At 38.1% G+C, this 70,868-nt stretch overlaps 1 protein-coding gene across 1 annotated transcript; it reads left to right on the top strand.

Moving 5' to 3' along the window:
• The first annotated feature begins 17,579 nt into the window (after positions 1–17,579).
• CA13 (carbonic anhydrase 13) lies at positions 17,580–49,467 on the top strand. Its single transcript, XM_059901368.1, has 7 exons — positions 17,580–17,765; positions 22,138–22,335; positions 29,410–29,528; positions 35,413–35,508; positions 37,263–37,325; positions 37,859–38,014; positions 47,208–49,467. The coding sequence occupies exons 1-7, from the start codon at positions 17,729–17,731 to the stop codon at positions 47,325–47,327; spliced, it is 789 nt and encodes a 262-aa protein (XP_059757351.1). The 5' UTR covers positions 17,580–17,728; the 3' UTR covers positions 47,328–49,467.
• Positions 49,468–70,868: the final 21,401 nt, after the last annotated feature.

The following is a 70,868-nucleotide window of genomic DNA, read 5'->3' as shown; positions in this document are numbered from 1 at the left end:
AAAGGGAGAAACTAACAGTAACAAAATAGCAGTAGGGGATTTTAACACACCACTTATATCAATAAGAAAATCAATAAGGAAACACTGACCCTAAATGATACATTAGACCAGATGGACTTAATAGACTATAGAATATTCCATCCCAAATCAGCAGAATACACATTTTTTTCAGGTGCACATGGAATATTCTCCAGAATAGACCACATGCTAGGCCACAAAACAAGTCTTAATAAATTTAGGAATGATATCAAGCATCTTTTCTGGCTACAACACTATGAGACTAGAAATCAACTACAAGAAAAAAAAATACAAAAAACCAAAAACACATGGAGGCTAAACAATATGCTACTAAACAACCAATGGGTCACTGAAGAAATCAAGAGGAAATCAAAAAATACCTGGAGACAAATGAAAACAAAAACACATATGATCCAATATCTATGGGATGCAGCAAAAGCTGTTTTAAGAGGGAAGTGTATAGCAATACAAGCCTACCTCAGGAAACAAACAAACAAAAAACTCAAAGTTAGTAGAAGAAAACAAATAATAAGAATCAGAGTAAAAATGATGAAATAGAGACTGAAAAAACAACAACAAAAAAATCCATAAAACTAAGAGTTTGTTCTTTAAAAAGATAATCAGAATTGATAAACTAGCCTGATAAAGAAAAAAAGAGAGGTCCCAAATAAATCAAATCAGAAATGAAAAAGGAGAAGTTACAGTCAACACCATGGAAATTAAAAGGATCATAAAGAATTACTATGAACAATGCCAATAAAATGAACAACCTAGAAGAAATAAACAAATTCCTAGAAAAGTACAATATCCTAAGACTGAATCAGGAAGAAATAGAAATTATTAACAGATCAATTACCAATGAAATTGAATCAGTAATTTTAAAAAAAGAAACCTCCCATACAAACAAAAGTTCAAGAACAGATGGCTTCACAGGTGAATACTACCAAACATTTAAACAAGAGTTAATGCCTATCCTTAAACTATTTCCAAAAATTCCAGAGGAAAGAGTGTTTCTGAACTCATTCTATGAGGCCAGCATCACCCTGATACCAAAACCAGACAAAGACACTACAAAAAAAAAAAACTATAGGTCACTATCACTGATGAACAAAGATGCAAAAGTCCTCAACAAAATATTAGCAAACCGAATTCAGCAATATATTAAAAGGATCATATACCATGATCAAGTGGGACTTATCCCAAGGATGCAGGATGGGTCAATATTCACAAATCAATGTGATACACCACATTAACAAATTGAAAAATAAAAATCATATGATCATTTTAGTAGATAAAGAAAAAGCTTTTGACAAAATTCGACATCCATTTATGATAAAAACTCTCAACAAAGTGGGTATAGAGAGACCCTACCTCAACATAATAAAGGCCATACGTGACAAGCCTAAAGCTAACATCATACTCAATGTGAAAAGCTGAAAGCATTTCCTCTGAGATCAGGAGAAAGACAAGGATGCCCACTCTCTCCATATTTATTCAACATAGTATTGGAAGTCTTAGCCACAACAATCAGATAAGAAAAAGAAATAAAATGCATCCAAATTGGAAAAAGAGGAAGTAAAACTGTCACTGTTCTCAGATGACATGATATTATATATAGAAAATCCTAAAAATGCCACCGCACTATTAGAACTCATCAATGAATTCAGTAAAGTTGTAGGATTCAAAATTAATATGTGGAAATCTGTTGCATTTCTAGACACTAACAATGAAATATAGGTATTCTTTTGGATACAATGGTAAATGGAATTTTTTCTTAATTTCTCTTTCTTATAGTTAGTTTCTCCCTTTATGTTTGTTGATATTTGCTTTATGCATTTAGGTGCTCCTATGTTGGGTGCTTATGTATTTACAATTGTTAAATCTTCTTGTTGGGATTGATCCCTTTATCATTATATGATGTCCTTCTTTGTCTCTTGCTACAGTCTTTATTTTAAGGTTTGTTTTATCTGTTACAAGTATTGCTACCCTGGCTTTCTTTTTGTTTCCATTTGCATGGAATATATTTTTTCTGTCTCCTCACTTCCAGTCTGTGTGTGTCCTTAGATCTGAAGTGAGTCTCTTGTAGACAGCATATATATGGGTCTTATTTTTGTATCCATTCAGCCACTCTGTGTCCTTTGATTGGAGAATTTAGTCCATTTCCATTTAAAGTAATTATTGATAGGCATGTACTTGTTGCCATTTTGTTAATTGTTTACTGGTTGTTTTTATAGTTTTTTTTTTTTTCTCTTTCCTTGTGATTTGTTGACTGTCTTTAGTGTTGTTTGGATTCCTTTCTCTTTTGTGTGTGTGTGTATCTATCATAGAGTTTTGGTTGCTGGTTATCATGAGGTTTATATGTGGCAATATATATATATATATATATATAGAACATATTTATACATATGTATATCATATGTATATACATGATTATTTTTAAGTTGATGATCTGTTAAGTTCCAACTCATTTTAACAGCCCTGCATTTTTACTCCCCTCACCACCACATTTAACATTCTTGATATAATATTTTACATCTTCCGTTTTGTGTATCCCTTAAGTACTTATTGGGGATATAACATGATTTTCTACTTTTGTCTTTTAATCTACCTACTATCTTTATAAGTGGTTGATCTACTACCTTTACTGTATATTTGCCTTTATCAATTAGATTTTTCCTCTCATAATTTTCATATTTCTAGTTGTGGCTTTTTCTTTTCTGCTCCGAGAAGTCCTTTTAACATTTCTTGTAAAGCTGTTTCAGTGGTGCTGAACTCTTTTAACTTTTGCTTGTCAGTAAAACTCTTTCTCTCCCCATCAAATCTGAACGATAGCCTTGCCAGGTAGTTACCATGTTTCTTTAGTCAACTCTTATCTGGAACAGCACCTCAATCTTGCCTTGGTTCTCTTGGCTTGACACTTTTGACAATAATAGTCCAGTTATTAGACAGAATTTTTTTTTTTTTTGGCTGCACTGTGTGGCTCGCAGGATCCCTGTTCCCCAACCAGGGATCAAAGCCAGGCCCTCTGCAGTGAGAGTGTGGAGTCCTAACCACTGGACTGCCAGGGAATTCTCCCAGGTAGAATGTTCTTAATTGGGTTTTTTTTGTTGTTTCTTTATCATAAAATTCAGAATGCATACTTTTTTTTTTGGTGGGGGAGAAATAGCACAGAAGTGATACTGTGATCTTCTCATTGCATCCTATAAGGTGGTACATGATTTTGACTTGTCCCATTATAGGGGATGTAACTTCTGGTCACTTAATTAAGATGATACCCACCAGCTTTCTTCACTATAAAGTTACTCTTTTCCTCATTTTAATCAATAAGTATTTTGTGAGGAGGTATTTGGAATTATGTAAGTATCCCATTCCTCATCAAAGTTTTATATGCTGGTTTTGGTACACATTGATGTTTCTTGGATGAATTAATTATTACTATGATGACTGTGAAATTATAATTTCTTTATTTCCATCATTCCTTCTACAGTCATCAGTTGACATTCCATTGTAAGTAAAAACTTTCTCCTTTATTTATTTATTTATTTATTTAAGTATGGGCTCATGAGATGCTATTTTATTCAGTGGATATTATTCAATGGATATTATTTTCATAATTTATTTTGATGTTCACATTGCCCCATATTTGACAAGTGAGTGCTCCTTCATGTATATCCTTTTTACTTGTCCCCACCATTCCTTGACTACCTCCGTACTTTCTTGCACAACAAAGCATTCCAGGTTCATCTAGGACCTACACTTTTCTAGTCCTAGAATCAGTCAAATCTCCATGGAGCCCTGGTTCCTTTTAGAGGAGATTAATATTTAGAAACCAAAATCTGGGTTGTTGATGCTTCCACGTCTTCTCAGTGGGCAGAGCTAGGCAATATATGCATGTATGTTTATACCATTTGTCTGTCTAGCTACCTACCTATATACATTCACACACCTCACCAACTGTATGTATTTCTGTATGTGCAAACCATGAGTTCATGCCAATATTTCCAATTCCAATTATTCCAGTTCCAGTTGAATACCATAGGATTTATTTTAGTTTTCTACCTTTCCATATTTGTAATTTCTTTCTCCATCAATGAGAAAACGGACTCCTATTATTCTAAATATATGTACTCATTTGATTCATCTTCCTGCTTGTAACAAATCTTCCTTCACTGTTGCCAGTCCCCCCACCTCCACCCTATGCAGGTTCCCTCCTAACTCCTAATGGGCTTGCAAAATTTGCTCTGGCTGCTGCCATCTGAAGATATGGCTTCCTCACCCTGCTCAGGCTGTGACCTTCCCTAGCCTGCTGCCACCTTCCCTCCTTTATTAAGACCTAATGTCTTTTAGACTGAATTTTGAAGGAAGGAATGAGGAAGGAAGAGAAAAAAGGAAGACAAGCAAATAACAGAGTTTGGGATTTTATTCTATGGGGACTGAAGGAGTCCCTTTTCCTCTGTGTCACCCAACACACACACACACACACACACACACACACACACACACAGACACACACACACAGACACACACACACACGCGAGTTTTATGGCTTTGTGTATGGAACCAATTCAGTTGGCAGCATAAAAATAGTTCGGAAGAAGGGATGGTTTTAGGCAGGGAGGCAATGGTCCAGGAAATAAATGATGAGGGGTAATGAAGACATGGAGAACCTGGGATGTTTGTGTCCCTGCTATGGCTCCTTTGTGTATCCAATTCGTGAAGAACAGCCAGTAAAAATGATATACATTCTGCCTTTCTGTATAGTTTCTTTGTGGGCCAAATAAATAGTAAAGCTACCCTTCAGTGAAATCTGCATTTCTTGTGAGGAGCCAATTATCATGAGAATTTTCATGATTGATTATAGAAATGGAGATTCTTTTCTTCCTTTAACCCTTCAGTGACAGAAGCATTTATTTTCAGACTAAGAATAAACATCTATAACATATTCTATATAATAAAGCAGAGCAGAGCAGAGCAGACAGGACCTTCAACCTTTCTGTTTAGGTCAAATTCCTGGAAATATCTGGAAAATAGAACCAGTAAATGAAAAGAGATGATTAACTCTTTGCAGTGTAGGAAAAACGACTCACTTCCTCAGGTTATTATAAAGCTGTAGGTGGTAGATCACAGGCTTTATATTTTTATTATTTATTTTCTATAATTTAAATTCAAATATCATATTACTGGTCTCTCAACTAGTCCATGCACTTTTCAGGGGCCGGATCCATTACTCACCTTTGTTATTTCCATCCAGGATTCCATATTTCCAGTGCATGAGAGGTGTGACATAAACATTTGCTGAATGAAATAAAATTCCTTGAAGTATAAAAAGCAGGAAGAGATTGTAGCCAATACAGTAAAAATGACTTTAAAGCTCTATCATCTTTAGCATGACTAAAAAATACCTACAAGAACACTTCTTTTTATCTTCTTGTAGTACTGTTACTTGGAAGTGATAGATGCTTGGCAAATATGTTTTTAATTTAATTAAGCAGATTTTATCCAGAGTAATCTGGCCAAATGCCTAGAAATCCTGAACCTGAACTGATTACAGTCATAAAGGACAGCTTACACATGAAATATCTGAAGGTGAAAACGGTCAAATCCATATCACAAAGGCAATAAAAATATTCAAAGAGTGCATGAGGTCCTTTCACATTTTTTGTGATGCTAGGTTAAAATGTAAGTAGTGGTTAAAAATTATAGGAATTGGGAAATATTTAGCAGGTGCATGTTTAAAACTCAGAAAATTGGTAACTGCAAAGGAGGCAGTGAACTATTAAATTAACATTTGACACTCCAAATTTCAGCAGTGTTTAAAACAAAATGAAAGGCTGCTGTGCTTTGTAATTATTAAGTTTAGCTGATAATGTAAGCACTCAAGTTGTCTAAAGCTCAAAAATGATTTTGAGTTGTTTTTCAGTTGATACTATGTTCAGAGTCTATACAGACTAAAGCTGACAGTTTTTGACTCTCTTTTTTTGTGATGTTTTACAGCAACTCCGTTGTATTGAAATCCTACTAAGAATTACATCGGCATCTATATTATGATAAATACAACAGAAAATACTGAGGACTGTAAGGTATTTCATGAACATTGTTTTCCTTTTGGATTAGAAAAGTCATGAAGAGTCATTGTAGAAATTTGGAAAATTCAGAAAAGTATAAAGAAGGATGTGAACAACCAGCAATTATTGTATTTTGATTTAACTCATCACCGTCTTTCTTTCATTTGTATTTACTGTAATAGCTTCCTAACTTGTTCCCCTGCTTTAATCTCTACTCAACACAGCAGCGGGAGGAATCCTGCTAAGATGTTAATCAGATTATGTCATTCCTCAGCTCAAAACCTCCAGTGTTTCCCACATCACTCAGAATAAAGCCAAAGTACTTACAATGGCCTGCAAAGCCCTATTTGACAACCCTCGCCACCGCCCCCACTGCTTTCTTACTTTTCTGTAATCATGCCAGGCGTGCTCTTGCTTCTCGACCCTTCTTTTGGAGCACTCTCCCCGTAAATAGCTGCAAAGCTCCTCCCTTACCTCTTTCAGGTCTTCTCTCAAATGCCATTTTTTTTCAGTGGGGGGCTTCCACGACTACCTCTGTAAAATTCCAAGTCCTCCTACATCCCTGCCCTCCTTCTCCGCTATCCCATTATCACCATATAGCATCCCATATATGTATTTACTTTGCTTATTATCTGTCTCCTCCTGCTAGAATGTAGGTTCCATAGAAGCAGAGCATTTTTATCTGGTTTTGTTTGCTGCTATATTTGTTCTCTAATGCATAACAACTCACTCCCAAATTTATTTGCTCCAAATAACACTCATCATTTATTTTCTCATGATTTCAGTGGGTATGGAATTTGTGAGTGGCTTGACTTGATGGTTCTGGCTCAGGGTCTTTCATGAGATTCAGTTAAATGTTGACCGAGGCTGCAGTCATCTGAAGGCTTGCCTGGGGCTGGAGGGTTTTCTTGCAAAGCAACTCACGTGGCTGCAGGTGGGTGCTGGCTATGGCCAGGATACCCCAAATCCTCTCCAGGACAGTCTCTTCACAGGGCTATTTGAGTATCCTCAGCTGTGGAAGCTGGCTACCCCCAAACTGAATGATCCAAGAAATCAAGGGAGAAACTGTGTCTTTTATGCTCTAGACTCAGAAGTTACACACTATCGCTTCCACTGTATTCTTATTTTTTTATTTATTTTTCTAAAAATTTATTTATTTTTGGCTGCATTGGGTCTTTGTTGCTGTGCGCGGGCTTTCTCTAATTGTGGTGAGCAGGGGCTACTCTTCGCTGTGGTGCATGAGCTTCTCATTGTGGTGGCTTCTCTTGTTGCGGAGCACGGGCTCAAGGCATGTGGGCTTCAGTAGTTGTGGCACACGGGCTCATTAGTTGTGGCTCATGGGCTCAGTAGTTGTGGCTCGCAGACTTTAGAACGCAGGCTCAGTAGTTGTGGCACATGGGCTTAGTTGCTCCGCAGCATGTGAGATCTTCCTGGACCAGGGCTCAAACCCGTGTCCCCTGCATTGGCAGGTGGATTCTTAACCACCGCGCCACCAGGGAAGTCCCCCACTGTATTTTTAAAATCACACATGCTGGTCCTATTCAGTGAAGAAGGAGGCTACAAAAGGAGCTGAATACCAGATGAGGATCATTGAAGACTATCTTGGAAGCTGGCTAGTGCAGTTGCTATATCCCCTGTACCTAAAACAGTGTCTGGCACATAGAGGGAACCTGACAAATATTTTTAAACAATGAATAAATTCCACCACTTAGATTTTTAAAAATATATTTCTTGGCAACCTTTTTTTCTAAGCAAATATACTCTGTTGTTTATTAAAAATTGGAATTTTTCTTTAGATAAAAGTGTATAATCTATAAATGTAAACATATATACTAAGTATATTTAAAAATATATTTAATATCTTTCTAAAGTTACATCTTTTTGATGTTCGATGTTATTTCAACTCTCTTCTTATCATTAGCATTTCCATTGTTTCTTGATTTCTTCTGTTATAAATACACTGTGATGAACATCCCTCTACATAAACCTTTGAGCAATCTCCTAATATTTTCTTGGAAAGCATGACTAGGAATAAGATCTAAGATTACAAATACTTAAAATACTTGATTTAAGTTAACAACTTGTTTCCAGAAATATCATATATTTTACGTTTCTACCAACAGAGTATGAACATGCCTATCTCACTGCATCCTAATTAATATGGAATGTTGATACTTTTTAAGAAACTGAAATTTTGATTAGGAAGGAATGGCATAAGAACTTTTATAAAATTATACATCTTTTGGATTTGGATTTAATGCTTAAAGTATAGTTTTCTTTCTTTTCTGGTTTTGTCATATTAACTGATTGTTTAGGAGTCAAAATCAACAAAATTTAGAGGTGAGGGGAGAAAGAGACCAGCAGGAAGTATGAGTATTAAGCTTCTGACTTGTGCAACCAAGTGTGTGGTGGTGCCATTTAATGAGATAGGAAAATTTTTGAGAAGGAGATTGGGATGGGGAGAGGAATAAATAATTCCATTCTGGACACCTGAAGTTGCAGAAGTTGAATGAGTTCGGGAGATCTAGAACTGTGCTGCCCAGTGTAGTAGCCATTGACCACATACAGCCATCAGTCACTTGTAAGGGGCTGGCCAGAATTGAGATATTCTGTAACAGTAAAATACAAACCAGATTTAGAACACTTAGTAAGAAAAAAAGAATGTAAAAGATATACTGTGTCAGTTAAGGTCCAACCAAGAGACAGAAATCACACAATAACTTGTACAAGAAAAGTTTACTGTAAAGAATTATTAACTCTAACAGGGAATAAGATGTAAAGGAGAATGCTAAGGAATACCCTTAGGCTAAGGGAGAGTTCTGAAGGAAGGACAAACTTGGTAGTTGGCCTCCTTTCCAAGGTTAGGATTTCATATCTCTGGAGAAGTGTGGTTGCAGCCCACTAGATGGCAGAGGAGTTTAAAGGGTGGCCCAGATAGGAGCTGGTCCAGGGTTGCCAGGCAAGCAGACAACGCCCCTCCAGGGTACAGTGGGATAAGTCTGGCATGCAGGTTGCAAAGGGACTCCGAGCATGGGGCATCAGCTCTCTGGCAGGGTGATGCACAGCCTAGAATGCACAGGTCTGGGTCAAGAGCACCACGGCAGATACCATCATGGTGCAGGCTGCCTGAGGCTGGTGGGCTGGTGTGCACAGGGAGCTGGGGCATCTGCTTGCCAGCAGGGTGGCATGAGAGCTGGGGTATGTGGTGCCTACTTCAGGAAGTACAGTGAGACGGTCACTGGGCTGTGGCTGTGGCTGTGAGCTTGCCAAGGGACTGCACACTCTGGGTGTGAGGCTGGACCAGGGTGCCCCTGCAAGTCCACCCACATGTGTTCCTGCCAGCAGCCCAAGAGGAGCAAGAAGAAAATAAAAAATGTAGCATGCCAGAACCAGGAAAACAGTCTCCCTTCCTGCAATGTCCCTCTACTGAAAAAACATTAACATTGTGCTTGCTGCAAAGAAATTCTTAACGCTCCTTTATCACAGAGCAGTAATTAATGCTGAATTTCATAATGATATTTAATTCAATATTACTCAATTTAATTATAAATTGATAATTGGCACACTCATTAATTTTTTTCTATTAATTCATGTTGAAACAATATTTTGGATATGTCGGGTTAAATAAGATACATAATTTAAACAAATTTCACTTTTCTTTTTACTTTAAAATTAATTAATTAATTAATTAATTAATTTTTGGCCGCGTTGCTGCGCATGGGCTTCGCATTGCAGTGGCTTCTCTTCTTTGCGGAGCATGTGCTCTAGGCGCGTGGGCTTAAGTAGTTGTGTCTCCCGGGCTCTAGAGCGCAGGCTCAGTAGTTGTGGCACATGGACTTAGTTGCTCTGCGGCATGTGGGATCTTCCTGGACCAGGGCTCGAACCCGTGTCCCCTTCATTGGCAGGCAGATTCTTAACCACTGCACCACCAGGGAATTCCTACTTTTTTTTTTTTAATGTAAATAGTTGAATATGTAAAACTTGGATAATGCTGGAAGAGATAGCTGAACTATGTAGATTACATCCTAGAAAGTGATAGAAGTACCTAGGAAGAGAGTGTAGAGAGAGGAGAGATCCTAGTGGAAAGCCCCAAGCCCCCAAATTTAAAGGTTTGTGTGATGGTTAATTTCATGTCTCAACTCGACTGGACCACAGGGTGCCAGGATATTTGGTGAAACATTATCCTGGATCTTTTCTGCAAGGGTGTTTTTGAATAAAATTGACATTGAAATCAGTAGACTGAGTGAAGCAGATTGTCCTTCTTAATGTGTGTGGGTCTCATCCTTCAACTGAAGACCCGAATAAAACAAAAAGGCTGACCCTTTCCCAAGTAAGACAGAATTCCTCCTGCCCGACTGCCTATGAACTGTGACATTAACTTTTTATGGCCCTCAGACTGGAACTGAAACACCGGCTCTTCCTGGGTCTCAAGCCTGTTGGCCTTCAGGCTGGATCTGCACCATTGACACTCCAGGGTCCCCAGCTTGCTGGCTCATCCTGCAGATTTTGGGACTTGTCAGCTTCCATAATTGTGTGAGCCAGTTCCTTATAATAAATATCTTTATAGCATACACACACACACACACACACACACACACACAAGTGCGTGCACGGTGTGTGGTCCTATGTCTCTGGAGAAACCTTAGTAATACAGTTGAGTATAGAGAGAAAAACTCAAGGAACACCAGAGAGGACAGGTGGGTAGCAAATGGGAGCTGTATGTATGTTCTGCAAGAAACTTTTTCCTAAAGAGAGAAAATTCTAGAACACATTAGTATGCTGATGGCAATGACAAAGAAGGAGTGGAGTTGGTAGCGTAGGTTAATAAAGGATATAATGGTATGTTTTTGATGGGAGTGGGAGGTTTTGCTAGGTGTCCAAGGCTAGTGCATCAAGCTTTCGGTGGCGGAATGGTGGGATCCAGGTAGGGAACTTACTTATTGGAGTGAGGATGTATGAAGCCTTGCTTGTTGCTGAGATGGGGATATGGGAATCGTTCTTGATAGAATAGACTGTCCTTTCCTAGAGGACAGAAAAGGATAAATAAACTTTAGAAGAGCTGATGACAGAATGTCTGTCAGCACCCTAATTTCTCTCTGTCATTATATTTCAGAGAGTTGGCAGGAATAGAGTGACATTGACTTGTTCATTCCAAACCAAGGAACAATTAACTAAATTCTTTTAGTTGATTATTTTGAATTATTATTTTGGCATGAATTATCTGGACTTTTCAGCACTGTTCTGATGTTTATACAGCTTCATTTTCTTTTAAGTAATCTTAGCTCTCTCCTTTTTCACACTTTATCTACTCTTATAATATGTTCAAATAAGACACAAAGTACTATAAAATAGGGTATGGATACATTTCTGTTACTGTAGAAAACAGTGTGAGATTAAACAAAAGAACAAAAATATAGCAGGCAGGGTTTTAGCAATGTGCTCTTGTCTGACAATATGGGACAAAATGTTTTGCTCTAGTTTCTGAAAGTTATAATCTGAGAAGTGACTTAAGACGTGATTCCTTGTAGTCACCTTTCCAATTCTGGTACGAGAATTCTCATCCTAGCGTGAAACCTCTGTCCCTTGAGCAAGACCTTTAAGCCCCTTTGGGCCTCATTGTAATCTGGAGAGCTTGCCTTGTTCAATTCTAACCCAGCATAACCTTAGCAATGGGAAATTAAAGAAATTGAAACCACATATAGTATCAGCTCCATAAAATTAACACTCTCCACAAGACATCAAATGAATCAAATGACAAGTCTTGTGGTTAATCAGTCCCAGCTGTGCAAATCACAGGACTTGATGAATGAAGGAAATGGGTACAAAGTGAGAGCACCTCGGACGTGGGACTCTGCAGACAGGGGCCGTGTTCCTGACAGTGAGGCTTGCTTCTCTAGGTAACTGAGGAATGAGGAACCTTGCTCATGTCAGTTTCCTGCTGGGTAAAAGTCAGATGAAAACAGCCACTTCAGTTCACATATAGAATTTGTAAAAAGAGTCCCTGGGGGGAAAAAAAGTGTATTTCTGAGGAAGAATCTGCGTATGTCCCCTAACAAAAGAATTTTAATTCATACCTTGATATTTTTTTAATATGTTACTATACTTAATTGAATATTTGTATGGCTAGGGTTGTAATTTACAAGTGCCTCTCATACATACAGTATCTGATTCATTGAGGAGAGGTGACCTAAGCATGTTTTTCTGCGAAGGAAGCTTGTACTGGATCTAACTGGTTCAAGAGTGAAATGGAGTTGATGACCGTATCCTGGGTTCTCTGGCCAGTGTTAATCTCACTTTACTTGTTTACACTTGATGGCTATGATCCCAGAGTCAGAGGCTCCTTGTTAAGGAGAAAGTCCACACAAAGTTATAAAAGGTTACTTAGCAAGTTAATAGGTCCATTGATTTGAGGGTTCATTGATTTGGCCCCCCAAATTCTTTTGAAAAAACGAAAACCCACAGAAAAATTCTAAGAATGGCATCATGAGCCCCCAAACATGCCTCAACTAGCGTCACCAGTTATTGACTGAGACATTTGAGAATCAGTTGCAGACATCAAGGTACTTCGGCCTTATAGCTTTAACATTCATCTCCTAAAGTATTCTCAGTACCATCATCGCACCTATGAAAATTAATATCATTTCAATAATACCACATGCTGTCCATGCTTATATTTCTCCAATTGTCCCCAAAGCATCTATTACAGCTTTTCCCCCAATCTAGGATCTAATTGAGGGTCACACATTATGTTTTGTTGTTATGTATCTTTTGTCTCTTAATCCTAGACTGTGTGAATATTTTATTCACTAATAGCCAAACCTTTCACCCAGAAGTTTTAGCGCCCATTACGGATTCTTGCCTGAAATACTGTCCTTGCAAAAATGGTTGTTTAAAATTCTGTCATTTCATCTGTATTCTCTCATAAAGAAGTTCACTCTCTCTCTCACTCTGTACCACTCTGGACTCATAGATATTTGAGGGAGAGGATTAATGTATTATTATCATTATTCTTTCTGGTGGCCAAATTGTCCCAAATCTGGCAGTGGGACTTCCTGTAAGCTAGCTCCTTTGGGAGGTGTGTGTGTGTATGTGTTTTACATGACCCCATTAGTTTTTTTATGGGTCTATTTTATGGGTCTGTTTTTTTTTTTATATAATTTATTTTTGGGTGGCAGTTTTAGGTTCACAGCAAAATTGAGAGGAAGGTACAGAGAGTTTCCAAATACCCGCTACCAGTGCACAAGCATAGCCTCAACCGTTATCAACATTCTCCCACCAGAGGGTACCTTTGCTACCAATGATGAACCTACATTGACACATCATAATCACCCAACGTCCATAGTTTACATTAGGGTCCATTCTTGGTGTTTTACATTCTATGGATTTGAACAAATTTATAATAACATTTATTCATCAAAATAGTATCATACAGAATAGTTTCACTGCCCTGAAAATCCTCTGTGCTCTGCCTGTTCGTCTCAGCACCCCCTTAGCAACCATTGATCTTTTTACTGTCTCCATAGTTTTGTCATTTTCAGAATGTCATATAGTTGGAATCATACGCTATGTAGCCATTTCAGATAGGCTCCTTTCACTTAGAAATATGCAGTTAAGTTACCTCCATGTCTTTTCATGATGATAGCTCATTTCTTTTTAATAATAATAATATCCTGTTGTCTGGATATACCACAATTTAATTATCTATTCACCTACTGAAGGAGACATCTTGGTTGCTTCCAAGTTTTGGCAATTATAAATCAAGCTGCAATAAACATCCATGTGCAGGTTTTTGTGTGGACACAAGTTTTCCACTCATTTGGGTAAATCCCAAGTAGTGTAATAGCTGGATCGTACGGTAAGAGTATGCTTAGTTTTATAAGAAATTGCCAAACTGTCTTCTTACCATTTTGCATCCCCACCACAGTAAATAAGAGTTCTTATTGCTCTAGATTGTTGCCAGCATTTGGTGTTGTCAGTGTTCTGGATTTTCACCAATTCTGAATAGGTGGTATCTCATTTTAATCTGCATTTCCCTGATGACATATGATGTGGAACATCTTTTATATGCTTATTTGCCATCTGTATATCTTCTTTGGTGAGGTGCCTGTTAAGTTCTTTGGCACATTTTAAAAAATCAAGTTATTTTCTTATTGTTAAGGTTAAGAGTATTTTGTATAAAGGCTGTATAACAGCCCTTTATTATATGTGTCTTTTGAAAGCGTTTTCTCCCATTCTGTGGCTTGTGTCTCATTCTCTTGATTCATTAGTTTTTGATCACTTTCTAGCTTTCTGGCATAAAAAAATATGTTCTAGGCTCTCACCTTGATCTTTCCTTGTTCCATTTCTGAAACCAGCCACTTCTCCAAGGGGCTCTGATTCCTTGTAAAGGGTAAAGGAGTTCAGAAATCAAAATCTGGGGGCCAGGTGTCCCACAGCAAGAGGTAGATGCAGATTTGTGGAGCCTGAAGCTAATATAATTTTGGAATTGTCTTTTTTTTTTTTAAAGAGGAATACAAAATTACAAATATAAAATTAGGTATAGGACCTTATAAGAAGTCCATAAGTGAGGAGCCATAAAGTTTGTTTTTTTTAGCTTCACTGGCATTGGGGTGTTACTGCTTTTAGCATCTTTCAGTGAACAGAATATTCAAATCTAGTACGACAGTGTTCATCTTAGCTTTTGCCATTTCATATTTGTATAAACCAGAGTGAAAATCATTGGTTCCAGAGGTTATCAATATATTTACTCATTGTTCTTTCTTAATATAAGAAGTATACACAAAAATGGTTTCACAATGACAACACTGATATTACTACCAAAATTAAATCTAGCAGTAAAGTTCAAGATTGTTTTGCAGTTCTTCTTAATATGTAATATACTCTATTAAGGATATATAGCCAGAGTACTCTATTCAAAACATATTTTTTTTTCTGTGTGGTTATATCATCACATTAATATACAGTTAAGTTCATTTGTTTCTGCCTAAATTAAATTTTAGTGTTTTTTAAATCCTCTTTAATTTTTTTGAAAATATAAAACATTTATGATTAGAAAATTAAAAAGAAATACTGAGAAATCTCACTTTCATCCCTATAGACCCCATCCCCAACCATCCTCTATAAGGAACCATTTTTGTTAACTTGTGGTTTATCCTCCATAATTTTTTTGGAGAAAATCTGCAAGTATGTATACAAATTCTTATTTCTCTTTTTTAAAATTATAAAAAATGTAGCATATTATATACACTCTTTTGCACCTTTGCTTTTTTTTCCCCTTTTTTTCCACCAAATCTGTCGCAGGACTCACCCCATCTCTGTTCATGGAGATTTTCTTCATTCTTTTCAAATCTTGTTAGTAGCCCATTGTGTGGATGCTCTACAGATTATCTAACCAGTTTCTATAAATGGTTATTTGATTGTTTCCAATAGTTAGGTTGCTCTTTTGGAAAATTGGATAGACTATACAATACATTCAAGCCAGAGGAAATTGTGTACCCAAGCAGTAAAAGTAACAATTTGGGAAGGATTTGAAACCCACTAATTGGAACTTCTTTAACAGTTTTGGTCCATTCATTCATTTATTCATTCCTTCAAGAACTATTCTTGAGCATTAGGAACTGACATTTACTTAGAGCATTATTCACTTTGATGTGCTAATCATCTGAGTTACTGAAAATGGGTATACTAAGCTCCTTACAGAGAGGTTCCTTGGGTTTATAAAATATGAGACAGTTGATCTGAGACAAGGGCACCGTGAGAAAATGGCTCATGGAATTCTGAGCTTTCGCGATCTCTTTCACTGCATTCATACAGTGCATACATGTATCCCCAACTATATCTATAGACTTAGTGGAGAATAAGGGTGCTTAGCTAAGTAACCCAGACTTAACTTTTCAAGATAACATTCTTAAATAAATTTAAGATACTTATATATGTCTTATGTATCTTACATGTATTGTATTTATATATTTTATATACACCCATATATGTGTGTGTATATAAATATATATATGCATATTGTCTTCTGTGGTGAAAATGAATATAGATCAGACCTTACTCTTAAAAGTTTGGTTCCTATTATATTCTTGGCATAAATGAACCCAGCTGTGCCACAGAATGTGGAATATGGAAGCCTAGGCCTTCTCCTAGGTGCAAGAGAAGCATAAAGTTTATTGTATTTAATGCTATATGAAGTGCAGCATTTCTTCTGTTTCATTGTAACCTCATTAAGATCTATATAAGTAGAAGGAGCTACAGGCTCACTATGGGGTATTTAGGTCAGGTCTAAAGAAGAATAGTCAAATTGATCCTTATTTAGTGGTCCCTGAACAATGCAGTGGTTACCCAAAGAGGGACTTCCTGGGACTTGCAACTACCACATTATGCAGCTGCGATGTGGATGGCAAGAGAAAATGAAAGATATTTAAACAGGCACTCTTAAGTCTTTTATGGAAGGCTCATGCCAATTAAGAAGCTCTTTGCATTAGTTTGTCTATAAGTAACACTGCACAATTCAATTTGAAAGTTCACATAGATCTAACTCAAACCTGTACACGGCTGGAACAGTAATTATAATCCTGGCAGGTCACACAGTTTATTTTTCATTGGGAGCCCAGAACACCCACACGAGGACAGAAATTCAAGGCTCTGCAGTCAGTTCCGTCGTCCGTCTAGGGCAGGAAGCCTACCAAGCATCCCTGCAGGGTCAAAAGGGCAACAGAATTTCAGGGCCGAGTATCAGTAACCAGGCTTGGGTCGCTCACTCCCCAAGCCACAGGCCCGCAGAGGGTGAGCGTTACGGGAAGGGGGCAGCAAGAATGGGCGGGTGGAGATCGGTTCCTCTTTAAGAGGGACCTCTAGGCTCCAAGTAGCTGCGTTGATCTGGGGCCGGTTACTTAGTTTTGAAGCCTCATTCCCTTGTTTCCTAACTATCGGGAACTTATAGTGTCTTCCACAAAAGACTGTTGTGAGGATCTAATGGGAAAATGCGGGTAAACGTCTTGGCTAAGACCCTGGCCTGTGGTAAGTCCTTAATAAATAGCAGCAGAATTCTTTTTGTGGCTCTTACCATTGTCATTATTGCGCTGTATTGTCTTTGCAGTCACTGCCACCACGACCATCCCCGCCCTCCTCACTTCTCCAGCCGGATCCTCACCTCCCAGCCTGGCGGCTCCCGGCCTGGGTGGCTCATTCATTCCCCGGAGGGCCCGCTAGGCAACACTTGCCTCTCTAGGATGACCGCTTCTCAGAAGGCAGGAAAGCCCCTCTGGAAGCCCTTCTCGCTTTCTTTCCCTCCTCCCTCTCTCCCTCCCTCTCCATCTCCCCGCCTACCTATCAAGCACTATCTCTTTCCCGAGTTCAAACAGTGAGAGGACTCGCACCGCAGGACTCAGCCCGGCTCCGAGCGCCCCCACCCCCAGCCCCTTCGCCCTCCCTCGCGGGCGCCTTCCCTGCCCGCCACTGCCCCCTGGCGGACGAGGCCGAGAGCGCCCTGACCCCGGGGTTCAAGGGCTCTCCGGGTCCCCCGCGGCCCCCGCCCTAAGCTGGGCCCCCGCCTTCCCCACGCAAGCTCGCTCGCCCGGCCCGCTCCCTCCTTCTGCTCGCTGCCCCGCCACTTCTTCTTCTGCCTGCAACCCCGAGGGACCATGGCGAGGTTCAGCTGGGGATACGGCGAGCACAATGGTGAGCGCCTTCCGCGAATGGGAGGGGTGAGGGAGGGGGCTCTGCGTCGAGGGGGACCGCCCGGTTCCCGGAGTCCGCCAACCGCACTCTGCCAATCCACACTTGGCGAGAAACTTTTCGGTTTGTCTTTCGAATGAGCAGCGCTCCCCGGAGCCAAACGCAGGAAGCGGAGGGAAGGCTTAGTCCTGCGTGGACAGGGAAAGCGTCTCGGAGGCTGTTGATAGTGGGGGTGAGTTGGCGTGCGTTAGCCCTGTCACGATACCCCAGACCCCGAAATCTTCAGATATGTCCCCTCGCTTTCATTTGAAAAGCCGAAAACTTTCTCTAGTAGTAACTATTTATCAATCAAAGGCACCGAGTTTAGAAATCTGAGGACATAGTTCAATGAATTGAGGACAAATTTGCTTTCAGTCTTCTAAGCTCATTATCTCTACGGGGAAACAAATCATGGAAAATATTTGAAAAGATACTTAAGAAATTTTAATGACTTGAATTTCAACATTGAAGATTTACGTTGCCTTCTTGTCAACCAATGTACCGCAACTTTCTTAATATCTGTTAACTATAAAATATTCCCACAGCAACTTGCAGTTGGTTGACTGGTACTGCTGGTTTTAGCAAGATTTTAGGTTCTTTCTTAGAAATGAAGTTATATTTTAAGCTACGTCTGCATGCTTTCTCCTTCTCCTTCTACACATCCTTTCAGAGACTGAGGAATTAGCAAAGGATCATTGACATTGTAACACGTTGGTAAAAATGTGTTTATTGATACAACTAACAGTAATAATAAGATGTATACTTTTCTTCTTGTATATCCTAAATTATCAAAAGTAAACCATTTTTCTTGTCTTTGTATTAAACTGAACTGATTATTTTCAAATAACCATTATTTGAAATGTTTGCAAAGTGACACCACGAAAGCCTTACAGTGAATCACTGTCAAAATTAGGTCTGAGAATAATGATAGTAATAATAATAATACTTTCTTGGATTAACATGCATATTATTCAGCAGTACTGTATAGTTAATTTTATAGAAAGCTTACTTTCACAAAGAAACAAAAGTTTCATTTCTAATTGTAGCCTTTTTGAGGCTATGACTAACTTGCCAGTTAAAAAATGGTAGCAAGTGAAAGTTAGAGTTTTAATAATAAAAGGTATAATTTAGGTGGATTTCTCTTTGAGACTACAATTATAATCTTACATTTTGCTAATTTTCAATTTATGTTTGGGGAAAAAACCTACAAAACAAATTTCTTTTAATTTCCCTCTCTGCTGGAATAATTTCTGTTATTGTTATTTAATAGTCACTGGGTGTTAACAGTGCCCTCACTATGATTAGGAAGGAGAAGCGTATTTTCAATCAATGAGTATTGATTACTCTTTAATATGTTAGAAAATATTGGCTCCAATGAAGTGCATCTGAAATTTTAAAAATCCATCTTAGAAATATGTGAGGGAGATTAAGAGGTACAAACTTCCAGTTACAAAATAAATGAATCATGAGGATGAAATGTACAGTGTGGGGAATAAAGTTATGCAAACTTTTTACCTAAAGTAAAAAGTTATGTAGTATCTTTGTACGGTGACAGATGGTAAGTAGACTTATCATGATGATCATTTTGAAGTGTATAAAAATATTGAATCACTGTGTTGTGCACTAGGTACTAACGTAGGTAAATTATGCTTCAAAAACAAACAAACAAACCTAGAGAAGAAGAGATCAGGTTTATGATTACCAGAGTGGGATCACTCTGGGTGGGAAGGGGGAATTGGATGAAAGTGGTCCAAAGGTACACACTTCCAGTTATAAAATAAATAAGTACTAGTGATTTAATGCACAACATGCTACATATAATAAACACGGCTGTATGTTATATATAAAAGTTGTCAAGAGAGTAAATCCTAAGAGTTCTCATCACAAGGAAAAAATATTTTTTCTATTTCTTTAATTTTGTATCTATATGAGATGATTGATGTTCACTAAACTTATTGTGGTAATCATATCATGGGGTATGTAAGTCACATCATTATGCTGTACACCTTAAACTTACATAGTGCTGTATGCCAATTATATCTCAATAAAATTGGAGAAAACCGAAGAAAAAAATGAAAATTTGAAAACGTAAAAAAAAAAAAAAAAATTCATCTTAGAAAAGCCATAACAAGGAGTGATTTTTTATTTCGACTAAGAATTGTAGGACCATTCCCTGCTTTTAGATTCAATAGCTTTCTGAGGACCACACCTTTAAGTAAATCAACCTTGGCAAAATCCTATTGGAAATGTGTTGTATCCTGACTGGGCAAGTTTTGTTGCTTGTTTTCAGTTTAGACTGGCAAGAGCAGTGAATGAGCAGATAAAAGGAAACTTTAGCTGGGAACAGTAGCAATGATAAAATGGAACATCAAGAAGTGAGGCATTGGAAGTGGTTACCACCTTCACAAACAGCTTACGACTTCTTCCACAAACCTTTGACAGTTTTATTAGTTTAGTTCAGGAAATGTGACAATCACTGAAAACTACCTATCTCTATGGATATTCAGAAAGTTCCTGAATCAATGGAAGAACTTCTGTATATCTCTATAACTATGTTTAAATGGGTTTAACGTTGCACGTAAAAGGCAAGGGAAATGAACCTACCGTCATGGTTAATAGATAATATTGACTAACTCAAAGTGCTATTATTTTTATCTTATTTTGGCTTGCCTCTGCTTTTAAAAATAGTTCTGGTTATAAAGGACTGGAAATAGGAGCATAAAGGAATTAAGAGGAGAAAGATGCTCTTTCCTGATTGGAAAAAAGTTAATATATTATGACGTATGTGTTGCATACTTGAAATCCGATTCTCATTAGGTTAACTTATACTTGTGGGCAGTGAAATAGAACATTTTTTTCACATGAAAAAAGGACGAGATTGTATACAAAAAGAGTGTTAGGTAAATGAAAGTACTTAGTAAATAAGGAAATGCAATGCCTTTTCTGTAATAAGATGTAACGAAGGACTTTTGATGTTCAAGTTGCTTTCAAGTCCAAAGTGTATGATTCATAAGAGAGCAATTTCTAAGTTATGTGTGTGGTTATGTATTCATGCTATGACTTTTTTATACCTGAAGCATATGTAAAGGAAAGAATTTATGCTTTCTCTTTTGCAAAGAAGAGTAATAACGAGCGTTAGATTTAGTGATTGAAGCTGTTGATAATTGTGATATATTTGCATTTCTTGAAATTTCATTCTAAATCTTATCTTTAAAACATATTTGTTGTTGTTAGTAACAAATGCTTAATTCATTGTCATGCTGTGTCATTTTAGTTAGTACTTGACTTTTAGAGAAATCAAGTTAGTTGGTTAGTGGAGTAGGGAAAAGCTTAGTCAGCAGCCATGCTCTACAGACCTGGTGGAGGTGGTGTAAATTGCAGGCAGAGTAGAGGAGGAAATAAGAACCTCTAACCTGTAAAGTCTGTAGACTGGCTTGGAGCTTACTTGAAGCTGCAACCTTGCTGTTGATTTTGAGAGGCAGAACTTGAATGAGTCTCCCAGAGAAATGAGAGTAGACAAGGGAATTGTCAGTTTATCGCTTCACCTCAGTTTATCAAACGTGTTTGATTCGGGAACTTAATGCGATTTTGACTTTGTGAATGAGGACCGGGATGACAATTGTACCTTGTATTGGAATTCAAATGTAATATTGGCAAAACAACCCTGGAAGGACCTTCCGAAATATAGAAAGAGAGAAATAAATTGTTGCCTGACTCTGCTGCAGAAAACCAACAATATTACATTTCCTGACATGGTGCAGTCATTTTATATGTGAAAATTTTACATATTTCCTTAGTTTGCCTGTTGCACATTCACAGGAAATTGAGCTGAGGACTGGGTGACATGTGAAGATACAGTGAGTGATAGAAGTAGGGAGAGCATTTTAAAGAACTACACCCTTTTTCGCTACACAGCTTTCTCAGCTCCGTTAGTTCTTTCAGCCCATAAACCTGACCTGTGGAGCTATCACAGCTCATTCTTGGAGCTGAGACTGAATCTTATTGTTTTCAATGATGAATTATACTGTTGTTTTTAGTTCAGTAGAAGGCATTTGTGAAGTACTTTATAAAACTTGCATGCTCTTTTGTCTACAAGGGTGAGTTTAATTCTGAAGATGAATTAAGGCAAACCGGGAAGTTTCCATACCTATAATAAAAGCAGCTGGTCTTGTAAAACAAAACAAAACAATTAGATGTTAAAGTGCTGAGGGTAAAGATCGTATTTTATTAATCTTTGTATTTTCTTCAATGTCAAGTACAGTGCATTGCGCTCAACAAGTATTTGTTGAATGAAATAACTTATTCAGTCCTTTTCTTTTGATCCTATATGTTAAAGGTCCTATTCATTGGAATGAATTTTTCCCTATTGCTGATGGAGATCAACAATCTCCAATTGAGATTAAAACCAAAGAAGTGAAATATGATTCTTCCCTACGACCTCTTAGTATCAAGTATGACACAAGCTCAGCTAAAATCATCAGTAATAGTGGCCATTCCTTCAATGTTGACTTTGATGACACAGAGGACAAATCAGGTTGGCTTTTCTTTTTTTTTCTCGGTTGCGGTGAGGAGCTTGGTTGATTGGATGGCACATTCTTATCTTTCATATTTGAACTACCTATGCACTGTGTGTTCCTTATTAGTACTTTGCTAGAACTTGTAATAAAAGTTTTGTTTGATTAGTTCATGGAATAATGTCTTTCACACAGTGAATAAATAATAGACCAAACAAAAAAAAAAAAACTAGTTTATTTGTTAATTTAAAAACTGAATGAAGTAGAAAAGAACATTTCCTTTTAAAATGAACATTTAATCCTTATTCAAGTATACCTCCTGCCCAAAGAATAGATCATATCAAGTTTAAAAGTAAGATTAAAGAGAAGATCAGAGAGAATCATATTTTGGAACACTTTTTAAGGCTTCAGACAAATTATTTTTATTTTAAGTCTAATATTAGGATAATGCTGTATTTACTCTATTAATGAAAAATAAATTAAAAAAATCCTTAATTGGAAGAAAGTCTTCACTTATTCATTAAGTTCAGATTTAGTTTAGTAATAATATCTTGTGTTTATGTAGTGCTATATTGTTAGCAAAAATTATAAGCCCATTACATTTCTTCCTCATATTTGTTAAATTCATAAAAGTGATCCGCTTTCATCAGAGCAATTTAAAAAATGCATAAGGAAAGATTAACACATGATACTTTTCAACTTTTGGGTGAGTGGAGAAGTAACCTCACTTTTTACATATATTAAATTGTCTTTCCTTCAGTCCCTCAGTTTTATGAATCTGTATTAATAGATATGGTTGATGTGATGGGTACATTATAAAAGTAGTCCGAGGTTTCTAAGTACAAAGTTTATACCACCCATAATGGTAATTTGATACTGTTTATGATCTCTCAAACAAAAAACTGAGGCTATCCATTCCTACTTTTAGAATAAGAAATGATTAGATTGTACTTCATCTAAAACTTTCTCATAAAAAACCTTACTTTAATTTGCTCAGTGATGATCCTGGTCTTCTCTCTCTCCCTCTCTCTCTCTTTCCCTCTCTCTTCCTCTCATTTTCCCTCTACTTTGGGTTAATCAGTGGAATTAGTTTGTCTGTGTTTCCAGATTTGATGCTGCGTCTGTGATGGGTAGTGTGTGCCCTCTCCCATAAGCAAAGGTCTCATTTCTATCTAGATCACAATGAAATTACCAGAGTTAATTGAAAATTTCCATAAAGTACTTAGTATTCCTCTGAGACAGAAGCTACATAAATATAGGTCATGATTCTCGTTCTTTTGTCTCAAGATAAATGAAGAGAATGTTTCACGGTGATTTGGGGGATTAAATTAATTAAAACGTAGAAACTGCTATGGCTAAAATAAATTGTTGCTGGTTTTCCTTTTTCTTTGGTACAAACTATAAAAAACACAAAGATACTTCTGTAACAAGCCATTTTAACTTGAATAAAACATTCTCCATTTTATAAAGAAACCATTCTTACCAAGGTTAACTCTCAATCCCACCAGTCAAGAGACCACAGGCGTGAAACTTTCCTCATGGTCCTGGCAGGGCTTCTTTGGCTGGGCAGCTGCACAACCAGTGGTTAACCTGTGGGGAGCCACTCTTCAGAATTTTAATAGTCCTTTAAAAAGTGACAGGTAGATGTGAAATTCACACAAGAAGAAATTCATTAGAGACAACTCCTATTGGCTGTAGCAGACAAGAGTGTTCTCCCCCTAGCTTCTGGTTTTTCAGAACCCAGACAAGGCCCCACCTCTCTGGGAATCACACCTGACTGGCCCCATCACCCCTCCTGTGGCATACCAGGCCTGTCCTCTTACAGAACTTCCCACACTGCATTGTGACTGCCAGTTGGTTCTTTCCACTCAGCTAAAGGCTCCCTGTGAGCAACAGCTGTGTCTTACTCCTTTACCTAGCATGGTGCCTGGCACACAGAGGGTACTCAACAAACATATGTTTCAGTTAAAAGCATTTTTTTGGTATGATGTTTCTTGGAGGATATGGAAAACACCATGGTATGGCATTAGGGTACAGAATGCATTAGTATATGTAGGTGAAGTCCCGATAAAATTACAAACCACCAGAAATCAATTAATGTTTACCATTTGACACCTAAATAGTTTAAACATTGCTGGATTATTCATTGTTTGAACATTTAAATTTTAAAGGCTGTGGTACTAATTTTTAAGTTTTAATAAATGAAATAGTTCCTGGCATATAGTAAATACTCAATAACTACTAATAACTAGTAATAAAAATAATAATAAATAATAATGGTCTATGTCCTTTCTGTGGATAAAATATGTTGTGCTGAAATTTTAAAAAGATGTCAAAAGGAAAGGAGTTGCTTTCTTGCTAAGAAAGGCCTACTAGGAATGCTAGTAACTTGATGGATTCAGTGGCTGTTCTTTAATTTTCGTCTCTAAAAATTGTCAATTTCTTAGTTATAATCCTGTTATCTAGTTCTAGGTAACTGCCTGAAGTTAACCAAATGTACAAGATCTTAAATTATATATTAAAAAAGAAAAAAACCAGAAAAAGATGGGGGGTAAGCATACCTTAGTTCTGTGATCCACCCCCCCACCCCGCACCAAGCCAAGATATACAGGAAACTAAATTGGTAATCTGACAATGATGTCTTATAAAACTTGATTATGATTATGTTTCCTTCTGTAAGTTTCTTGAGGATAGGGATGGACTTGCTCATTGTGTACTTAACATTGAACACAGTTGCTGGCCCATTATAAGCTCTTAACAATTGTTGAATGAATGAGTGATCAGAGAGTAACTTGATGTGCATATGCTCAGAGCAAAGGAAGCCAGAAGCCAGACTAATGAAGACTGTCCTGGCTCTGAAAAGAATTCAAGCCCCAGTAGCTAGGACCATTCCTATCTTCGTTCTCTCTTTCTCTCTCTTTCTCACTATAATCCTGGCAGATTTGTGCTCTTTGTTTCTTCTTTTCCTAGATTCCAAGCAAAACATAGATGTGATGTTCATTTAGTTTTACTTCAGAGAACTGTTTACCATACAGTGATCAGTCCCTGACTTTTATTAGATTCACAGGTCCTAAGACTATACTCTTTAGCGATGCCCAGGTCACTTCAGTAGCATCCTTACAAACTGAAGTTTGTGGGGGAGTGTTTCTACAGGTGAGGTCTCTTTCTTACTTTATGTTAGTAACATTTATTGATCCGGGCACTGTCCTAGGCACTGGGTATACAAGAGAATGAGATCAATCCTGCCTTAAAGGAGTTTGTATCCTAGTGAGATAGACAGTAAATGTGTGAACAGCCAAGTGTTTTGCTTTTTAAATGAATTTTTTTCTGATTTTGTTTTGCCAGCCTTGCTTATCATTTTAGGCAACTGACTACAGTGTAGTTTCAGAAAGTGAGTAGAGTAAGCAAATTACTAACAATTAAAAAAAAAGTTAAGTTTAATAGTGTAATGCATATGTTCCTAGTTGGTCTTTGCAGCATATAGCAAATGACAGAAATCCTTTTACTAAGTTATTAAAATTTTCTCAGACTTTAAAATTAACTCTGGGGCTTCCCTGGTGGCGCAGTGGTTGAGAATCTGCCTGCCAATGCAGGGGACACGGGTTCAAGCCCTGGTCTGGGAAGATCCCACATGCCACGGAGCAACTGGGCCCGTGAGCCACAACTACTGAGCCTGAGCGTCTGGAGCCTGTGCTCCGCAACAAGAGAGGCTGCGATAGTGAGAGGCCCGCGCACCGCGATGAAGAGTGGCCCCCACTTGCCGCAACTAGAGAAAGCCCTCGCACAGAAACGAAGACCCAACACAACCAAAAATAAATGAATAAATAAGCCTACACCTTTAAGAAAAAAAAAAAACCCAATACCAAGGGCATTTGTTTAAAAAAAAAAAAAAATTAACTCTGGTTTCTTGATCTCTGTAGACCTCTTATATGAGAGTTTTATTTGGAATAGACTTTTTAAAAAATCTTAATGGAGGGATATATGAAGTATTATATATATATATGCTAAGTGTGATTTTGGAGAAATAATTACTAGTTTTCAAACATAAGATGGAAACAATATATATTTATTCATCTAGGTTGGAAGCTAAGATGAATAATTTGACTCTTGAAAACACTAAATTATCCTCATTAAAAAATAATTTTTGTCACCATTAATCATTTTATCTCATAGTTTAGCTGTTTAGTTGTTTTATTATAGACCATCTCAACGCTGGTGATTAACCTTGGTATTGTGACTCATTTTTTCCCACTCTGTGTTCCTTTGGTAGAGCACTGCTCCAAGAGAATGGTCTTCATGATTAAACATTTGCTCATCATAGTCCCAGGGTGGATATTTTAGTTAAAACACTCAAAGTCCAGATATGTAAAGAGTAAGGCAATCTCTGTTGCTTAACTAAGCAGAGCCGTGCTAATCTGGCTTTAAACCCTGGATTCAGAGGAGGTTTTCCAGAGATCAACCAGTACTCTTGGATGTTTCCCTAATAATGTGTGTGTTTTTTGGTATCACTTTCTTTCTCCTGAGCCAGCTTGTTTGCATCTTCTCCCAAAGTCAATTCCACATCTATCACTCAAGCTCTCTAATCTGCTTTTTATCTGTGAAGGAATGACTTCATGGTTCAGCTCAGGTCTTATTATACAGTAGCAAGGGAAAAAGAGACAAAAGAGCTGTTGATTTCTTTTTGTTTGGAATGCCACTGCACCCATGCTATATGGAGTCAGGGAAATGTGCCTTTTAAATTAATTTATCTGTGAATCATCTTTGAAACTGTTTGTTTAAATACAAATCAAATATTTTATTCATTCCTTCATCAAATATTTATTGTGCATCTCCTCTGTGATGGTTACTGTGCTAGGTGATGGGATGGGTACAACAGAGACCCGAGTAGACGGTCTCTGCCCTCGTGAACATTGTTCCGTGGGAGAAGAAACAGTACAATTATCTGTTTGTGACAGAGTAACAGAAGAGCGAGCCCTAGAGTCTGGTGTAAGTGATTCTCCCTTCTCTTTTATTTTTCAGAGGGCTCTGAACATAGCTATCTTTATTTATTGTAAAGAAATCTGGATGCAGATGAGTCTAAAGGAAGCCCCAACCATTCAACCTTACAAAAGATTTTATTACATACGCTCCCATTTTTTTTTTTCCCTTAGGCAGTTTCGGGAATTGTAGAAGTTAAAGAACATCCAGTCCAATCTCCTAATTAAACAGAGACAAACAATCACAAATATAGACAGGAAAGCTGAAGCCCATAGAGGCTTAAATGAGTTTTGAAAAGTGGCATAGTTTAGTAGCCAAGCTGGGACTATTCCCACGTCTGCTGATTCCAACTACTATACCAACTCTTAATTACTGATGTTCAACTTCAGCCGAGTCAAACCAAGTAAGGGAGAAATGAGTGCAGTTGTACTGGTCAATACAGATGGCAGTCTGGATCATTCTTTCTCCTACAGTATAGCTCAAAGAGGAGTGTGCCTTAGACAAATGTATTATCTTGTCCTTTTTTTTGTTGTTGTTTGTAGAAAACTGCATGCAATACCTCTTAACATCTTTTGCTTCTTATATAAGGTGGATCATTCTTGACAAATTTTGAGATTATATATATATATATCTTCTGAAGATGAGGGTAATTTAAATCAAACTATTGTTTAAGGCTGCACCATACCAATCCAACACTTAATCCTGTTGGAATGTCAATGAGAGATTAGCAGTGCTTTTGATGTAATCAGCATGCGATGCTTCCATATCTTCATATATCCTTTAAAACATGCTCAATAAAGATTAATTGGGAGGAGACAGTTTAGGACTATGTTTTCTACTAAAAAGCTTTTCTGTATACTTAAGATATGATTCTATTGCCACGATTTTAGAGATCATATGTGTTGAGGCAAAGTACTAAAATATACTCTGCCAAAGTGACAAAGATATGACGGATTATTTTGAAAGAGTTAATTTTGTCCTGTATTTCATGTTTCCCCAAGAACATAGAATTCAAGTATAAAAGACATGCTTACTTTGCCAGTTTTTGTAGTAATCATAACAGCAATAAAATAGTAATAATAGCTAACGTGTCCAGCATGCTGACTTTCTGCCAGGCAGTGATAAGTGATTTTTTTTTTTTTTTTTTTTTTTTTTTTTTTTTTTTTTTTTTTAATAATGAGAGCCTCTGGGAACTACAGTTTTGTCTTTTTATTTTTATTTATTTGTTTGTTTGTTTATTTATTTATTTATTATTTATAGCTGTGTTGGGTCTTCGTTTCTGTGCAAGCGCTTTCTCTAGTTGCGGCAAGTGGGGGCCGCTCTTCATCGCGGTGTGCGGGCCTCTCACTATCGCGGCGCGCGGGCCTCTCGCTATCGTGGCCTCTCTTGTTGCGGAGCACAGGCTCCAGACGCGCAGGCTCAGTAGTTGTGGCTCACGGGCTTAGTTGCTCAGCGGCATATGGGATCTTCCCAGACCAGGGCTCGAACCCGTGTTCCCTGCATTGGCAGGCAGACTCCCAACCACTGCGCCACCAGGGAAGCCCATGATAAGTGCTTTGTGTTCAATTTTTCTTCTGTTTTCACAACAGCATCAGGAGGAGGTAACGTTACTCTCTGGAGGTTATAGACAGGAGAGCTGAGGTTTCAAAGTTAAAGGATTTGTGCAAGATGACACAGTTAGTAAATAGAGCGTTCAGCGTTCTCCTAACGCTGAAGCCTATTCTCTGACCGTATTGCTAGGCTGCTCTACCATATTCAAGATGGAGCTCTTAGCACATCACATTTTTATTTAGAGAGGCTGACATCCTCCATTAAACAGAGCAATTCTTTACCTCTACAAACTCCCAGTTTCTGCTACTTTTAACCAGTGTGTCTGTTTTAATTTCCAAGATATTCCATAAAAATCGGTATTGTGGACTCTTTAACCTTTTAAAATGTTTGTTTTTACTCCTCATATATTTAAAAGTTGTATTCCTGTCAGCCATCTGAATGACATTTATAAAAAATTCCTTGGAGGACATGGAGATGTTGAGTGATCCAGGGAGATGCTGTGGGTTGTGACAGGATGTGTAAATTTTTTTTTTCTTGCTGACAATTTAAAATGTATTGATGTTTAGTTCTGCGTGGGGGTCCTCTCACCGGAAGCTACAGGTTACGACAGTTTCACCTTCACTGGGGGTCCACCGATGATCATGGCTCTGAACACGTGGTGGACGGCGTGAGATATGCCGCAGAGGTGAGCCATCAGACTTGTATTCATCATTCAGAGTTTTTCTATGTGACGGGATTTTAGGGACACAGAAGACAACTCTCTTTATGCCGGATTAGGTATCTCAGTGGCTGAAATTGCTTTATTCTTTCAGCATGAGAGTTTATCAACATGAGAGCCACACGTTTGGCCTTTCTGAGTCTTAGAGATTAGGGTTTTTGTGCCCATTTTAGAAATGAATAAACTGGAGACTTAGAGAGACTAAGTAACTTATCCAGCTAGGAAGCAGTTGAGATGGCTTGAAACCCATGTCTGTCTGATACCAATTATAAACTCTGATGTATTTCCTGAAAAACCAGTGAGAAGGGAGAGAAAGAAACATTTGGTTTAGGCCCAACTGTGTACACATTTGGTCCAGACACAAATATATACTAAGATCACGTAAAGTCCATATGATATAGTTAATAGTAAGTGGCCAAGTTCCTCTTAGGGAAAAAAAAGTAAAGTCACAAACTCTCCTAAACTCTACATTACCTCTACAACCCCAGGTATTAAAATGGAGTCTGTAATTATTCAGGTCGTTGGTAAAGCAGAATAGGATGAAGTGTTCATTGACTTGTTTTTTTCCATTGGGGAGTTAACTTCTTTTCCTTATAATCATATTCATTAATAATATTCTACTTTTTCTAATCCTCTGGTTAAAGGACAAAGCATAATATACTTCAAGTTTTAATACAGTTAAATATTGCTAACACCCAGCTTTACCATGAGAGGAAAGTGAATTATTGTATGACTCAACCAAAGCTACTTATGTGAAAATATATAATGTGGCTTGTGAGTCGTCTAGGCAAGACAGAGCAAATGTTACCAGGCAAGTACAGTTTTTCTTCATGTTTCTTGTGATTACGGAGCTGTGGAGTTGAGACACTCTTTTATAGCCCTGCTGCTCAAAGAGATTCAGCAAACAGACTTCTTTCCAGTTTTATTTTTCTGTTGACTTATACATCTGCTCTCTGAGACTATCAACCAAAACGTCCTTTTTGCCTACTAAAACACTTTTGCTTGAGGCCGAGTGCTTAGGGTATGGGACCTGCTCTGTCCTTGGGGTGGAGGAATAAAATCTACATCCAAAGTGGACAAAAGATGCCAAGAATGCACAAAGCAGGACTCCTGAACCTGTACAGTGTCTCAGTTTATATCACCTACTGAATAGTTTTCATGTTTGCTTTCTAAAGTTTTGTGTTCTAAATTTGACATGTTTTAAATTTCAAAAGTTTTGTGCAGATTAAGAACTGGCTTTGGATCACTGAACTGTAATTTTCCTAAGCCACTTAGGAAAATTGGTCACATTGCTTTATGTTTACACCTTCTAACTTCATAAACTTGAAAGTATACTCTCAGGTTGACTCTGAGTTGGCAAGTGGTTTCCTGGAAAGGGCCCTCATATCCTGAAATTAGTCAGAGGTGCAGAGTCCTTACTTGCAGAGCAAGGACCATCTTTGTAGGTTTTCCTTCCTGAAGAAGATGAAGCGTTGACTGGAATTTCACACTGTTCTTTAATGTATGTTTAAGGCTGTTTATTTCATTTGTTCATGCATGTATGCATTCATTCATTCTTTTAAGAATTCATTGAGGTCCTAGCATGTCCCCATCTTGGCCCAACTTACTCGTACTCATCCTGAAGGGAGTGCTGGGAAGGAGGAGGGATGGGTCAGGAAACACTTCCTCATGGAAAAGGCTTTACCCAAACCTGAAGGAGGAGCAGGAGTGAGCCAGGCAAAGGGGAGAGCACCTGCATAGAATCATGTGTGAGGACTGGGGGTGGGGAAGAGTATAACATATTATCACATATTTGAAGAACAGAATGGCCAGTGTGATTAGATCATGAAGTAAAAAGGGGAGAGTTGTCAGGGGTAAAGTTGGGAGGCTAGAGGCATCTGATCTTACTAAGGTAAGTCACGTAAGTATTGCAAACTTTATTCTAAGTGCAACAAGAAGCCACTGATTGGCTTTGAATCAGGAAGTGATCATACACGTGTTTTAAAAATATCATTCAAGCTATAGTTTGAGAATAGATTGGATTGAAGCAGGAATGGATAAAGGGAACCAGTCAGGAGGCTTTCGGGAATGTTCCAGGTAATAGGACATAGTGCAGCTGGAGGGCTGGCTAGCTGGAAGTGCCACTTCAGTGGGCTTTGGTGATTACTTGGGGTTGAGGGTGAGGGAGGGAAGGAGTCAGTGTTTCTGGCTTGAGATAGGAATGTAACTGGAAGAAGAGGAAGTCTGGGTCAGACCTCAGGGTTGGTGGGTGTTCGAGGTCGACAGTAAACAAATAAATAAATTGGACGTGGTAAGTTCTTTGATAGGAACAATACCATATGATCTGGTAGAGTGACTGGGTGCTTAAGAAAGGCCTCTTTGAGATGATCAGTGAATTGAGACTGAATGACCAGAAGAAGCCACTCTGAGGAAACCTAGGGAGATCTTTCTGGTAAGTGGGAACAGTAGGTACAGGTGCTCTGAGGCAGAAATGAGGTTGGCATGTGCTAGAAGAGAAAGACATTGGCTTCTAGGATTGGAATTAATGAGAGAGGAGAAATTATTAGCCATGTTCCAGAGAGGCCTGCAGAGGCCATACCACGTTGGGCTTTGGGGGGCTTGGTGAGCAGTTTGGAGTTTATCTTCATGTAGCAGGACAAAGACAATGGAGGGTTTCGAGCAGGGCAATGGCATGTTCTGCTTTATATTTTATAAAATATAACTAGCTGCTCCGTGGCTAAGAGTTTGGGCAAACATTGAAGAAGCAAGGAGACAAACTAGAAGGCTATGAACGTGTTCACATGAGCGATGATGGTGATTTGTACTGTGGGGTGGTGGAGATGAAGAGAGCTAGACGAATCCATATGTTTGGGGGGTAAAATCCATGAGACTTGCCAAGGAGAAGGATGTCAAGATTAAAGGAAGGAAAAAGAGGAATCTAGAAACACTCTTAAGATTTTGGCTTGAGCAACCATGAGAATGGTTGTGCCATTTGCTGAGATGGGAAAGTCCAGGGAGGAGCAGGCTGCAGACAGGAATGAACTGTCTGTTTGGACATGTTAAGTTGGAGAGACAACTATAGATATTCTAGTCTCGTGTTCAAGTAGGCTACTGGATACAAACCTGGAGTTTAAAGAAGAGGTCAGGGTGGGAGATGAAGGTATTTGGGAGTCATTTGCATTTGGTTTCAGGTTCAAAAGGATCCCTTTGTGCTTGGCTATCGAAGTGATTCCTAGTGGTTGTTTAATTTTTCCAGCTGCCGTTGTACCTAACTTCAGGACTACCATCAAGTTGTGTCCTCTTAAAAAATAAAAATATGAAGAAAAAATGAAAGGAAAAAAACCATTCAAAGCTGTAACCTTTAAAAATTTAATTTGGAGCCTAATCTAATGATTTGTGACATTACAGAGATTAAAGTAATCTAAATCATGAAAGACTTTATCCCGAGAGTCATCTATCTACAAAAAGTAGGCTAATAGTTCACTGCATATTTGGAACTTTATCTGATTACAATTTATGCCAAATACATAATGAGCATATTAAATGTGTAGTTGATAGTAAAATTACGATTTCAACATTAATGAGCACATTTTATGTAGCAATAGTATGCAATTTAAAAATACTAAAGTTGAGGGCTTCCCTGGTGGCGCGGTGGTTGAGAATCTGCCTGCCAATGCAGGAGACACGGGTTCGAGCCCTGGTCTGGGAAGATCCCACATGCCGCGGAGCAACTAGACCCGTGAGCCACAACTACTGAGCCTGCGCGACTGGAGCCTGTGCTCCGCAACAAGAGAGGCCGCGATAGTGAGAGGCCCGCGCACCGCGATGAAGAGTGTCCCCCGCTTGCCACAACTAGAGAAAGCCCTCGCACAGAAATAAAGACCCAACACAGCCAAAAATAAATAAATAAATAAATAAATTAAAAAAAAATACTAAAGTTGAATAATACTATTATTTAGAAATTGCTTTCCAATAGAGAAGAATCTTATTTCCATTTTTGCAGTGGCTACTATAACTTCTTGTCATTCAGTTCAAATCACTGTGGCTGTCACTGTTAGGAAATGTGAGTTTGTTGTTTGTTTGAGTTTTAGTTCAAATACAAATGCTAATAAAGTTGATATCAGTTGCTCTGAAGATACTGCTGCCAGTTAAGCAAAGTGTGTGGCAGAGAGAAGGACTTGTTTAAAAAAAAACAAAACATTTTTCTTGCTTTAGTCTCCTATAATATTTCAAACAATTGTTGTTTTTAACCAGTGGAAGGATATACAGATAGATTTATGTCTCTTTAGTTACACATTCATTTTCTAATCCGTTGGAGTTGTGAACATAGAGAGGGCATTTCACATCTTTCTATCTCCTTGGTGTCATCTCTTACTAAGTGAACTATGTTGGCAAGGAGCCACTTAAAACAACTTTAGCATACTTTCCTACCTCTCCCTTACAGTGGAATATCATCTGTCTCATGTGAGCCAAATGAATTTTGTTTCATCATCCAATATTTTCAGGCTTTGTGCCTCTCCCAGCTATCTGACATCAACATAGAACATGGCACCAGAAGAATCTGCTTTTGTATTTTCCACCTGGATATGCCACAGTCTTCCTTGATTGTTTGTGAATGGTGCACTATTTTATAGTTTTATAGTTCCCAGTTTATGGTAACTCTTATTTATCTAGAAATCCTCCCATATTAGTTGCCTGTAAGATGTGAAGTTATATTTAAAGGAAGGGGTAAAAATATTCATTTGAATATATTAAATTCTCTCTGTAACAGCCAGAAAGGTGATTTGTGCATGAAACCCTTCATAAATAAGTGTTTCCTCCCCGAGGTGCCAAAAGGACTCATTTGAAAGAGATCTTATTTGAAGTCCATCCTTCATGGAGGGTCCTTGGACAACATGGCCGAGTCATGATCTTGGCCAAGTCATTTGGGTACCTGCATTGCCCTCTGGATTCTATCTCAGTTTGTCCTTCCCTTAACCAGGAATGAAGACCCTCTAAGAATGGTCTTCTGCCTTATTGTTATTCTACAACCCTTCACACTTGTTTGTGAGTTTGGGATACTGCATTGTTTACTATTGTAGGACATTTAGGACACCTTTGGAAGTTGTGAAGTGGGTGAAGCCTGTTTTCTAGAGTTCCGGGTTCTCCAACTCCTTGTCTCTTCCTTCTTTCTTCCCCCTCATCAGTAACACCAGCTGCCTCTCATTTTCTTCCTCAGATGCCTCTGTTTACAAGACCCTGAAGCCTCTTTTTCCCTATTAAAACTTGCTCTCAACAGAGGATCTGAACATATTCTTAGAAATTAGAAAATGTGTAAATACCACTAAAAATAATTACCCCTAAGGAGAATTTGCATTTTCAAGCCATAAAAAGTCTTAACCTCCAGTGATGAACATTTGACTGGCAGTTTCAGGAACAACTGGCACTGTCCTCAGCAGCAGGATTGTCCCCGAATACCTACTGTGTGGAGGGTGACTTCTCCACTTGCCTATGACCCTGCACTCGTGCATTGGACTCAGCCGCCAGCTGGGGTCTAATTGAAGGCTGCACAATTGCAGTCCCATCTGCGGACATGGGGGATCCCTGAGTCACTTGGGAGCAATGGTTGGAGATTGTTAGGGCTAGAGAGGCTTGACAGGATGCTCCAGAGCCTTCTAGTGATGTGGACTTCAGCACAGAACACCACAGACCAAAGTGACATGGTCCTTCGCCTGTATACTTTAGTTTTTAGACAAAAGTAAAGAGGAGGATTCTGGACATTATACATATAAGTGCACAATACCAGACGATCTGTATAAATGTTTTATTTGCATTTATTTTTTAAGGGTGTTTAAAAAAAACATTTGAATTATGTTGTGTTCCTCCCTTTCAGCTCCACGTTGTTCACTGGAATTCAGACAAATACCCCAGCTTTGTTGAGGCAGCTCATGAGCCAGATGGACTAGCTGTCTTGGGTGTATTTTTGCAGGTGAGAATCACTAATTTCATTTTGAATAACTAGTCAACCATGTTGGGTAAAGAGTTTCAATCATGGGGTAGACAGTCTACCATTTTTTTTTTTTTAATATTAATTAATTTATTTATTTTGGCTGTGTTGGGTCTTCGTTTCTGTGCGAGGGCTTTCTCTAGTTGCGGCAAGTGGGGGCCACTCTTCATCGCGGTGTGCGGGCCTCTCACTATCGCGACCTCTCTTGTTGCAGAGCACAGGCTCCAGACGCGCAGGCTCAGTAATTGTGGCTCACGGGCCCAGCCGCTCCGCGGCATGTGGGATCTTCCCAGACCAGGGCTCGAACCCGTGTCCCCTGCATTGGCAGGCAGATTCTCAACCACTGCGCCACCAGGGAAGCCCCAGAGTTAATTTTAAAGTCTGAGAAAATTTTAATAACTTAGTAAAAGGATTTCTGTCATTTGCTATATGCTGCAAAGACCAACTAGGAACATATGCATTACACTATTAAACTTAACTTTTTTTTTTAATTGTTAGTAATTTGCTTACTCTACTCACTTTTTTACCATTTTTTAATAGTAAACTAGTTCTAGGTTTAATGTTTTCCTTTTGAAGTGAATTTTAAAGTTTTGTATATTAGTTTATGGTTCATCTAAGGGCCCAGAACTACCCTAGGAACATTGTCTTATGATACGTCTCATTGTCCATTGATCATTTTTTTGTGAATAGCAAACGCAGATGCAGCAACAATAGTAGCAGAAGTAACAACTGAGATCTTGAGAAGAAAATCTTTATAATAGGCTCTTCCTGACTGCTCAATATTTGGAGATACAGGGTAGGGTAAAATTCAAGTTCCTGATTCTTGAAGCACTAGTTTGACCACAACAGTGTTTTGTCCCAAACACACTGACCATTTTAAAAGATTCTGTTGTATTTTTCTTTGTCTGATATTCACAGGAGGTATCACAGTCAGAATACCTGTGGGTGGGCTGGGCCGCTCAACTCCCACTGCGACCACATTCTTTAGGGTGTGCATTTTCGATATGCCCCCGACTCTGTGTGATGTTGATGTTGTAAGTCGTTGCACTGGGACAGGGGGAAGCATGGGGCAGAGCAGAGACTGGCATGCATAGCAGCAGCTCCTTTTTTCGGTCCCCAAGTCTGGTGGTGGCAGTGAGATCCAAGTGGGGCAAGGCATTATACTTGAATCCCAAGGACTTAAAACCTTCAGATAGATTCAGGACACCTCAAATATATGAAAAGAAGTACATATATTTTTCTGAAGGATTCTCCTCATGATGATATATTCCCTTGATTCAGGACCTCAAGTCATTTTAAGCTGAAAGTGGGAGATGTTTTCATCTAATGTTTTGATTGTCACCAATAGTCGGTTTGGATCTAAGGTCTGAAAGTCACATATGGTTTAATAGTGCAGGTGTTATGTAAGAGTTTCCTAAGCAAAGTTTCTCTCAAGAGAATCTGTACCCTGAACATTCATAAAGCTGACAAATATGAAGCTGTTACTGCTAGTTTTGGAATAGAAGTTATAGTTCAGCCAAGGAGCCCTGTAATATTATCTTGTTGTTTAGATTTTTCTGGCGTGATAAGGCTGCCAGGTGAAAGAGAGCCTCACTATAGAACAATCACTGTTTGTTTGTTCTGGGCTGGCTTAGGTTTTTTTTTAAAAAAAAGAATTTAAAAATAGTGCCTGAAATGGAGTGATTCAGACCTGATGTGCTACAGTAACCATTTCTTCTGAAATTTTGTGTTTTCAGATTGGTGAGCATAATCCCCAACTGCAAAAGATTACTGACATTTTGGATTCCATTAAAGAAAAGGTAAAATTAATTACTATTTACTAGTGACTAATATATTCCTTGGTTTCTCCTGAATTCTCTTATCTTCTTCTAAAAATTCAGACTTTGACATAGCATATGCTGCCGGCTTGGAAGCAGGTTTGGAAGATATTTGACCAATAGAACAGAAGTAGCTTATTACCACTTATCTCTTGAAAATTATGAAGGGGTCTTAAGTTATCTAAAACAATCACTATTACATCTATTTTTGCATAATTAGTTTCTTTTACTGGAGTTTTGCAGAGGAAGCCTTTAGTTGCAACACATTTTAAAGACCACTTACATTAAAAAATAAATCTTGAGCTTCTTAAATAAATCTAGGTGATGCGCTACTTCATCTTAAATATTTAGATTAAGGCAGATTCTTTTTTTTTTAAGATATGAAAAGCAGATACTAAATAATTCCATGAATTACAGAATTCCAGTGAAATAATATTTCACTGGGTGTATGTTTTTTTGAGGTCTGTGTAAAACTTTCCCATTGTAATTTGTGGGAATTCTCTTTTCTTCCTCAGGGTAAACAAACTCGATTCACAAATTTTGACCCATTATCTCTGCTTCCTCCACGCTGGGATTATTGGACGTATCCTGGTTCCCTTACAGTCCCACCTCTTCTAGAGAGCGTCACATGGATCGTTTTAAAACAACCTATAAACATCAGCTCTCAACAGGTATATCGCTTTTTCCATATTAATCCTGATTCACTAGAGGAAACTGGGCTTAATCTTGTGTGTGTGTGTGTGTGTGTGTGTGTGTTTTTCTTCAAACCCTGCCCTTAATTTCTGCTGTTGTGAAGCCTGAAATTAAGGCTTTACCTTTCTCTTCATTAATCAGATGGGTGGTTGGACCAGATGAGATTTATGTCCCTTTCTTTTTGACCTTCTATGATTAGATGATTTCTTTCCCATTTCCTAGAAATGCAATGTGCAAACAGACACGGATGGAAGTGAAGTGCCACTTTAAGGACTATACTTGTTTGTTTTTATTTTCTTTTGTGTGGTCTGAGATATTAACAGTCTGGGATACAAATGGGAAAATCAGGAGAGAGGCTTCTCTCAAAAGATGATAGTCTCCTTTTTGACCTCAGTCCCTGGACCTGCCTCTCCTACAAATCTCACATTTAGAAGGGGAACGGTGAGAACAGCACCCTAAGACATTGTGTACTTGTTAAATTTTAGAAGTCCATCTGATCTTTTGGCTTTTATTGACAAAACTGTTGTGAAGCTGCCTGAGGGGCTTTAAGCATTTGCTAAGAGGCTGTGGGTGGCTGCCTGTGCTCTTCTTGTGAAGACATTTCCTCACTGGTTCTTCTGATAAATGCTTACAGAGCCCCCATGGTCAGTCGGTCAGTCAGTCTCGGAATGTCTTTGATGCCCAGAGACTCTGGTCAGAGCTGTGACTGACGAATCTGCCGGGTGGATGCTCTGTGCTCTGGGATGCTGTACCTAACGGGTTTTGTTTTGTTTTCCGTTTCGAATTATATGCTGCGAGATTCTTAGTAAGAACATAGCCTAGTAATTTTTGCATCTAATAAAGTACTCCTATCCTGAGCTGGCCCACCTGCCTAGCGATCTATATCTTTCCTCCAATCAAAGACTAGAGCTGGTTCACCTTTACGAAGGTCATATCAGGTAACTTTTCCCCTTGGGGTGTTGAACACATCCAACTTCTGTCGACCTTGTCTTTAGAATGAAAGCCAAATAATAATCTGGGGCATACTTATGAAAACATTTTATAAAAGTCTGGGTAGAAATCCGGAGCTTGACTGACACAGAAATTCCTGTGAATTTTTTCCATCAGAAATAAGGTGAGTTGCATCATGAGAAAAATGACCTGTCACAGATTCAGTGGCTTTATTAATGGGGTTAATTTTCCTCCCCTTCACGTGCTAAACTGTTTACTTTTACATTCTTTTATTAAATTTGAATAGGTTAATAGTAAGAGTTAATACATTACAACATCAAGTTAGTAATATTAAGGGAATCATGTTTTCCCTCGTATTTCAAGAATTTCTTTATTCCTTAAAGCCAGTTGGAAAATAATTTTTTTTCAATCCACCTGTGATTTGGAAAACAATATATATCAAAATATATATTTAGTTACTTAAAATACATAAAGTTAACCGAATCAAAAATAACTCCCTGCAAGTTTAGGAGTGACTGACTGCCTAGCTGTGAATTCACTACTGTATCTTATTTGAAGCTTAATTCATTAATGTTAATTATTAATGTGGTTTTTATGCAGTTAAGAGTTTATAAAATAATAGCTGTATTTTAGAGGTTTAGTGTGAGTGGTAATTCACTTTGAGGAATTCACTTAAATCTACTGTAGCAGGAACACTTTGAGACATTTTATTTTTAACCAGATTGAAGTGATTATCTGAGTAATAATCCCAATTATTATGATGATTATAATATCTTAATAATCCAAATTATCATGATGATTATAATATCGTAATAATCCAAATTATTATGGTGATTTTAAGATTTAAAGAATGAAGCAAAAGGTATTTTAAGAGTCAAATCCCATTTGAACCATGAGAAAAACATCAGAAAATGCCCAGTTGAGAGACATTCTCAATATACATGATCAGTAGTCCTCAAAACTGTCAAGGTCATCAAAAACAAGGTAAGTCTGAGAAACTGTCATAATCACGAAATGCTCAAGGAGACAAGACAGCTAAATATGATGCCATTCCTTGATCGGATCCTGGAACAGAAAAAGATGTTAGGTAAATACAAAGGAAACCTGAATAAAGGATGGACTTCAGTTAATGATAACATATTAATATTGGTTCACGAATTGTGAAAAATGTACCATACTAAGGCAAGATGTTAATAACGGGAAACTTTTGTGTGCGTCCTTAAAAGTGAATGAAAAAAAATAAAAGGGGAAACTGAGTGTGGGGTATCCGAGAACTAATTATTCTATCTTTGTAAGAATTCTGTAAATCCAAAACTGTTCTAAAATAAAAAGCATATTTTAGGGCTTCCCTGGTGGCGCAATGGTTGAGAATCTGCCTGCTAATGCAGGGGACACGGGTTCGCGCCCTGGTCTGGGAAGATCCCACATGCCGCAGAGCAACTGGGCCCGTGAGCCACAACTACTGAGCCTGCGCGTCTGGAGCCTGTGCTCCGCAACAAGAGAGGCCACGATAGTGAGAGGCCCGCGCACCGCGATGAAGAGTGGCCCCCGCTTGCCGCAACTAGAGAAAGCCCTAGCACAGAAACGAAGACCCAACATAGCAATCAATCAATCAATCAATAAATCTTAAAAAAAAAAAAAAAAGTTTAAAAAAAAAAAAAAAAGCATATTTTAAAAACCCAAAGCATGAAAGGGTTGATAAGATTATTTAGTTGCTTAACTCTTTTATATAAAGTAAAATGGAAATGTATACCATTGATTTAAGGATTACTTTTCAAAAGATAATTTTTAATCTCAATTTTAGCAGCTCTTTATTTTAGAAACCACTGGAAAATAGTATTTTTATTTATTTTTCAATTCCACCATATAATTTCACTGTCTGTGAAGATTAAATCCTCTTTTTAGTAAGTTGGTGCCAGTTTTTTTCTAGGTTTTTTTCCTGCTGCTATTTCTTGCCAAGTCATTGTTTGACCTAAAGGGCAAATCAGATGGTTTTCATTTTCTTTTTCTTGATACAAGCCTATTTTTCTCCCCAAAGAAAAAGAGTCATTTACAGGAATGCTTGATTTAACTGCCAGGCCAGTAAACAGATACACTGTTTTTTGCTACTTCTGATAACAGATCTGTCATTCTTTGGAAGGCTGACTTCTCATGCCAATCTCTTTGGTTTATGCCAGAATATCAAAAGTGGCTTACTGACCTGTTGAAATTTGATGTGTAGAATACTTGGCTTTAATTCTGTACTCCTTTTTAAAGAAATTTTTTTCTTTTTTGTTTATTACGATATTTGCATACAATAAAATTCATGAATTTTAGTGTGCAGCTGATGATTTTGGTTATTGTAACAACCACTACAATCAAGATATACAATGGATCCCTTGGCTGAAAAAGTTTCCTTGTGCCCCTCTGTACCCCATCTTCTTCCTCACCCATGGCCCCAGGCAACCACTGAGATGCTGTCACTAGAATGTTATCTTTTTAAAATTTTATTTAAATGGAATCATATAGTACATAAACACTCCTGCTCCTCCAGGTTTGGAGTTAAAGGCCTTTTCCAAGAGGAAGCATTCAAAACACTCTGACAGTATTTTCTCTCAGTCTGTGGTTTGCCTTTCTTTTTTTTTTCACTATATCTTTTGAAGAGCAAAAGTTAAAAAGTTCTTAATCTAGATGAAGGTCATTTTATCAATTTATCTTTTATCATTTGTGCTTTTGGTTTCCTGATAAGAAACCTTTGCCTAACTATATACCACAAAATATTTTTTCCTACTTTAAGTAATAGTTTTAGCTTTTACATTTAAGTGTTCTATTATTTATGAGTTAATTTTTATGTGTGTTGTGTCCCATTTTCTTTCCTTCTGATATTCTTTTTTTTATTTGAAGTACAGTTGACTTACAATATTATGTCAGTTTCAGGTATACAACATAGTGATTTATTATTTTTATTGATTATACTCTACATAAAGTTATTACAAAATATTGGCTATATTCCCCTGTGCTGTACATTACATCCTTGTAACTTCTTTATTTTATACCTGGTAGTTTGTACCTCTAATCCCCTACCCCTATATTGCCCTTCCCCAACCCCTCTCCCTTCCGGTAACCACTACTTTGTTCTCTTATCTTGAGTCTGTTTCTGCTTTGCTATACTTGTTCATTTGTTTTATTTTGTAGATTACACATATTAGTGAAAACATATAGTATTTGTCTTTCTCTGACTTATTTTACTAAGCTAATACCCTCCAGGTCTATTCATGTTGTTGCAAATGGCAAAATTTCATTCTTTTTTTCTGGCTAAGTAATATTCCATCACACACACACACACACACACACACACACACACACACACCACATCTTCTTTATCCATTCATCTGTTGATGACACTTAGGTTGCTTTCATATATGATATTCTAATTATGCAAACATTTGACCTTTTAATAACATCTAACAGGTTCCTTCCGAGGCTCTATTAGTTTGAAATCTTTTAAAAAATCTCTGTTCTTCACTGTGGATAATTTCTATTGACCTATATTCAAGTTCATTTGCTCTTTCTCTGTCGTGTCAGTTTGTCTGTTAATTTTATCCAGTGAATTTTTGTTTTAGAAATTATATTTTTTAGATCTAAAATTTATACTTGATTCTTTTTTATTATTTCTATTTCTCTGCTGAGACTTCCCATTACTCTGCTGAGATTTCTCATGCACTAAAAAGTATGCCTTGTTTAACTTCATATAACCCACAGGTAGTTGAAGTAGCCACTTTACAATCCTTGTAAGTTCCAAATTTGGGTAATCTTGAGTCTCACTTTGTTGATTTTTCTTTCTTTAAGCATGTATTCCATTTTCTTGAGTCTTTGTATATTGAGTAATTTTCTATTGCATTCTAGATGTTACGAACATTAAGTTGTGGAGATTCTGGATCTGTTATTTTTCTCTGATCAGTACTGTTTCCTTTGTGTTGGCAGGTAATTTTCTTGGCTGGGCTTGAGTTGCAGATTTTCCTTCTTGTGCAGTAGCTTCAGTCTCAGTACATGTGTGGTTCTTGGGTATGAGTTTGGGGATCCTCTCTCTGGCTCTTTCCTTGCAAGACAGGTATGCCCCATAGCAGCTCTATGCACCTTGCAGACTCCACCTTGTCCAAGTGAAAAACTGGAGAGACAGGAACTCACGTGAGGGCTCCCATCTCTCCAAGTGAACATGAACTCCCCATCTGAATCCCTTTACTTATGTTCACTCTTTAGTACCTGCAGCTGGTTGTTTTTTTGTATTGTGTCTGGGTTTTACACTTGTCTTTTTCTACAGGAAGGTTGTCTGCAGAGTCTTAGTCCAGTATATCTGGAATCAAAAATCTAATGTCCTTCTTTAATAGTAAAATTTTTTATTTTGTAATTAATGATAATTAACAATCTAGGAAAATTTCCCTAACTTCTGTATCTTCAGACTATGTGTGAATTGAGGAAAGAATTCATTCACTTGAATATTAATTTTGACTTACTATGTAAAACTGTCTAATTATCTTTGAAATTAAAGTTTTAAATTTTAGAAGACAGTATAAGTCAATTCTAGAATTGTTTAATAATTGCCAATTTTTGCAAGGCGTGATGCAAGAGGTATAAACAAGTGTTAAAAAGGCCCTTGTCCTCCCATAGTTTATAATCTAACAGAGGGGATAAAATAAATGCATAAAAAACTGTAACACAGTGGCTTTGCTTGGTACTGTAAGAGAATATAAGGTGTAAGGGAAGTTCAGAAGGGGAGAGACTAGTTTTCAGTGGAGCAATCAGGAAGAGACTTCATGAAAGAGCTTACATTTAGGTTGGTTCAAAAAGTGGGGACAGGTTGGGGGTATAAAGGAAAGGGGAATTTCAAGAAGGAATAGCATACGTAAAGGCAAAAAAGAGAAGTGCAAAAAAATATGTGGGCAACTTTGTACCTGTGGTTGTCAAAATAGAGAGTATGCAAGAATCACCTGATGAAGCTTACCAAAATGTGGATCCTTGGGCCTTGTTAGAAACTCTGATTCAAAAGCCTGAGGGGGGGTCCAGGAATCTCAAGTTTTAAGAATCACCTCAAAATCTTTTCATTCAGATGCTCTTGGACCCCCCTTCACAAAACTGACCTAGAGTGGGACCTGTGTGTGGAATAATAGGAAATAATCTAGAAGGATTAGTTGGAATTGGGTGGTCAAGAGGCTTGGAAGCCATGCTAACAACTTTGTTTTAGAGCCTTATAGGGTTTGAAATGTTATATATTTTAGAGATATATTTTGAAATGTTTACACCTGAAATGATGTGATATTTGGAATGTGCTTCAAAATAATACAGTTTGGGCAGGATTCGGAGGTGGTGAGAGAGAATGGGTGAGGGTGTGGATGAAAGAGAATTGGCCACGTGTTGATGACTGTTGAAGCTGGGTGATGGTTTATTATGTTACTCTATCTACCCTTCTGTATATCTGCCAGTTTCCATAATAAGAAGCAAATAAGAAGAGATTAGGGGAAAATGGAAAAAAAAAAGAAAGAAAAAAGAAAAACACTTACAGATACAGTGTAGTGCTGTGGTTAGTGCATGGCTTATTTGCCAGATGGCTTATTTATTGAAATTTCCTAACTCTCCCTCGAGTTCCTCATGTTTAAAATGGGTATAATGGTATATTATTGATAGGCTTGTTTGGAGGATTAAATGTGATATGTAATGTAAAACACTTAGCATAGTATGTGGCCCGCCATGTTCTGTAAGAGAGAGCTTATTTTTATTATTACTCAACTTTGGCAGGCAGTGGAGAGCTAGTAAAGACATTTGAGCACGAGAGTGGCTAATCAAAGCTGTTTACAAAACATTAGAAAAGGATATTTCTGCTTACTGGGGTCACTACAGAAGAAATTTAAACTTTCAGTAGTAGAGCCAAAGAAAACAGCAAAAGAGCCTTCACGCTGAGCTGGGGAGATTCTTGCCAGGAACTGTGTAGGTACTGAGTCAGCCTTAGTGACAAGGGGACAGATTTTCTGCCTAAAGGAAGCCAGAGGCCTGGTGAGGGCATGACACTGATAGGGGCCAATCTAAGCAGAGCCTAGCAGATCAGGGTCCACCTAGCTGGGCTAAGGGAACAGGAGGACGATCCAGCACCAAAAAGGGAAGGGGTTTGATGAGACATCAGGACAGGTTCAGAGACTCTTACCAAAATGAGCAGGCTGGTCAGAGAAAGATCTAGAGTAAGTTCTAGTTCCAGACGGATGAGGCTAAGGTGTTGCAGAGGTAGGGAGCCATGATCAATTTGCAGAGGAGTCAAAGGGGGATAGGGGGATAAATAAAGCCAAGATCTTCAGAGGAATAGGCAGTTTCCCTGGGAGGCTAGTTGTGTTCGGTGAGGCCGGTAAATCAGTGCCCTGATTCAGGACTTGGGATTCCAGCACAGTCACCTGGAGTGGCCACTCCAGATAGACCTGGATCGTCATGATCTGCAGAAGGCTGGACATCTTCTCTGTGGCTGTGGAGATTAGATTTCACTAGCCTCTGCTACTTGACTTTACCAGAGAATTATATATGTCTCATCTGGCTTTAGCCATAATGATCTGGTCTAATGAAACATGAGTAATAGCAAGTTGTAAATATTTGTCTTATTCTTCCCATATCTATACTCTTTGAAAAGACACCTCAAAATATGACTTGTGGAAATACACAGCTGCTTGTATATGATACCTGAACATATCTCCATAGAGTGCGGTTATAAACTATTGCCTATTTATTATGAAGGACTTGCATCACCTCTGTCTCCCATCCTGGCTAGTACTGTTAAGAGAAATATTTTAGGCTTCAGGTAAATGATGATGATGGAAACCTAATATATGTGTCCTAGTCTGAATTTCTTTGACTCTTTGATTAGGTGACTAACAAAACTTAGAGAATGAAGGCTCTCATTCTCAACAATTTAATACTTTGTACTCACTCAAAACAGCAAAACAGACACCAAAAACTTACTTGTGTGGCAATATGTTTTTAGTGAACGTTTTTGAGACAGTAGAATTATTCAGGTAATTTACCCAGTCTTCATTTTACTACTATAGACCTGTGCTTAGTCTTAAAAAATAATATTAAATCACAAAGGAATTGCTAAATAATTTATAAAACAAACTTATAATAGAAAACTTTTCAGCAATTAAAAATAGTGACATAGATATATCTATTGACATGTGAAGGATATATATTAAGTGATAAAATAAGGTTTCAGAAGAGTAAATATAGTTGAGCTTATTTTGCAATAAAACATGTCAAGCGTGTGTACTGGTGCATGTGCATATAGTGCTTGTACATAAGGAAACATCTAGAAGGATATACTCCATAATGTTAACAGTGGTTATATTTTGTGATGTGATTTCTCATAATTTCTATTTTCTTCTTGACACTTTGTGTACTATATGAAGTTTATAAGATAATTAAGCATTGTGTGTGTGTGTGTGTGTGTGTGTGTGTGTGTGAGATAAGAAAAAGTAAGCCCTTGTGTTGAGAAATATGCCTATATCGCTTAAATTGTATTGAAGTATTATAAGTGGTTGAAGACTCCTAGTCTTTTCCCAGAGTTAGTTGCTGACAAGGCACACATATGGTGAGAGAAAAATCACTGTTTAAGGAAAACAGTGCATAAAAGATGAAAATTCTGTAGGATGAGTACCACATGGTCCCCTTGAAAATTTGGGCCATGTTATATTGGTGTGCTGGTGAGTATTCAGTGTAATTCCAAGAGCTGGATGACACCTACTGAGGTAATCTAATCCGATGTTTCACTTTATAGATGAGGAAACTAGAGACAATAAATGATTTTCCCAAGGTCACACAGCTCACTAGTGGCAGAACCAGGACTGGGACCCAGCTTGGAAAACCCTTTCCACTGTCCCATTATGCCTTTGCAGGGGACATTCTCTGATTTCTAGCTATGTACTCTTTAAACCACATTCTAAATGTTGTTTCCTCTTATTACTTTGATCTTCAAATGAAGAAAGCTTATATACTTAATTTTTGAACCCATAGGTATTTGTATAATGATAAGAATCTAGCAGAAGAGTTGCTTTATGATGTATGACCCATAACTTAGAAAATTTTCATTGAAATACATTTAGTTCCTGGTAGAAGAAAGCTTATAAATTTCTTAACTTTCTGTGCAGGGCAATTCATTAACATTGGTGTGACTTTCTACGCTAAAACTAACTCTTCTCTTTTCTTCAACAGCTGGCCACATTCCGCACCCTCTTGTGTACAGGGGAGGGCAAAGCAGCGGCTTTTTTGTTGAGCAATCACCGTCCACCACAGCCTCTGAAGGGCCGAAAAGTGAGAGCCTCTTTCCATTAAAAGTTGTCACCAGTAGACCACCCCAAACGTGTCTGTGGAGAGAAAACAAAACAAAACAAAACAAACACAAACATCCCTACTAACAGTTCTTTCCTAGAATTCTAATTTATGGGGTGCCATTTTGCTATCAGCTTCAACACAAAGAAGATCAGATCTTTTTAATCAAACTAACTTAAGTCATCTGTCTCAGATTTGCAGTATATAAGCAGTATATACTTGGGTATATAAGCAGTAAACACTGGTGTGTTTTAAAATGCATGGAATACATCTACTTCAACCTGCGTGGCAACGTGGTGGGCATTGCAAACCTCAGAATGTATTAAAAATCTTCCCTTGCCATAAAGACTTGATCAGTCACGTCTCTCAGTGATGTTTGGTGAAAAACTTAAATTCATTCCCAGAATGATAGGATTGTGGTACCTTTTCCTAAACAAGTGATTCCGCTTAATATCTTGATATCATTCCAATTCATAAAAGTAGATACTATTTCCTTTTAAAGTGAATTTTCGTTTGGATCATGTTGCTGATTCTCACTGCAGGATACCTCTAATAAAATGAACAAGAGGAGAGTTATGGGGGTGGGGGTGGGATATAGCGAATTAAAGCATCTATTCCACAGCTCAAAAAGAGTCAATACAATTTTGGTGAGGAATTCCCCAGGATATAAATGACTATTTAAACTTTAATGACTTATGCCATACATCTCATTCACTTGGTGATGTTAATGATAAAGTGGCTAATAATTGATCAGACACAGTGGTTGTCAATTTATGGCATTAGCATGGTTTGAAACAGATTGCAAATTACCAGTGCAGGCAGAGCTGCCCATGGGCATGAGGCACAGGTTGGCTAATTTTGTCCTGTGTTTTGGCAACAGAGCAGGGAGCAGTCCTGTGAAGGTCATTGTTTTGTCAATTGATGGGGAAAAATTACTTGAGTTTCATAGATATAATCAGTCACAAGCCCTTCAAACCATTTCCATGGCAACACCCCTCTCCCCTTACACACGTGTCCCTCCATCTCTTAATTTTGTAAGTTGGCTCTAGATATTCACTCTAACCTATTATCTCTTGTATATTTTTGTTTTTTTTTGGTGAAGGAGGATGGGGGAGGTCCTTCTGCTCTTTCTGGTACAAATACAGTGACACTAAGCATTAACTTAATAATCACGTTTAAGACTTGAACACATGCTACACTTCTGTCATCTTCTGAGAAAAGTTTAACTGAGTTTCCTTAATTTTGATGATTTATTAAGACACTTCTCTTCCCCTGAATGTAGATTTTAATAATTGGAAGTATTCTGTGATAGTCTTCTTTTTTTTTTTTTTTTTGACTGCACCACACGGCTTGTGCGATCTTAGTTCCCTGACCAGGGATCGAACCTGGGCCCATAGCAGTGAAAGCACCGAGTCTTAACCACTGGACCACCATGGAATTCCCTGTGATAGTTCTTGATAGGATCACTGATTATCAGTCAATTGTGTAATAATGATAGATATGATTGCATTAAGATGAGTTCCTGAAGATGAAAGCTCCTTTGGTTTTTGTTTCCCCTTCACAGTATCTAGCTTGAGGCCTTGCAGGAGATTGACAAGTAGCAAATATTTAATTAATTGAATATTTAAAAAACTTTATTTTGTGTCTTTGGTAATTATCTTGCTGCTTGCAATCAAATGCACTGTAAGTTCGTGTAACAAGTAAAGCGCAAGTTATCCCTTTAAAATTGTTTCTTCTTAAAGGAATACTTGTTAAATCTACCTGTGTAACGAGAAGTTCTCACTGGTTTTAAAAATACCAGTGTTGAATGAATTTCTTTAGTTTGGAAAGACATGTTGTGAAGTATCCTAGTCAGAGAAAGAAGTCTGTTTTCTCAGAGAAAGTAAATAGCATGTAGGATGGGGATTCTAATTACTGTGTATGAGCATTACCACTTTGTAATTTACGGTTTCTGCTACAGTATTCCATCAGTTCTATGCTACAGATTGGACTTTAGTAGACTAGAAACGTCTACACAGCACTGATTTCCTTGAAGATTGTCTGATAATTAGAGGCAAAATTGTCTAAGTGTTATCTAAAGTCTAAGTTGTTATCTTTTGAAAAGATTAAAGAGTTGTAAATACTAGCATGGATAATCTTTTGTTTCCCACCTGTATTGGATTTATATTTGTTAAGCATTTTGTATTTTAACTTAAATTGGATTCAACCACAATAAAGATTACAAGACAAACTTTGAACTTGTATATGCAAGATACAGAATGAGATTACATTTTTACACTTTTTATTTAGAAAACAATTTCAAACTCACAGAGAAATTGCAAACACAATTTTTTCCGCTAAATTATTTGAGAGTAAGTTGCCAACCTGTTAATGCATCATCCCACAAACTTCAGTGTATATTTTCACAAGTTAGGACATTATCCTACAGAGCCATAGTACAGCTAAAACAACCATGAGGTTAACCTTGTTTTATTATCACTGACTATGCCATTCGAGGGTAACTCGTTCATTTAGTTGTGTTTCCTTTGGTCGGGCACTGGTCCTCAGTCTTTCTTTGCTGTTTATGATTTTGATGCTTTTGAAGATGATAGCCTAGTTATTTTACAGAATGCCCCTCAATTTGGGTTTGTTCGAGATTTCCTTGTGATTAGATCCAAATTTTGCATTGTCGGCAGGAAGATCACAAAAGCAATGCTGGATCCTATCAGGCACATTGATTTGTCCTCTAATGGAGTATATTCACTTCAGCACTTGATTAAGATGGTGTCTGCTAGGCTTCTCCACTGCAAAGTTACTCTTTTTTCCTTTGTAATTAACAAATATTTGTGTGGGGATGTGCTTTGAGACTATGTAAATATCCTGTTTCTGATTAAACCTCCAATTTATTCATTTGTTTCTACTATGGATTTAAGGGATCCCTGTTTTATTCAGTGGGCTGTAAGACTGTTATGACTATTACCATCTATTCTCCCATGCATATTTTTCTTAATTGGCCAGGAGGAGCACCTCCAAGCTGGCTTCTGTGCCCTTTTGACACTTCATCCCCACGTTCTTACTTTCTGACAGCAGTGTGATGTTCCTGGCTCAGCTCATTCTGCACCTTCCCTTGCCCTGGAATCTAACATTTCTCCAAGGAACCCTGGTTTCTTTTAGTGGAAAATAGTATTGAAAAAACTAACATCTGGGTGCTAGATGAGTGCATGGCTATTGGAGCACTGCTACTCCTGGATCCTCTCAGTGAACAGAGGTCAGGAATGCACACACAAACACACACGCACAATGTGTACTCACATGTACAACATCTATATTTAAAAAAATCACAATTTCACACTCATATCTCTAATTTCAATCCAATACTACAGGGTTCATTCTAGTTCTCCATTTCCATATTTCTAATCCCCTTCTCCAACAGTGAGAAACCTGGCTCCCATTATCCTCAATACATTTACTTCTTTGGCCACTTCTTCTGTGTGTAACCAGTATCCCATCACCACTTCCGATCTCTCACCCCCACAGGCATGGATGCCCTCTTCTCTCAGCTTGGATTGTGATGTCCTGCACTGGGCTGCCTTGTCCCCTGAGAGGAGGTGGGGCAAGGAGGGGAAAGCGAAAAGCAAGGTTACATTTTGAAATACTCACTGGACTGTTCACGGGGAGGTTCTTTATTTCTAACACAAGGTTATTGAAAATGTGGCTTTGCCTATACACATTTTATCATAGGTGGCAGTGAAATGCAATATTTTGTAAAAGATTTTTAATACCTCTGAGTGGAGCTGCAGAAAATGTAGACCAAGGAATAGTGGGCTCATTTCAGAGGCTAGAAAGCCATCCAGACACTTGGATAAGTATCACAAGTTGTTCTTATTTTAGATTTACTGAAGAAGATTAAATCCCGTATGTTGAGGTTTTTGATACCCACTGAAATGTAAACTCCCCTCAGAGGATACTTTTTAAAATCATTTACACTTTAGTATAACTGATTTTTACATGACAGGTTTTGGTGGGAATAAAGACTGACAGCGGAATGTCAACATGATATAAAAGAGTCAATGGTCTGAGTGTTTGGATAACCGAGATGAACTTGAACTACTTCACAATTTTGCTTACATGCCTCATTATTACCTGCACCCTTACACTTTGCACCATGACTGATGTATAACAAATACTCATTGTCGGTAAATGGAATGCATTCTTTATTGAAGTAATTGGAGATTTCTCTGATGTGGCTAGGAACTCACCTCTACCTTCCTAGAGAGGAATGATAACAAGCAGAGTTCCCCCCAACTCCTATCATGGGCTGAGAGGTGTCTTCTTTCCCGACCTGTCCTTGCTTCACCACTCCACCTCCATAGGTCACCCGGTGCAAGAAAGTGGGTACATTAAAGTTTCTTGTTTCAAATGAGTGTGTTTTCATTACAAGCACCTTTGGATGGAGAGAGGGCCAGTTTGTCTTAGCTGTGCTCATGGAGTGAGAGTTGCAGAAATTCTGGGATTGTGACTCAATGAGATCAGATGAATCATAAGTCAACCCCGAGTTCCTTATGGAACGTATGACCTAGAAAAAAGGACTTGTTACACAAAGGACTTGTATGTTAACAGGGACTTCTGAGAATAGCTGTCCATATGGAGGTAGTTCTTGATCTGTTATCAGCTTATACTGGAGGGTGTGGGAGGGCCCCATACACAAACACATAATTCAGTGGTGCTGGCATTTAAAAAATATGACAGTATCAGTCAGGTTCCATTAGGAAAACAGAACCACCCAGTATTTCAAGCAGAGGGTATTAAATGTTTGGAATTGATTATACAAGTAATGGAAGATGTTGAAAAACCAAAGCGGACAGGCAACCAAGAGATTAGCAAGAGCAGGAAGCTCTCAATTTCCTCAGGAGGAGGAAATGTTTCTGGAGCCCAGGAGCCACGGCCATCAAGCTGAAAGCTGGAGTTTAAACTAAACGTTGTCCTGACTAGGAGGATCTGGTTATTTTTTGGAGAGACACAGCCACTACCTGAGTCCTTGCTTGAAGTAGAGAGAGGAGGAGAAATATTGTGGCTTCTCCCTTCATTCCATCCTCTAAACTCCTACTGATACCCACTGGTAGAACCTATCCAGAAGTCAGATAACATGGAACCATGAAAGGTCATCCCCCTGTTATACAGAGCAGACCAATGGAAAGGTCCGGGAACAGATCTGAGGAAAAATGGGCTTAAAACCATCCACGGCACCAACGGCTGGGAACCTCTATTATGCAGGTCAAGCAAGTGACTATGATGCCAGGCTGGAATTCTCCAGAGATGAAAGACCATTGCCAAACTTCTCTCCTACTCCAGAAATTTAATTTGATCACAGTTTTTCAGGCATCTTCTATGTGGTAAATGCTGTGCTAAGTACTAGAGATATAAAGATGATTAAGATGTGATTTCTTCTCTTAGCTCAAAATCTAAGACAACTATAAAAACAACTTGCATCATACAAAATGTTAAGTATTTTAATTTTAGGTATCTGTAGAGTGCTAAGGGAACATGGAGAAGATGGAGCAATTAATTCTGGAGAAATTAACAAAGACATAAAGATTTGCAAGTGTGATATATTTGGAAATTGGGCTCTCTGGTTTTCTATGTAGTTTTGTACCTGGTGCTTGGGTAGGGAGATGTGTCAATGAGGACTCCTTTGAGAGCAATGGAAACATCAATGCAAAATGGCTAAAGCAAATAATGGAATTTATTGATTCACATAATTGAAAGGTCCAGGGGTACAGCTTACTTTCATCATGCTGAAACCAGGGATTAAGATCAGGGCTCAATCTCCTTTCCTTTTGGACGCTTCCATCTCTGTGGGTGCCATCAATAGTCAGACTCGCCTTTCATATTGGAAGGATGGAAGCCTCCACCTATATACTTAAACATCTCCTGCAAGCCACACCAGTGACAAAAGGAAAGCTTCTTTCTCCAAAGACTTACAATTGTTTCTATCTAACTTGAATTCTCATTTGCCCACATTGAGTCACATGCCCATCCTTAATCAAGTCATCTTGGCCAGTGGATTTCTATCTGGCTCGGGAAAGCATGTGGAGTTAACACCTTCCCAAATTGCACAGACTAAGAGTGTTCGTGTTTGTGTGTGTGTGTGTGTATGTTTATGTTGGGGGTGGGTGACTGCAGTAAAGGAAAACTGGGATTAGTACCTGAAGAATGGAAAAAAGATTATGGGTGGCAAAAACAAAAGATTGTCTACTCTGAAATAAAAGAGTGGCTGAATTAAGGCCTGAAAAGAATAAAACTCAGGAGATAGTTCAGTTTTTCTAGGAAATAACCATCATCCATCTAAAGAGAATCAAGTGCCTCAAGTCAAATGCAAGGTCAGCATTTCAAGAAGGACAAAAGATTTAAATTTTTTCTACTAATGCTTTGATGAAATGATAAATTGATACTTTCCCACAGTGATGAGGAAGGACAGGGATTGTCAGAGTGAGGTACCCAACCTGGAATTGGGGAACCTGGCATTTTCAGTGGGACAGAACTACTTGCTGACCCAATCAGTGGGTCTTCCATGTAGGGTTCACCTGTAGACACTGGATTCTGACCACTGTGGTCTGTCTCCTGCTGGGCTTTCCCAGGTTCCAAGGAGGCAGAAGTGTCTTTGTTAGAACTTGTCCTCACCTCTTTTAGCCTCCTTTGAACTTGTCTAGCAACCAATGTGGATTGATCATACTTACTGTTCACAATGCCTTGTCTTTACAGGCGGCTCAAGAAGCTTTGGTTGAAAGAATTAATGAGTGAACACAAGAATGAATAAGAGTGCTCTGATTTTGTGTAAAATCAGCACATCTTGAAATCTATTCTTTCTCAATAAAATAACAACTGCTCATAAGTTATTGACCTAAAAATCCAAGCAATTTGTTACCTAAGGAAATGTTAATCAGTAGTGAAACTAATCCAAGATAAATGGGAGGGAGGTATAGGTTGCACTGTTGTGTTGTAACTAAATGGGTACACCCTCTCCCCCAAGATCATCTCCAGACAAGAATCGCTCTTCTTGTAAAAACCAAGGTCCTCATATCTATCCTCTGAGTAAAACCTTCTACTGCCATCATCTGGACAACAGGGGAATTTTCTTCCACAGCCCATGCCAGAGACCAGTGGTTCTCAAAGTCTGCTCAGAAGACCCCTGAGGGTCCTGAGACACTTTCAAAGGGTCAGTGAAGTCAAAACTATTTTCTAATAGTCCCAGGGTGCTATTTGCCTTTTTCACTACTGGACATTTGCAATGCTGGTGCAAAAGCATTGATGTTTAAAATTGCTGGTTTCTTAGCATCCGGGCTGTGACTGTAAATGGTATTTGTAGTAATTTTTTCTGCATCACCATGAAATCATAGTTTAAAATGCCATTTTCTCTTAAGAATGTCCATGTCCTTAGGTAAAAATGATTAGTTGTATTCATATTATTAAAAATTAATTTGAGATTAATTATTAATCTCAACTCCTGAGGACATATTCTTTTTTTATGGCCTTTTTAAAACTTAATTAATTTTTATTGGAATATAGCTGCTTTACAATGTGTTAGTTTCCACTGCACAACAAAGTGAATCAGCTATATGTATACATATATCCCCTCTTTGTTTGATTTCCTTCCCATTTAGGTCACCATAGAGCACTCTTTATAGTTGCATGAGCTATACAGTAGGTTCTCATTAGTTATCTATTTTATACATAGTATCAATAGTGTATATATGTCAATCCCAATCTCCCAGTTCATCCCACCCTCCCCCTTTCCCCTCTTGGTGTCAATACGTTTGTTCTCTACATTTGTGTCTCTATTTCTGCAATGCAAATAAGATCATCTATACAATTTGTCTAGATTCCACATATATGAGTTAATATACGATATTTGTTTTTCTCTTTCTGACTTACTTCACTCTGTATGACAGTCTCTATGTCCATCCACGTCTCTACAAATGACCCAATTTCATTCCTTTTTATGACTGAGTAATATTCCGTTGTGTGTGTGTGTGTGTGTGTATATATATATACACACACACCACATCTTCTTTATCCATTCTTCTGTTGATGGACATTTATGTTGCTTCCATGTCCTGGCTGTTGTAAATTGTGCTGCAGTGAACATTGGGGTGCATGTGCCTTTTTGAATGGGAGAAAATATTTGCAAATGAAGCAACTGACAAAGGATTAATCTCCAAAATATACAAACAGCTTGTGCAGCTCAATATCAGAAAAAACAAACAACCCAATCAAAAAATGGGTGAAAGATCTAAATAGACATTTCTCCAGAGAAGACATACAGATGGTCAAAAAGCACATGAAAAGATCTTCGACATCACAATTCTTAGAGAAATGCAAATCAAAACTACAACGAGTCACACCCGTCAGAATGGTCATCATTAAAAAATCTCCAAACAATAAATGCTGGAGAGGGTGTGGAGAAAAGGGGACCCTCTTGCACTGTTCGTGGGAATGTAAATTGATACAGCCACTATGGAGGTTACTTAAAAAACTAAAAATAGAACTACCAGAGGGAGACCTTCAAGATGGCGGAAGAGTAAGACATGGAGATCACCTTTCTCCCCACAAATACATCAGAAATACATCTACATGTGGAACAACTCCTACAGAACACCTACTGAATGCTGGCAGAAGACCTCAGACTTCCAAAAAGGCAAAAAACTCCCCATGTACCTGGGTAGAGCAAAAGAAGAAAGAAAAAACAGAGACAAAAGAATAGGGATGGAACCTGCATCACTGGGAGGGAGTTGTGAATGAGGAAAATCTTCCACATACGAGGACGCTCCTTCACTGGTGGAGATGCGGGTGGCGGGGGGGAAGCTTCGGAACCATGGAGGAGAGCACAGCAACAGGGGTGCAGAGGGCAAAGCAGAGAGATTCCCGCACGGAGGATCGGTGCCGGCCAGCACTCACCAGCCCGAGAGGCTTGTCTGCTCACACGCCTGGGCGGGCGGGGGCTGGGACCTGAGACTCTGGCTTCTTTGGAGTTCAGACCCCAGGGAGAGGACTGGGGTTGGCTGTGTGAACACAGCCTGAAGGGGGCTAGTGCGCCACAGCTAGCTGGGAGGGAGTCCGGGAAAAGGTCTGGACCTGCCTAAGAGACAAGAGACCATTGTTTTGGGGTGCGAGAGGAGAGGGGATTCAGAGCACCCCCTAAACGAGCTCCAGAGATGGGCGCGGGCCACGGCTATCAGCGCGGACACCAGAGACAGGCATGAAATGCTAAGGCTGCTGCTGCAGCCATCAAGAAGCCTGTGGGCAAGCCCAGGTCACTACCCACACCTCCCCTCCCGGGAGCCTGTGCAGTCTGCCACTGCCAGGGTCCCGTGACCTAGGGACAACTTCCCCAGGAGAACACACAGCACGCCTCAGGCTGTTGCAATGTCATGCCGGCCTCTGCCGCTGCAGGCTAACCCCACATTCCGTACCCCTCCCTCCCCCGGGCCTGAGTGAGCCAGAGCTCCCTAAACAGCTGCTACTTTAACCCTGTCCTTTCTGGGTGGGGAACAAATGCTCTCAGGCGACCTACACACAGAGGCGGGGCCAAATCCAAAGCTGAACCCCAGGAGCTGCGTGAACAAAGAAGAGAAAGGGAAATTATTCCCAGCAGCCTCAGGAGCAGTGGATTAAATCTCCACAATCAACTTGATGTACCCTGTATCTGTGGAATACCTGAAGAGACAATGAATCATCCCAAAATTGAGGTGGTGGATTTTGGGAGCAAAGATATGTATATTTTCTTCCTTTTTCTCTTTTTGTGAGTGTGTATATGTATGCCTCTTTGTGTGATTTTGTCTGTATAGCTTTGCTTTTACCATTTGTCCTAGGGTTCTGGCTGTCCGTATTTTTTTTTTTTTTAGTATTGTTTTTACCGCTTGTGATAACATTGGTGGATTTGTCTTTTGGTTTGGTTGCTCTCTTCTTTCTATCTTTTTTTTCTGTTTTTTATTACTTTAAAATTTTTTTAATAATTATTTTTAATTTTACTAACTTTTAAATTTTTTTCATTCTTTCTTTTTTTCTCCCTTTTCTTCTGTGCCGTGTGGCTGACAGGGTCTTGGTGCTCTGGCCAGGTGTCAGGCCAGTGCCTATGAAGTGGGAGAGCCAAGTTCAGGACATTGGTACACCAGAGACCTCCCGGCTCCATGTAATATCAAAAGGCAAAAGCTCTCCCAGAGATCTCCATCTCAACACTAAAACCCAGCTCCACTCAAAAACCAGCAAGCTATAGTGTTGGACACCCTATGCCAAACAAATAGCAAGAAAGGAACACAACACCACCCATTAGCAAAGAAGCTGCCTAAAATCATAATAAGGTCACAGACACCCCCAAACACACCAACAGATATGGTCCTGCCCACCAGAAAGACATGATCCAGCCTCAACCAGCAGACCACAGGCACTAGTCCCCTCAACCAGGAAGTCTACACAACCCACTGAACCAACCTTAGCCACTGGGAGCAGACACCAAAAACAAAGGGAACTATGAACCTGCAGACTGTGAAAAGGAGACCCCAAGCACAGTAAGTTAAGCAAAATTAGAAGACAGAGAAACACACAGCAGATGAAGGAGAAAGGTAAAAACCCACCAGACCAAACAAATTAATAGGAAATAGGCAGTCTACATGAAAAAGAATTCAGAGTAATGATAGTAAAGATGATCCAAAATCTTGGAAATAGAATGAGAAAATACAAGAAACGTTTAACAAGGACCTAGAAGAACTAAAGAGCATAAAAACAATGATGAACAACCCAATAAATGAAATTAAAAATTCTCCAGAATGAATCAATATCAGAATAACTGAGGCAGAACAACGGATAACTGACCAGGAAGATAAAATACTGGAAAAAACTACTGCAGAGCAGAATAAAGAAAAAAGAATGAAAAGAATTGAAGACAGTATTAGAGACCTCTGGGACAACATTAAAAGCACCAACATTCAAATTATAGAGGTCTCAGGAGAAGAGGAGAAAAAGAAAGGGACTGAGAAAATATTTGAAGGATTATAGTTGAAAATTTCCCTAATACGGGAAAGGAAATAGTTAATCAAGTCCAGGTAGCAGAGAGAGTCCCATACAGGCTAACTCCAAGGAGAAACACGCCAAGACATATACTAATCAATCTATCAAAAATTAAGCACGAAGAAAAAATATTAAAAGCAGCAAGGGTAAAACAACAGATAACATAAAAGGGGATCCCCATAAGGTTAGCAGCTGAACTTTAGGCAGAAACTCTGCAGGCCAGAAGGGAGTGGCAGGACATATGTAAAGTGGTGAAAGGGAAAAACCTACAACTAAAATTACTCTACCCAGCAAGGATCTCATTCAGATTCGAAGGAGAAAATAAAACCTTTACAGATAAGCAAAATCTAAGAGAAATCAGCACCAAAAAACCAGCTTTACTACAAATGCTAAAGGAAATTCTCTACTCAGGAAACACAAGACAAGGAAAAGACCTACAATAACAAACCCAAAACAATTAAGAAAATGGTAATAGGAACATACATATTGATAATTACCTTAAATGTAAATGGATTAAATGCTCCAACCAAAAGACATAGACTGGCTGAGTGGATGCAAAAACAAGACCCATATATATGCTGTCTACAAGAGACTGACTTCAGACCTAGGGACACATACAGACTGAAAGTGAGGGGATGGCAAAAGATATCCCATGCAAATGGAAATCAAAAGAAAGCTGGAGTAGCAATTCTCATATCAGACAAAATAAACGTTAAAATAAAGACTATTATAAGAGGCAAAGAAGGACACTACCTAATGACCAAGGGATCAATCCAAGAAGAAGATACAACAATTGTAAATATTTATGCACCCAACAGAGGAGCCCCTCAATACATAAGGCAAATGCTAACAGCCATAAAAGTGGAAATCGACAGTAACACAATCATAGTAGGGGACATTAACACCCCACTTTCAGCAATGGACAGATCATCCAAAATGAAAATAAGTAAGGAAACACAAGCTTTAAATGACACATTAAACAAGATGGACTTAATTGATATTTATAGGACAATCCATCCAAAAATAACAGAATACGCTTTCTTCTCAAGTGTTCAAGGAACATTCTCCAGGATAGATCATATCCTGGGTCACAAATCAAGCCTTGGTAAATTTAAGAAAATTGAAATCATATCAAGTATCTTTTCCAACCACAAGGCTATGAGACTAAAAATCAATTACAGGAAAAAATCTGTAAAAAATACAAATACATGGAGGCTAAACAGTACACTACTTAATAACCAAGAGATCACTGAAGAAATCAAAGAGGAAATTAAAAAAATGCCTAGAACAAATGACAATGAAATCACGATGAGCCAAAAGCTATGAGATGCAGCAAAAGCAGTTCTAAGAAGGAAGTTTACAGCAATACAATCCTACCTCAAGAAGCAAGAAACATCTCAAATAAACAACCCAACTTTACACCTAAAGCAATTAGAGAAAGAAGAACAAAAAACCCCCAAAGTTAGCCGAAGGAAAGAAATCAAAAAGATCAGAACAGAAATAAATAAAAAAGAAATGAAGGAAACAATAGCAAAGATCAATACAACCAAAAGCTGGTTCTTTGAGAAGATAAACCAAATTGATAAATCATTAGCCAGACTCATCAAGAAAAAAAGGGAGAAGACTCAAATCAACAAAATTAGAAATGAAAAAGGAGAAGTAACAACTGTCACTGAAGAAATACAAGGTATCATGAGAGATTACTATAAGCAACTATATGCCATTAAAATGGGCAACCTGGAAGAAATGGACAAATTCTTAGAAAAGCACAACCTTCCGAGACTGAACCAGGAAGAAATAGAAAATATAAACAGACCAATCACAAGCACTGAAATTGAGACTGTGATTAAAAATCTTCAAACAAAAAAAAGCCCAGGACCAGATGGCTTCACAGGCAATTTCTATCAAACATTTAGAGAAGAGCTAACACCTATCCTTCTCAAACTCTACAAAAACTTAGCAGAGGGAGGAACACTTCCAAACTCATTCTATGAGACCACCATCACTCTGATACCAAAATCAGACAAAGATGTCACAAAGAAAGAAAACTACAGATGAATATCACTGATGAACATAGATGCAAAAATCCTCAACAAAATACTAACAAAGGGAATCCAACAGCACATTAAAAGGATCATACACCATGATCAAGTGGGGTTTATCCCAGGAATGCAAGGATTCTTCAATATATGCAAATCAATCAATGTGATACACCATATTAACAAATTGAAGGAGAAAAACCATATGATCATCTCAATAGATGCAGAAAAATCTTTCAACAAAATTCAACACCCATTTATGATAAAAAACCCTCCAGAAAGCAGGAATAGAGGGAACTTTCCTCAACATAATAAAGGCCATATATGACATACCCACAGACAACATTGTTCTCAATGGTGAAAAACAACCATTTCCACTAAGATCAGGAACAAGATAAGGTTGCCCACTCTCACCACTATTATTCAACATAGTTTTGGAAGTTTTAACCCCAGCAATCAGAGAAGAAAAATAAATAAAAGGAATCCAAACTGGAAAAGAAGAAGTAAATCTCTCATTGTTTACAGATGACATGATACTGTACATAGAGAATCCTAAAGACACTACCAGAAAACTACTAGAGCTAATCCATGATTTTGGTAAAGTAGCAGGATACAAAATTATTGCACAGAAATCCCTTGCATTCCTATACACTAATGATGAAAAATCTGAAAGAGAAGTTAAGGAAATACTCCCATTTGCCATTGCAACAAAAAGAAAAAATACCTAGGAATAAACCTACCTAAGGAGACAAAAGACCTGATGCAGAAAACTATGACACTGATGAAAGAAATTAAAGATGATACAAACAGATGGAGAGATATAACATGTTCTTGGATTGGAAGAATGAACATTGTGAAAATGACTATACTACCCAAAGCAATCTACAGATTCAATGCAATCCCTATCAAATTACCAATGGTATTTTTCACAGAGTAGAACAAAAAATTTCACAATTTTCATGGAAACACAAAAGACCCCGAATAGCCAAAGCAATCTTGAGAAAGAAAAATGGAGCTGGAGGAATCAGGCTCCCTGACTTCAGACTATACTACAAAGCTACAGTAATCAAGACAGCATGGTACTGGCACAAAAACAGAAATATAGATCAATGGAACAGGATAGAAAGCCCAGAGATAAACCCACGCACATATGGTCACCTTATTTTTGATAAAGGAGGCAAGAATATACAATGGAGAAAAGTCAGCTTCTTCAGTAAGTGGTGCTGGGAAAACTGGACAGCTACATGTAAAAGAATGAAATTAGAACACTCCCTAACACCATACACAAAAATAAACTCAAAATGGATTAAAGACCTAAATGTAAGGCCAGACACTATCAAACTCTTAGAGGAAAACATAGGTAGAACACTCTATGACACAAATCACAGCAAGATCCTTTTTCACCCATCTCCTAGAGAAATGGAAGTAAAAACAAAAATAAACAAATGGGATCTAATGAAACTTAAAAGCTTTTGCACAGCAAAGGAAACTAAACAAGATGAAAAGGCAACCCTCAGAATGGGAGAAAATATTTGCAAATGAAGTAACTGACAAAGGATTAATCTCCAAGATTTACAAGCAGCTCATGCAGCTCAATATCAAAAAAACAAACAACCCAATCCAAAAATGGGCAGAAGATCTAAACAGACATTTCTCCAAAAATGATATACAGATTTCCAACAAACACATGAAAGAATGCTCAACATCACTAATCTTTAGAGAAATGCAAATCAAAACTACATTGAGGGGGGTTTCCGTGGTGGTGCAGTGGTTGAGAATCCGCCTGCCAATGCAGGGGACATGGGTTCAAGCCCTGGTCTGGGAAGATCCCACATGCTGTGGAGCAACTGGGCCCGTGAGCCACAACTACTGAGCCTGCGCGTCTGGAGCCTGTGCTCTGCAACAAGAGAGGCTGCGATAGTGCGAAGCCCGCGCACCGCGATGAAGAGTGGACCCCGCTTGCCGCAACTAGAGAGAGCCCTCGCACAGAAACGAAGACCCAACAGAGCAAAAAAAAAAAAAAAAAAAAAACTACATTGAGGTATCACCTCACACCAGTCAGAATATGGCCATCATCAAAAAATCTACAAACAATAAATGCTGGAGAGGGTGTGGAGAAGAGGGAACCCTCTTGCATTTTTGGTGGGAATGTAAATTGATACAGCCACTATGGAAAACAGTATGGAAGTTCCTTAAAAAACTAAAAATCGAACTACCATACGACCCAGCAATCCCACTACTGGGCATATACCCTGAGAAAACCATAATTCAAAAAGAGTCATGTACCACAATGTTCATTGCAGCTCTATTTACAATAACCAGGACATGGAAGCAACCTAAGCGTCCATTGACAAATGAATGGATAAAGAAGATGTGGCATATATATACAATGGAATATTACTCAGCCATAAAAAGAAACGAAATTGAGTCATTTGTAGTGAGGTGGAGGGACCTAGAGTCTGCCATATAGAGTGAAGTAAGTCAGAAAGAGAAAACAAATACCGTAGGCTAACACATATATATGCAATCTAAAAACAAAGGTTTCTGTTGAGCCTAGGGACAGGACAGGAATAAAGACGCAGATGTAGAGAATGGACTTGAGGACACGGCAGGGGGAAGGGTAAGCTGGGATGAAGTGAGAGAGTGGCATGGATTTATATATACTACCAAATGTAATGTAGATAGCTAGTGGGAAGCAGCCGCATAGCACAGGGAGACCAGCTCAGTGCTTTGTGACCAGCTAGAGGCGTGGGATGGGGAGTGTGTGAGGGAAATGCTAGAGGGGTGGGATGGGGAGGGTGTGAAGGAGATGCAAGAGGGAGGAGATATGGGGATATATGTATATGTATAGCTGATTCACTTTGTTATAAAGCAGAAACTAACACACCTTTGTAAATAATTATACTCCAATAAAGATGTTAAAAAAAGAACAAAAAAGAAAAGAACTACCTTATGACCCAGCAATCCCACTACTGGGCATGTACCCTGAGGATGTATTCTTTTAATATTTGATTTATATCAAATATGTGGAATGTCTGCATTAAATCCTGATGCACATTAAAGCACGATGGTTTTCTTTAGGGAAAGCACTTACATGATGGTTTGAGTTGCAAACTTAATTAACCACTTTTTTCATGGAGCATCATGTTGACTTGAAAGAGCAACTGACAAACTACAGATGTTCAGACTTGGGTAACTGGCAAATATTTTCTTGCAAATGAACAAAGTGAGTTTGTCACTTCAACAAAAGCAACGAAAAGTATTTGTGGCAAAGATAAAATTAGAACTTTCAAGAGAAAATTAGGATTTTGGAAAATTTCTATCTGCCTCTGTGAGCATGCCCGCTTCTCAATGCTTAAAGATATTTCTGATGAGACCAGTAGTAATTTTAACAAATGTGATTTTTTGATATTGTATAATGAGTCATGTCAACATTTTGAACATATGTGTCACTCAGTGAATCAATATTTTCTAAGGAGACAGTATATGGTGTTACAAAATCATGCACAAGTAAAATATCTATTCAAAATATGAGATAGACCAATAGATTTTAATGGAACAGAATATGAAAAGTTCATTCATATGGTTTATTTATGCACAAATTTTAAGAAACTACCACTTGTTAAGCTTTGGTGTAGTACTGAAGGAGAATACTATCCACAGTTACTGAAAAGGCTGTTAATATGCCGCTCCATTTTCTAGCTACACGTCAGTGTGAGACTGGATTTATTTCAAGTAGTTCAAATAAAACAGCTGATCACAACAGACTGAATGCAGAAACAGATATAAGAATCCAGCTATCTTCTATTTAGGCAGATATTAAAGGGATTTAAAAAATGTAAGTGCAACTTTTTTATTACATTTTTTGTTTTGTAAAATATTGTTATTTTTTATAAAATCTGCTATGTTAATTTACGATATGAATCTATTATCCTTAAATGAATTAATAAATACTTCTGCTTTAATTTCTAGTACAGTAAATATCAATAAGATATAACCCACATAAACAAAAGCTCTTTGGGGTCTTCAGTGACTTTTAAGAGTGTAAAATATCTTGAGACCAAAGGATTGAGAACCACCCAACCGTGCTGCAGAGAGGTAGTCAGCAGGAGCAGGGGCTGTGTACGTCATCAGAGGCATTTTTTATTTTATTTTATTGTTTTTATTGACGTATAGTTGATTTACAATCTTGTGCCAATCTGCTGTATGGCAAAGTGACTCAGTTATACACATATAGACATTCTTTTTTTATATTCTTTTCCATTACAGTTTATCACAGGATATTGACTCTAGTTCCCTGTGCTGTAGAGTAGGACCTTGTTGTTTATCCCTCCTATATATAATAGTTTACATCTGCTAATGCCACACTCCCAGCCCTTCCCTCTCCCACCCCCCTCCTCCTTGGCAACCACGGGTCTGTTCTCTATGTCTGTGAGTCTGTTGCTGTTTCATAGATAGGTTCATTTGTGCCATACTTTAGATTCCACATGTAAGTGGTATCACATGGTATTTGTCTTTCTCTTTCTGACTTACTTCACTTAATAATCTCTAGTTGCATCCATGTTGCTGCACTCATCAAAGGCATTTTAGAAGAGGCTCTGCTTGCCATAGCTTCTGGCAGCGTTGCTTCCTACAGTGGAAAGAAGAATGTTGTTGATGGGAATTCCCAAAGTTAGGCTAAAGTGGGGGTGAAGTAACTTTTCTAAGTGAAGAGGTGATCTTTTTTTTTTTTTTTTTGATTTGTGTGTGTGTGTTTTATTATATATTAGTCTCTTAAATCAAATAGAAGACAAAAAGTGGAGCTACAAACCAAAGTTACAACAGTACTAGCTTTTCTCGTCGCCCGTCTGTCTACAAAAAAAAAAAAAAAAAAAAAGAGAACCACCCAACCACCCCCGTAGACCATACCATGATTCAGTGTCCCATCCCTTGTTCTTCTCAGCACTCCTTTCCTCTAAAAGAGTTGTAATCAGTTCTAATAAACAGACTGGCTTATGTTGTAATAAAACCATATATATATACATATATATATATATGTAACTCAAATATAAAAAAGGTAAACTGTAGTCACATAATCTCACATTATTTGACATAGGATTTCTTTTAATGAAACAGTACAAAAAGTTTATTGATATAGTTCTAATGAAACTATATTGCATATTGCAAATAACCTTGAAGAACTATTACTTATAAATTTTGGTGGAATATCAAAGAAGAATACCCACTATTACCTGAAACTCTTCCTTTTTCCAAGTTCATGTCCCTGTAAGAATAGATTTTCTTCATATACTCAACCAAAACAACATATCACAACAGATTGAATGCAGTATTTGGCATAGGATTACGCTCTATTACAGGTACTCCTAGATTTACTCTTCCCAACATCAAATTCAAGGCCAGGAAATTTGCATTAATTCCTGTTTAGGTGCTGAATTAACATTATAATTTTCTCTACGTTTAGGTTAACTCCTTGAATTCAAGGCTCAAGGCTGAACTGCTTATTATAGTCACTTGAGGTCCTGGTCCAGCTGTTCCCTGGGTTCTGCTAACAGAAATTTCCCACCTATTTTTTGCTCCTAGCAAACTGCTCTTCCTCCTGTTCCCAGCACTCAGTTTTGAAAAACTTCTTTTCAGATCTTTCTCTTTTTCTCATTGTGTGTTTCTGAATGCTTCTGACCATGAACTGCAAGTTTCTTTCCCATATCCTTTCCTAACCTCATCTTTTACATTTATTGTGACCTTCCCCTTTCCATCACTCCTTCTAGACCGCCCTTAGGGAATTATCTCTCTAAGGCTTCTACCTTCGTTCTTGCTTCTTCTCTTCAAAAAGAGTAATAATCTATCTTGGCAGATTAGTTAGAATTCAGCTTTCTTGCTATGTCAAAGTAGTACAAAATGGGGATGTGCGGTCAGATGTTGGCCATCATGCCACTTTCCTAAGGAGTCTCACAAGCTGATATACCTTGATAGAGCTCTCCAAGTCTAGAGACCTTCTGCAGGGTCAGAAACGTAATTTGTCACAGCAATGAATTATATAGTGATAAAGGGATCAACACAAGAAGAGGCGCAGACCCAACATAAGTGAGCTTACAAGGCTGATATACAAAACAAAAGTCAAGTTATTAATTTAGCAAGAGTAATATGAGTCTTACATTAACTGGAATACCCAAGTCAACATGACCATTCATTCAAGGAACATTTACGGAGTTCCACTAGGAAGACTACCATACAGAGAAAACCGAATCAAAAGTTTGCTTGGTGAGCATGGAACTCAGAACAAAGAAGATAAATAGAAGCATTAGTGCTGGAAGAGTATGAAACATCCAACTCACTAAAAGGGTGCTTTTAACAATGAGACCATAATGATAGAATTTTGTTCGCTGTATCTCCACAGCATTATCTCTAAAATACAGATAATTTTGGCAGAAGGATGTGGTCTGTTGGCTAATATTTTCTCAACATTGGATCATGCTTGGATAATCTTTATTAATACTTCCGTGGTTTTCATTTTTCTGTTCTGTTGTGACAAATCAACCTTTTCCCTAGTTGGCACATCCTTTTTTTGGACATGTCACATTCACCCAAGTAAGAGTTTCAAATCTGAAGGCTACTCTGCCCTTTAAAGAGAGTTTCCAAATGTCAGCTCTTATTCATAATACATAGATTATAAAGCCCAACTTTAGAGATATTTAGCTGATATGTAAACTTTTAAACTTATTTTTCTTATTCTCAAGTTTTTCTTTTTTTTTTTTGGAAAGTCTCAGTAAATCTTCCAAGGCCTGACAATGGTATCATTTAAATCTATTTATTGAATGGATAAAAAAGAAAACAAAAAATGAGACAGCATACCTAAAAGAATTCAATATAGCCTGTTTATTAATTTTATCCTGTTTTATTTTTATGGTAATTTTCCTCTAGGGAAACAACTTTTTAATTTAATTTAATTTTATTAAAGTATAGTTGATTTACAATGTATTAATTTCTACTGCACAGCAAAGTGATTCAGTTATACATATATGTATATATTATTTTTCATATTCTTTTCCATTATGGTTTATTACAGGATATTGAATAGAGTTCACTCTGCTATACAGCAGGGCTTTATTGTTTACCCATTCTATGTATAATAGTCTGCATCTACTAATCCCACACTCTCAATCCATCCCTTGCCCACCCCTCCTCCCCCTTGGCAACCACAAGTGTGTTTTCTATGTGAGTCTGTTTCTGTTTCGAAGATCTATCTGTCGATGGATTTAGGTTAGGAAAACTTAACATTTGTTATAAGTAGATGCACTGTTTTCTTAGCCAGCTGAGATGAGAAACAAAAGGATAAAATCAGGGTTACAGATGGGAGGCATTGACTGTGGTAAATACGAATCAGACTAATCACAATTCTGTGGCTAAGTAAAGACTGTGCATGTATAAAGACTTTTAAAGACAATTTTCAGGGTTGTTATATAATAATCTTTGGGATCCAGGAAACTTCTGCAGCCCTGATCCCAAGGGGTCTCCCAAATATCATTTACCTCACCGTGCCTTTTTCTTTTGGTACAGGGACTCTGTTGTGTGGGCTTTCCAGCCGCCACTCGACCCAGACATCCTGAGATCAAGCAGGGAAACAACAATTCCTAAACCCACATCTATTTGCTTTTTTTATTTGCTGTGTAGTCAATATACTTTCTGTGTTTTTCCCTTTAGAAATGGGAACTTGGACAAACACAAGCTTGAAGTGCTCCTTCCTTAAACAATGGAAGTTTTTGTAGCTTTGTAGCTACCCAGAAGCACACTTTTGGCCTAGTTTACTTATTTATCACAAGAGTTTGAAATTTGAGCCCCAATTATTCTTTTACATAAAGGATTCTATTTAGAAAAAGCAAAGCCAAATCTGGCTTTCCAACCAGTATTAAGTAAGAGAGGAAGCAAAGAGCTCTAATTACTTTCTTTATTTTGAGGATACACTTCATTCCTACCCAAGCAAAAAATCCCTGTCATATTTAATGAAGATGTATCCTTTTTAAAAATTAGTAAGATTGACAAGATTATGAAGACATATTCTATTTTAATATTTTTAATAAAGTAAATATTTCAGATATATCTCTGAACTGCTAATATTCAACAACAGTTAATTCTTGAATTAGTCCCTATAACTTATTATCGTTTATTGTAGATGTGTCAATTTATCACCAGGTCAGATAGTATGTTACAAATGACTTAGTAAAACTTAATCACATGCCATTGTTCTATAATAATTTAATATAGGTAGGCTTACACATGAAGGCTCTGCAACAAAGTCATAAATCAAGGCCAAAAATTGTCTATTCTCCTTCTTCCTCACCTTCCTTTAATCTCCTTTAGTCTTGGCAGAGAATCAGAGAAACACTATGTGCCTAATTATGAATTTAATTATTTACTACTGGACATGGATATACATACGCACACATACATATATACATACACATGCACACACATACACACCTATACACACACATACGTATATATGTACATCCACATGCATATACACACGCACACACCTACACACACATGCATACACACACACACACACACGTGTATGCATCTCTTCACTTTCCTGAGGCACACCTCCTGGTTTCCTCCCTCCTTTCCAGCTGCTTTTTTCTTGTCTGCCCTTCTCTCTACTTCACTCTCTCTCTGGGTGAATTTTTTCTAGCACCATCACTTTAAACAACATTTAATTATACTGATGATACCCAACTTTGCCCCTGAGATTCCAATTCCATGCATCCAACTGCCTGTAGGACAGCTCCATGGGATTTCTGATGGACACTCACAATAACACATCCAGACAAGACCCCGTGTTCTTCCCTGCAACCTCTCGCTCTCCCAGGAGGCTCATCCCAGTAAATGGCACTCACACGTCTGGAGTGGTGGTGCCACTTTCTCACTCCAGACTCACAGTCATCTCACATTACTCTCTTTCTCTCAAACCATGTCAATCTGTCAGCAAGTCCTATGGACTCTACTCTTAAATGATAGCTCCTAACTGGTTTCCCAGCTCTATTCTCACCTCCTACTGTCTTCTCCACAAAGCAGCCAGAGTGAATCTTTAAAACAATGTACATCAAAGTGCTTCGTTCCATTGAGCGCCACACTTCAATGACTTCCTCTCACTCAGAATAAAAGCCAAAGTCCTTATGGGGGCTGGTGGGGCTCTGTGGGACCTGTGTGCTGGCTGCCTCTGTGTCCTCACTCTCTACTACCTTCCCCACTGCACTCCACTGCCCGCACACTCCTGTGGTTCCTCCAACAGGCTTTTTCAAGCTTTTACATCTGATATTCTCTTCGCCTGGAAAGCCCTTCCATGGATCTTCACATGGATCACTCCTTCATTCGTTCAAAGGTCACCCTCCCAAAGGGCCTGACCATGCTCTCTGAAGTAGCACCATTACTCTCTCTTTACTCTGATTGACTGACTATTTCTTCATAGGACTTATTATAACATAATATTGTTTATTTCTAATGTCACCTTCTCCTACAAGAATGTTAACCTTCTTAAGAACAGGGGTTTCATTTTGTTAACCAGTGTTTCGAGCATTGAAATATTCCCTGGCACATGATAGAAATCAATAAATATTTATTTAATGAACAAATGAATATTTTTTCATGCATATTTAAAATAAACATAGTTGGTCAAATGGTACAAACTTGCAACTAGAAGATGAATAAATTCTGAAGATCTAACGCACAGCATAGTGAGACATGAGAGAGCTGTTAGCTAATGCAATATACAAAGGTATCAAATCAACCTGTTTTACACCTTAAAATTACACGATGTTGTATGTCAGTTATATCTCAATGAAAAACAAGTAAAATAACACAGAGATTCACAATATAATCTTTAATTTTCTGCAGTAGTTTTGTGCTTCTGTAGAAGATTGAGTGTAGACTTATAATTGTATGTCAGCTTTGGTAACATATAGAGTGTGCCGTGTTCCTTAAAAAAACTTTTACATGATTTTGCAGTCTTTAAGATGCGAGTGAGTACAACAATACATATACATGTATGTTCACAAGCTATTTGCAATAGTGCTTTAGTACTTTGAAAGGCTCCTATAAGTTTTCATGCAATGTATAAATGTATAAATCTTACTGTCAAGTAGGTGATTCCCTCAAAGACTCTTGATCACAATTTAATGGATACCATACTTCCAAATTCAGGTGGTCACTTTGTCCTGGACACCAAATCTTCCAGAACAACATTGCTAGTGTGAGAGACACACTAAGAGAAAGGAAGCACAGGAGAGGGTGGGGATGTTCTCTCAGTACATGGTCAATATTTGAAATGCAGAGTATATGGTAAAGGAAGAAGGGTGTTTTAACAGGAATTAAAAAAAACTTTCAGAGGAAAAATTTATGTGAGCATAATCTCCATAAAAGGGTGAAAAATGAAGAAGGTATAAGACAGCAGTGATCGTTAACCTCCAGA

Source organism: Balaenoptera ricei, chromosome 17 (assembly GCF_028023285.1).
Source record: "Balaenoptera ricei isolate mBalRic1 chromosome 17, mBalRic1.hap2, whole genome shotgun sequence".
NCBI lineage: Eukaryota > Metazoa > Chordata > Mammalia > Artiodactyla > Balaenopteridae > Balaenoptera > Balaenoptera ricei.
This window is presented reverse-complemented; position numbering and strand designations above follow the sequence as displayed.

Coding starts and splice junctions, on each gene's coding strand:
- CA13 (XM_059901368.1), top strand. CDS start 17,729: ATGGCGAGGTTCAGCTGGGGATACGGCGAGCACAATG. Junction 37,326..37,858: donor TGGATTCCATTAAAGAAAAG/GTAAAATTAATT, acceptor TTTCTTCCTCAG/GGTAAACAAACTCGATTCAC. Junction 38,015..47,207: donor TAAACATCAGCTCTCAACAG/GTATATCGCTTT, acceptor TTTCTTCAACAG/CTGGCCACATTCCGCACCCT.